Source organism: Mixophyes fleayi, chromosome 11 (genome assembly GCF_038048845.1).
Source record: "Mixophyes fleayi isolate aMixFle1 chromosome 11, aMixFle1.hap1, whole genome shotgun sequence".
NCBI classification, from domain to species: Eukaryota; Metazoa; Chordata; class Amphibia; order Anura; family Limnodynastidae; genus Mixophyes; species Mixophyes fleayi.
This window is the reverse complement of record NC_134412.1, coordinates 63,590,057-63,662,145: the sequence shown is the minus strand read 5'-3', so window position 1 is coordinate 63,662,145 and position 72,089 is coordinate 63,590,057. Positions and strand designations below refer to the sequence as shown.

Sequence of the window (72,089 nt, the reverse complement as noted above, 5' to 3'; positions counted from 1 at the left end):
GCTCACCATGGAACTTTGTTCCCTGATCACTAAGAACTTCCTGCAGGAATCCTTCCCGCTGAAAATCTATCAGGGCCTGAGAAATGTGTACTGCGTGGAGGAGTTTAGAGCCACTGGTTTCAGATACCAGATTGTGTAATTAAGTACAGTTTGAATAAATTATTTCTTGGAATGGCTAGGTTTTGGAAGGGGTCCTACAATGTCCATGGCTACTCTCTGGAAAGGCTCCCTGATGATAGACATAGATATCAACAGGGCCTTGCTCGGGGCTCCACCAAGTCTCTGGCATATGTCATAAGACTTGCCACTAGTAACTGACAACTGTACTCTCGGGGCACCACTAACGGCTTGTGAGCCTTGCCAACCGCTGGTGCCTCTGCTACCTGGTACAATAAATCATTCTCCCTCACTACATGAGTCTGTTGCCCTTCAACAGGAGTTGGTTAGCTCAGCTACATAAACCCTCTAAAGAAGGGCCTGTCCATTGGGCACATCTAAAATCTATCCAGTTCACCTAGCCCAAGTTGCCTTGCTTCAAATTTGGGCTCGAATCAGGCATTCTTGCCGGTGACAAATCAGGGGTCTTGGTGGGTGACACATCCAAGATTTCCCATGCCAGTCTGGAGATCTGGCTGGGACTTAACTATTTGACTGCTGATCATGGCGTTGGCAAAGTGACTTGTTAACCCGTGGCCCAAATTTTTTCCCAAAACAACATCCGCTGGGAGTCTTTACATAACTCCCGCTTCCACCTGACCCCTACTGTGTTCCTAATCCAACCAAATTCCAGCCATAGGTATGTCACCACCAATTGTAGAAATGCGGATCCTTCACTTAGGGAGTAAACAAGACCTCGGGGATAAGTCAGGGTAAACCAAGATAATTGATGTTACCGAATCCCTCAGCCCCTGTCACTTTTCCCTTCCCACCCATACGTCCTAGAGATGTGTATGCATATTGTCCAGAGCAACCATCCGCATACCCGCAATGCTTTCAAATTGGTACACTACTCCCCCTGCCTCTAGAGCATCAGGGTAGTAGGGAAAGGAATGAGGGCTTCCTAATCAGCTATCTGCTTTATCACTGAGTGAGGATCTCATCCACTAGTTAATATAAAAAGAGGTTGTATTTATGCAAGTGAATAATATGCTTTCTTAAATGCAAAATTCCTGATTATATCTACATACTATTTGAAGCCCTACATCAAATAGATAGGGTGCACACTAGAGTTTAATAATCAGTCCATTTTGCACACTAATATTTGAATGAATATTTTTTTTATCATTATCTCAACAGAAGGAAGATCAACTGACTTTTATATTCATCTTGGAAATTTTAATTGAGCTGGCCACTCACTACTATTTCCTATGAGTATCAGCTGTAATTATTGACACTTAATGACAGGGCTGGACTGGCCATCGAGCTCTTCTGAAGGGCCGATGGCTAGTTGGGCCGATCCGGCGGGGCAACATGCCCGCCAGAGCAGCACAGCTCACTGCACGCTGCTCGGGTGCTGCTCGGCAGAGGGAGTTTCAATGTGATGTGCGGCCATGTTTAATCACATGGGACGGCACCTGTCACATGGTGCACATCCCATGTGATTACTGGCATCGGCCGCACATCACATTGAAACTCCCTCCGACGAGCAACAAGTTAAGTGTGTCTAGCTGACGGGGGGACGGGCTGGCTGGCTGCGTTTCACTGGGGGAGCTTTGTTTCACTGGGCGGGTGCTGTGTTTCACTGACTAGGGGGACTGTGTTTCACTGAGGGGCTGTGTTTCACTGACTGGGAGGGGGGCTGTGTTTCACTGACTGGGGGGGCTGTGTTTCACTGACTGGGGGGGGCTGTGTTTCACTGACTGGGGGGACTGTGTTTCACTGAATGGGGGGGGCTGTGTTTCACTGTCTGGAGAGGGGGCTGTGTGTGTGTGTGTCTCTCTCTCTAGGGGGCTGTGTGTGTGTCTCAATCTCTCTGGGGGGATGTGTGTCTCTCTCTGGGGGGCTGTGTCTCTCTGGGGGGCTGTGTGTCTGTGTGTGTCTCTCTCTCCCTCTTTGGGGGGCTGTGTCTCTCTCCCTCTCTGGGGGGCTGTGTCTCTCTCCCTTCTGGGGGGCTGTGTGTCTGACTGGCAATTGTGTGTGTATTAGTACATTGTGTGGAGTCTGGACATATATATATATATATATATATTGTGTGTGTGGCCATGTTCATATTGTGCGCGTGTGGGCACAGTATTTTATTATAATATGTGAGGGAAGGGAGGATCTTAATATATTGTTTCAGGTAGGCTATTTAATGGTAGAGTGTAGGTAGGGGCTAATTTTTCAAGGTGAGATGAAGGAACCTTTAATTTAATGCTGGGGTGGTTTAGGGCTATCAGTTGAACATGGGGCTGATTTGGAGGAGGAGGACTATTTATTTAATGTGAGTATGAATTATTTATTGCTGGGGATGGTTGTGGCAAAAGGCTATATTTATTAAACTTTAATGCTATTTAATTTATTGCTGGGACTGTTTGGAGGGAGGGAAATATGTTTTGAGTAAATGGGTATATTGTTAATTTAATGTTGGGGCTGGTTGGAGGGAAATAGGTCTACTTATTAAATGTGAATATTATTATTGTAGGGACTGGAGGGAGGCCTAATTATAAAATGTGAGTGCTATTGTTTTAACACCAGGGCTGTTTGAAGTTATCTAAATCTCATGTACCCCATTTTTTTCAAAATAGGGCATCCAATATTCCAGGATCAAGACAAGAAAGAACTGAGCTAAAGAAACCAGCTGCTACAAGTGGTGAAAGTGAGCAAGACAGGTAGGAGAGAGCAGGACAGTCTGCCAACTGTCCTGAATCTGGTGGGACAGTCTTGAATTTGGGTTACTGTCTCACTTAGTCAGGATTTGGTCCGACTGCAAGGACAGTTGGGAGGTATGTCCCGCTTCATAACGTACTCTTAGTGAAGGCAGAGCTAGTGCACACAGTATTGCCTGTGTATTTGTCTACAATGATAACCATGTTACATAATAGGGGCTCTGGTGTATTAAATACCCCCGGCCCCCTGAGCCTTAATCCAGTTCTGGTTAGGGACAGAACACAGCCTGCAGAGCAAGCCGAGGAGCTCTAAGTATCACAAGATTTGGTAATCTCGTGAGACAAAGAGCTTCCCTGCTCACTCTGCAGGAAGTTCCCATCCTTATGGATGTCAGCAGCACCAGAAGCATAGATAAGTACAGGGGACTGGGGATGGCGTGATGTGGCTGGGAGGGCATGATAAATGTAATGTTTTATTATAATGTATGTATCAATGCCCCATGTTGGCTACACCCACAACACAATGTGGCCACGCCATCTTCGGCGCAGCCGCTGAGCGCCGGCACACAGTTTCTTTCATACTTGAACTGAGGTGGGCCTGTGTACTTTAAATGCCAGGGCTGATTTTTAGTCCCAGTCCGGAACTGCTTTATGACTTTATACAAAGAGCTCAAGTTCCCCATCTTGATTTTTGGTTGAAAATTGTTTGTGCTGTGTGCATATATACTCCAATTACAATCTTGTGATCCACATGTGATTTTTATTACTTTGGTTTTTATGCACAGATTCAATTAATTTCAAATTGGAATCTGTATTGAATTTTATTGATTTTTATTAATGTTATATATGTTGTATGTATTAATAAATGTATTATTATTTGTGTATCCACGCATGGTGGTTGGGGACCATTGGTCCCTGGGGAGAAGGTGCCTAGGAGTCTAATCCATGGTACTAGTATACAATGACCTTGTTGATCAGATGACAAGTTTGATAGTATTATATTTGCATATGCTAATTGTTTAACCTAGACATCTTGTTCTGTCTTATCCCTGATTAAATACTCTACCTGGCGACATTTAAGAATAACTTGTCTAACTTATATAACAAGTAGCATAAATATGCATGGCATACAATAACATATGTTAACAAATGCATAGGAAAAACAAATCACATTAAAATGTGAAGCTTCGAAATGACCCTTCTGTCTTGCCATTCTAAGAATCGTATCTCTATGCTTATAATATAATATCTTGGCTATAAGTGTATGCGGAGGTGATCCAGTTGTTGGGGTTTGCAACAGGAGGCAACTGAGAAATATACGTAAAGGAATGGAACACCGTTGTCCGTCAACTCACTTCAGAGGAAAACACAACTGTGACCCTAACTGTCTAATTATTCTAGCTATTAAGAAAGAAAAACAAACTGGAGAGGGGGAGACTATGGGAACACAATAAATAAGGAGAAATCTAAATGGACATACACACTTTAAATGATGGCATCAAAGGGCCTAAATATTGACATTGAGATAGAATCCATAGTTTCCAAATAGGCCATTGAGACAATAGAGGTGAGTAGAGCTCTATGATATCAAGAATCACTAATCATACCCCCACAGAACACCCTCAGGTCACTGGTCCTACTATGCACAATATGGATAAAAACATGCATTAGGACCTGACCTATCTAGGGGCAATCATTATTCCTAAACTGAAATGAACCAGATGATTCTTTGATCAGATCCGAGATGAGATTATCTTTAGGGACTATATACGCTTGAATACGGACCACTACATTGCAAATAAATAGCTAATGATGCTCAGAAGCATATCATATCATAAATCATATATAGTCAAATTATATCTATCATGGAAATTCCGACATACATTGACATGATGACACCGAACGTCTAATCTCCGACAGAGTGCTAATAGTGACAGCTTGAAAAACACACCTGAAACAGTTCCGATGATTGAAGATCCCGGCAGGCTCCAATGACGTGACTTTGCAGGGCCACACTATGATTTGTGCTATTAAGCTGTGAATTTAAGGAGGCGCTGGCAGTACAAGGTACTTTACAAAGCCTAGTAAATTATACTTGTGATGGAAGCTTTACAAGCTGAAAAGCGTTGGATATGGATATTGAAACCACTTACAAACAAAAGGCGAGTACCCAACTAATAAGAACTGAAAAATCATATTTTATTCCTATAAATTGGAAAAGACCTACAACCATTCTATACATGTAAAGTAACTTAAATAAGTAAAAGAGGAATTTTAGTGTAAAACATCAACTCCGCAAAGCCACTTCTACTAAAAGACAGAACCTGGAAGTAACCTTGTGTTCCACAGTGGAGCACATGAAGTAAATGAACCTTCAACATGGTTTACAGTTAACATTGGCAAGTACACATTGGCTAAATGGTTGCAAAACAAACCTTTAACATAAGACTATTTTCTATAAATTGGAAGTGAGACTATTTGATTTTGTGTAGTATTTTTGTTGATACGAGTTGTGGGCAATTTGTCACTACTAATATCCTATAGAAGATACACTGTACTCCTTCTTTGCCACCCAGTGAAGTGCTTACCAAAACACCATCACACAGTCAGGAAGATATCTTGTTGATGTGGGGAAAATATTTATAACTACTAAAGAACCCTTTCACAATACTTTAGAACCTCCAGTAATTGAGCCTCTCATTAATTATAGCAAAAATTCCAGCGCTTCTGGATCAGAAACAATAACCTAATAATAGTCACATGCCCCTATACTAACAATTTATTGTATTAAGAATATATATGATAAAACAGAATATAACATTAATAAACAAATAAAATAAAAAGATTTGGTACTTACACCTCTTATGCTTAGAGAGGCAGGGATAGAAACGTGATAACACATACAAATTACAGCAAGTGAAAACTAAGGCAGACCCACACAGATAGGTGCTTTCTTCATTAATTGTGCACCTATTATATGATTTTGTGTTCATTTTTTTAAATTCATCTTTTGATACTTTCATTCCTACAGAAAACAGAAGAATATAACTGCTTTATTGCAGGTTTTTTTTTTAAGTTCAAATCAAACCTAATAGCGTTGATGCATATGTGTCTAATACGACATTCACACTCCCTAAAAACCTGGGTTTTTGCAGGGGCGAGCTCTGACGACCCGGGTTGTGGCTCAGTGGGAAAGGGGGTCAGTGCAAAATCCCGAGTCTGATGACCCGGGAATTAAACCCGGGATTTTTGCAGGGTTATTCCCTTGTCAGTCCAGGGTCGCCTGCAGTGTGACCCGAGTTTTTCAATCCGGGTCTCACATAAATAAGCTGATTGGGGGGGTTAGGGATGCTGGAGGATGTCATTTCAATGCTGCAGAGAAGAGAGATAGGAGAAAGCATGGCACACTGGCTAGTGGATGAAGTGCGTGAGCTGCTGGCCATTAGAGGAGAGGAGGAAATCAAAAAACAGTGTTAGCAGCTGCATCAAGCTCTCATTTAGTGTATAAAACAGCCAAAAAAGGCAATTAAACAGCAACTCCGGGCTACACAATAGTAACTCATCGGCCATGATTAAAGCAATGCTGTAAACAGTCACCACCCACTTTGGCCTCATTTTTGTATGCAAAAAAAAAAAATCCCCTTTAGATGACCTCACCATTTTTCAGCCAATCAAAGCTCCTCTTGTGATGATTGATACTTATTTCCAGGGCAGACCCAGGTTCAGTATGAGATTCTTATGTCCAAGGTGCAGTGTGAACGGGGTCTCTGAGCTGGGATGCTCTGTGACATGGCAAAAACCCGGCTTGAAAAACCCAGGATATTGCAGAGATGCAAATGTGAAAGTGGTATAATTGAGCATAAGACCCAATATGTGTATGTATTCAATGTCACTCCAGTATCTATACATTCTAGATTCTGCAATGTTCATAAAGGCACAGAGACCTCTTAAACAGCAGAAGGAGAGAGAAGTGAGGGAAGTAATTCTTCGCTACTAAACCCTGATGTTTTGTTGGCTTTCACAATGAAGCAGACTGTGTCTCGTAATATAAACAGCAGTGCTCACTTCCACTGCCCTCTAATGAGTACACCAAGTGGACACCAGTCTTTCCTTTCCAAGGCACGAACACAGGGAGCACTCAGGCAAACACCTGGTGCCTGCAGACCTCAAACTCCCAGCTCAAAGCTCCTGACAAAAGGCCACAGCAACAAAACAGGACCAAACTGTCCCCATGAACTTCGGGGTCAGGTACCTCCTTACAGTGGGGCTAAAATGTAGGAAATGGTATGGTGCAACCCTAGGGTTTATGTTCCAGCCTGATTGAAGCAGTAATTCTTGAATGTAGGATATGTGTCAGGATTTCAAATGAAGAGCATGCAGAGATGGCTATAACTCAAAGCTCACTGGGAATATTGACATTTAGCTGTTCTTCATTATGCTCCACATGGTACTCATAAGTTGACAGTCTCTTACACATATTTGTTTAGTGATGCCTCCTACATTCTCCACTCATTAGCAGGTCAGAATGCCAACAACTGGCTTGCATGTGCCTCCATTCTTTCATTGCAATTACCCATAGTAACACTAACTCCTTTCTCTCTACCAGGGCTGCCATCAGAAACTGTGGGGCCCAGTACTAATTAATCTGGCAGGACCCCCCTTCCCCTCCCCATACATGTCCTCTCCCTCTTCGCCATACATGTGCCCCCCCTCCCTCATTACAGTACATTCCCCCTTTCCTTCATCACAGTACATGCTTCTCTCATCACAGTACATGCACCCACCTCCCTCATCACAGTACATGCCTCCCCCCACTTCCTCATCACAGTACATGCCTCCCCCACTCCCTCATCACAGTACATGCATCCTTCATCACAGTACATGTACCCCCCTTCATCACAGTACATGTACCCCCCTTCCTCATTACTATACATGCCTCCCCCCACTCCCTCATCACAGTACATGCCTCCCCCCACTTCCTCATCACAGTACATGCATCCCTCATCACAGTACATGCACACTCCTCCCTCATCACTGTACATGCCTCCACACTTCCTCATCACAGTACATGTCTTCCCCCACTCCCTAATCACAGTAGATACAACCCCCCCCCCTCATCACAATACATGCCTCCTCCGAGTAAATGGTCTGTCACCCTCTCACCACAGTAAATATAACCCCTCTCCCCTATCCCATCAAAGTAAATGTTTCCCTCCTCCCATCCTATCATAATAAATGTTCCCCTCTTCCCTCCCAAACACAGTAAATTTTCTCCTCTCCAGTAAAGGTCCCCCTCTCCCCAATCATATCCCAGTAAATGTTCCTCTCTTCCCAATTACATCCCACTTGTGTCCCTCATACCAATTACATCCCAGTAAAATGTCTCCCTCTCCCCTATCACATCCCAATAAATGTCCCCCTCTCACATCTCAGTAAATGTCCCCCTCTCCCCAATCACATTCCAATAAGTGCCCCTCTCTTCCCAATCACATCCCAGTAAATGTCCCCTTCTCTCCAATCACAACCCAATAAATGTCCCCCTCTCCCCAATCACATCCCAGTAAATGTCTCCCTCTCCCCAATCACATCCCAGTAAATGTCCACCTCTCCCCAATCACGTCCCAGTAAATGTCCCCCTCTCCCCAATCACGTCCCAGTAAATGACCCCCTCTCCTATCTCACCTATCAAATTAATACCCAATTAACTCACCTTCTCCTCCGCGATGCGACAGCTCCCGGTCACTGATAGATTGGGAGCACAGAGTGCAGTGATGACGTCCCTGCACTGCGCGCTCCCAGCCTATCAGAGCCTGGGAGCCGCAGAATCGTGGATAAGTAGATGAGTTAACTGCCCATTAATTTGATAGGGGAGGGGAGAGATAGGAGAGGAGAAGGGAGCACTGTTGGACAGACTGAAGGGCCCAGACAGTCCAGTCGGCCCGGACAGACCAATATTTCTGTCTGGGCCTTCTAGTCTCTCTGGGCCCCTCACAGCTGTACTGGCCATACCCCCCTAATGGCAGCCCTGCTCTCTATACATCCTTGGGTTCCAAAGCTTCTCTGTCAGAACTCAGACTCTAGCTCTTGAATATACCACTTGTTACAGTAAAGTTTCAGAGTCTCCCTTTTTGTACTCATGCTAACAAGCACTTGCCACAAACTGAGCTGTAGCTATGCCTAGCTCCTGCAATACCAATAATGTATTCAGGAAGAAAGACTCTTGCACTGAAATATGAGTTGAAACCTGATTGGGATTTGGATTGAATGTGAGGTAGTAGTTACGCTCAAAACATAGACTTGAGGTCTAACTCAATTGAGGTCAAAGCTTTTCCAATTATAAATGCTATGAGTCCCTCCACTAAGCACTAGCCATAGGTAGTTCCAAACTTGTCACATTACTCTAGGGATGGCACACAGATCACCCAAAGGGGAAATAACACACCATATACACATACACACACATTATACCCCATACATGCACACATGCAGTTGTACTCTACATATATATACATACATATAACCAACCCCCATTGTCAGGCTAGCTCTTATTCACATCCAGATCCTTCTATGCCTAATGCCACTCACACCGATTACATTTACACATGCTTCATATGCATTCTACTTCTCAGCAGCCATTCACACATTGCAACAATCTGCTCAGTTAAAAAGCCCAGCTCAAGCATTGTTCACCAAGGTAAACATAATGGGCCTGATACATTAAGGGAAGTAAAGCAAAAAAAATGAGTAATTTTGAACGTTGGCAAAACCATGCTGCAATGCAAGGGGTGCAAATTAGTTTATTATTTTGCACATAAGTAAAACACTGGTTGTTTTTTCATGCAGGATGCAAATACTTGATAGCTTTATTTTTATACTCACATTAAAAGTTGATCTAGAAAATGCTTTGCCCCAATTATAAATCTGTCCTCACATTTTAAATTTACCTTCCCCTCCAATACAACATCTTTTTGCCAAGGTTCAAAGTTACTAATTTTTTTGCTTTACTTTCCTTAATGAATCAGGCCCAATATGTAGAAGCGGGGTGGTAGAGTGGGCATCTTTGGAGGAGAAGGCAGAAACATTTAGTGCCAAGCATTAGGAGCAGAGGTGAGTAGTAAAAGAATTGAGCAGGAGTAGTGAGTGATGATGAGTGGGGGCATATATTACTGCAGTTGTAATGACAAACACTATACAACATATATAAAATACAATATGTTGAGAACTGCACACATCGGGACGGTGCAGTTCTTGACATATTGAATTTTATATATGTTGTATAGGGTTTATCATTACAACTGCAGTATGTGGGCAGGTTATATTGGACTGGACTGTTCAGGATGGTGCAGTAATGGATTCGTTTGTAGCTGCAAGGATACAGACTGTCGAAATTGTGATGTAATTTACGACTTATTTTTAGAGATGCTCAGGCTCAGTTTTATGAAAACTGAACCCAGTGTTTGTGCCACTGCTTACTCTATTTTACATTATATATTTTAATGACAAAAATAATGCTACGTACTAGAAAGAACTAGACGTAATAAAAAAAATGTTGAGATAAAAATCATATCATATTAGATATTTCCGTATCCATATCCTGTGATTTGCGACGATTTTAAATCGCCGAAAAAAATCGCAGCTTGATACATTTACCCCCTCATCTGTTTTATAAGATCTACGAGTCCTCCATTATGAAGGAGGACCTCTGTGATTAGGTCACCAATGTTTTCCTCAGATGTGGAAGTAACTTCAACGACAGTTACAGTCCTATCCATAGACCGGGGGCATAAAATTGTCCGGAACATACTCAAAAGTTTTGTAGCCGACACACTAGTACCAGGGGCTACCATTAATAGCTGGATCCATGGAGGGTGTGGTGATGAAAAGCAGAGCACTTCTTGCCAAAACACTGGATATTGAGCTACAGTGGAAGGGTATGATAAGGTAAGAAAATGTAAAATACACACAATTCTGAGGATTACTAATATAGCCTTGATGGGCAAACTTTCCTCTAGGATCTGGGAACCTCTAGGAGTTGCCATCTTTTGCCTGGGCATGAATGTAAGGCTGCATACACCCAGTGCTACTTCTTCATTTGTGGTACATTCTGCCTGATCTATATGTAGTCAATTTCTTACATTTCAAATAGGTGTCAGTTACACTTGTGGAGAAATACATATGTCATCATGGCTTAGCCATGACCACTTTTTGGTGTATATTTATTTTATTTTGGTCATTGCAATTCTACAATTCAAAATTAATGTTGCATGTACTTCAAGCATCAGTGATTTCTGTTTCAGAAGTATTATAAGCTTTATTTTGCAAAGACCTAAAACAGTGGATAGAGAAACAGGACCATGGTTATGCAGCCTTAGGGGTAAATGGATCAAGCTGTGAGTTTCCATTGGGTTTGAAAAGTAGAGATGTTGCCTATAACAACCAATCAGATTCTAGTTATCATTTATTTAGTGCATTCTACAAAATGATAGCTATAATCTGATTGGTTGCTATAGGCAACATTTCCACTTTTTCAAAACCACAGTTTAGTAAATATACCCCAAAGTCTATTAAAAATTACAATTATTCATATGTAATACAGTTTATATGACAATATTTTATTCCACTTTTAGGAAATAACCTAACTTACTAGAAACCTCACATTTATCATCATTTAATCTCATGTGTAATTCATACTCATTTCTTTCTCTGCTCTATTTTTATATAATGACCTCCATAAAACCACCCATCTGTCCTGATGAGTACATTTGCTTGACATTACTTTATAAAAAAGGAATTCACAAATATCCACAAACTAATCAAATATTTAACACACCAGAAATCAAAACAGTGCTGATTAAAATTCACAGATATCTACTGTTGTTAAAATGTTTCCTGCGTTGCAAAGGACTCCCAATATGCTTAAGGAGAACAGATTTTTAACCAGGGGTTGAGGAGAGTGCAGACAATTAGCGACATAGGGGTCTATTTATTAAAATTAAATTTAATGCAGCAATAAGTGTAATTTTTTTATTAACGTTTATCATTTAAATATAACTCTTTGCAGCAATTACTTATTTTGTCATTTCTGCTGAGTATCATTCAATAATTATAGTAATACCAGTTAATTCCCCTGGTGCAAACGTGGAGACTGATTTGAGCTGCCAGTTCTACTGTAATTTAAAAAAAAAATATTAATAAAAAAAGCAACATACAAATGTTGCGGTAGACATAATAATACCAAACTTGTAGTCATGTTAATTATATCTACTCTTCTAATTCCCTAGAAAACATTTTTTTTTTTTTAATTTCAGAGACCTGCATTGAAAAACTTATTTAACCAATAGATCATTTTTTTCAATGGTCTCTATACTCTAAAGAGAGACGCAGCAAAGCAATGTGTTCCAATAACAATAGAGATACACATGATTGGTTTTTTTTCTGCTTGTTCTGGAATGGGGAATAACCTCTATAGCACTGTTTTGGCAGCAATCTTCTGACTTGACTTGTTGACCTCATTCTGGCAAATGTATGTGGGGAAAAAAACTGAAAAGTTAGATTTGTCCCTGGAAAAGTGCCCTTAGAAAATATTGGTAACTATGACAAACAGCCAGATCTATCCGTATAATGGCACCTATACATCGTAGTTCACTGTAAGATCCAAACATAAGTATATTTATAAATATTTCAAAGTTTCTGTCAATGATGACCTTCCAAAGCATCTATGATCACCATATATTTATACAGTATGAATTTAAATGTCAGCTATAAATACACATTTATAAATAATTGGCTACTCTCCTGGAATGTCTGGGATACTCATGAATTTCTGGGAGTTCTCCTGGACTTCTGGGAAAGCAGGGCAACCTCCCACATCCTGCCTACTTCCTTAGTGAATTGGGTGGGGGCCAGACTATAGCCCTACTGCAGTAGGCCGAAAATGAAGTTGTTTAACTGAGGGTCCTAATGATGTGGTTCCCGTGGTCACGCCGCCGGAACACGGCAGCGAGATCTCCCCTCCTGGAGGGCATAAAGATATGATTTGAAAGTGATAGTAGTAAATGCTAAAGTTGCATTATCCTATTTGTACACAGCATAATAATGTAATGAAGTGTCATATACACAACAGAGAATAGTGTTGATACAGTGCTATTGATAAATTTAGCATTTAACATATAAAGTGTAATAAATACAAACATTGGTTGTTTTCCCATTTAAAAAAAATCATCTAATAACTATTTTGAATCAAAGGCCATGACTTTATGTAATATAGCCACACTAATGAATTAAGTTCTATTTTTGGGAGTGGTCAAGATACAAACAGGTAGCAATCATCATCATTGCAAATATTTGCACAGTCTCCAGCACTCCCAATAGATATGCCTCCTGACAGGCATATTGGCCTGTATTCAGGTCTAATTTTATCGTATTTATCTGAATACATCCTTACTATTACAGCGTACATGTGCCTGGTCCTCCCTCCCCCGGTTTGGCGCTACAGACACAAAGAGATGCAAGTCAGCGATACGCAAATAACTATATATGGACACATGATTAGACATTTTTGAAGCATATGCGCAGTACAAAAATGTATATTTTAACCTTAAAAAACAGACATACATCCAACTTTCAGACTTCAAACATCTCTTTTCTATGTGTGACCTGCTTCTTTACACAGATCCTTCCCTCCATTGAGATGAGAAGAGGTTCTCACTTCACCTCCTGGAACCCAGTCTGCTTCCCCTTCCTCTACAGTAGTTCAAGTCACCTTGCTCCATAAGAGTTTAGAGTTTAACCAGAGGCGGAACTAGCGAGCTGTGGGCCCCATTGCAAGGAAGCAGGGAGGAGGAAACCGGGGCCCACAGCTCGCTGGTTCTGACCCTCTGCATCTGCTGAACAGCAGGCCCCATTATCTCCATGGGCCCTGATGCACGGCATCTGCCGAACCAATGAGAGTTCCACCACTGAGTTTGATATACTTTACCTACACTTTCTCCTTTTACAAGACCATAGTGGCTGACTGAGTGAAGTGAATCTTCAGAAGAAATATTCTGTGGTGTTAATATAGTAATTTCAAGAGGTAATGCGGGTAATTAGTGTGTCGCAAATTACTTTTTCTTTTAAATAAATTATTGCCAGTGATCAGCGGTAGTGAGGAGTTAGGGAAGGTGAAAAGACAGTTGTACTAAGCTCTATTCCTTTGTTATCAGGTCTGGAGATAGGCATGATGTTTAGTGGAGGCACACAAAAATGTTTGTAAAGAGTAAATTTGGAGATTTTTTTTTTTTTTTATAAAAATCTATCATTCTGGGGTCCAAACCATTTGCTCTGGAAAGCAAGTACTATACGCAAGTCCTCATACGTTAAAGGGTAAGAACATTTTCATTTATCAGTCATTATATTTTATGTGTTTGTGCTTACTGTAGAACAGCAGATAAATTACTGATTTCAATAGAAACTACTTGAAGTTTTGGACAATTCTCAAAATTGTTATGTTGTCATCCTAAACCTTGAAAATAAACAAATATAAAATAGTGTTGTGAACAGAGAGAACTTACAGTTATTTATAAGGGTTAACGCATCACATAATTGTGGGGGATAAAGCCTAAAATCATAACTGCAGTGTAAATATGCTATATCAAATTAATCCATTGATAAATTGAGCTATTAAAGTATAAAATGTGAAGACAGAAAGTCTAATTTGATGGCTTTGCACACTCCAGTGTGAGAAGATAGGAGTGTCACCTGTGGCAACTTCAAAGAGACCTGCTGTGAGATATAGCCTGGTCTGGGATGGAGTTTAACAACTGAATAGAATTATAGGAATCGCTTAGCATGGTCTCTGGCTCAAAAGAGATCATGTACTCACTTGGCTATATGTGATATAGACAAAAATAATTCAGTTTTAAAATAAAAGTAGTGATCAACCAAATATTCCTCAATAGCATGATTAAAAGCAGCTTATATGTTAAATTAAGAATTCTGCCCCACAGGAAATGAGTATAAGCTCTACGATTACACTGTATCTAGGTCTGTTTGGTATCAAAAGATGGACACATTCACAAGGGATTTATTAATAATGAAATTGGGTCTGTGTGACGCTCCACGGAAAGTTAGGTCACGTAGTAGAATTGGGTAGTAAATCAGGCAACATGCAAATGGTGATTGGAAAAAGTGTTACAGGCCACAACCCCCTGGGGGTAGGAAAAGGTGTGGAAGTATCTTTAAAAGGCTGAGACCAGGTACAGCAAATTGTCAGACTTTGGGAAATCAATTCACATTGATAAGCTGTCCATCTTCCAAGCCAATTTTCCTTGGCCAGAATATACCACTTCAATGTAAGTTATGCTTTGAATCTAATCCTTTTTATTTTAAACTGTTTTGCTTGTGTATATTATGTCAATCTATTAATTGTTTATTAATTATTTTTAATATCTGAATGCCCTGTACTTTTGTATATTAAATTTATAATTTAATATGTTGCATCCTTGATACTCTAACGAATCCATTAGCCTGTTAAGAAGAAACAGCTCGACCCTTTGAATGCCAGTGTGTGATTTGTTGATACATGTGATTAACAAGCTTGCATATACATTTATGTAACAGCCTGGCGTTGTGATGAGTTAACCCTTTGTTCGCTGGTGTGGGTCTTGCTAGTCTGTGAGCAGCTAGAAGCATTGTGTGTCAGTGTGGGATAGTATATTGGCGGTCCTATTGCCCGTATTCAATAGGTGGTGGCAAACCTGAAGTGTGTAAGGTGTGAGAGCTGTTTGGGGGAGATTCAGTAGGTCTATTACCTGTGTGATAGGTAGAGAGAGAGAGACTGCAGGCTGGAATCGTGTGTGACTTCATACAGCAAACACCCAAAGTCACGGCAGCTGGGAGTGTGTTTGTGACAAATAGCTTTGATAAACCAATAGAATAATCCAGATTATTGAAAATATGTATTCAGTATTGTACATACAATCTACCTTTCTGCCAAAAGAATCGCAGAATAATATGTGAAAAGTGCTTAGATTCGCGGCATAAATTTTCTGCACATTATTTATATCTCTTCTGAAGAAAAAACAGTATTTTCTTACTCGGGTGGGGTACGGCATAATGGACCGGACTACACCGACAAGACTTACCCCGACATCTTCAGTCTGGACGGCTGCTTCACGACAAGGATCCATGACGACTCTTTGTAAACTATACTGTACATGGCTGCATACTTACATTACCCCCTTAAGAGTGCTGTTAACAGCGTCGCCTATGTCAGTGACATCATGAAGTCGCTCTGGCGTCTTCCTTCTTCAGGATTGGTTGAAGTCGGTTCACAGAAGAGTTGTCGTGAATCCTCGTCTGGAAGCTACTGTCCAGACTGAAGATGTCGGGGTAAGTCTTGTCGGTATAGTCAGCATTGATATGTTGATATGTTGACTACCACCGGTACAGAAGTGTAATGGCTGTGCACTCTGTCTGCCCACTGTGATCATCACTGTGGATGTAAAGAACATTGATGACATTATGTTATTTCAATTTAGTACTAGAGCCATTATTTTTTAGATGAATGTACAGTAACATGCTATTTCAAATCTAGACACACCTATAATTAAAAACAGTTGCTGTTTACAGTGTAAAGATACAACAATGTGTCATGCAATTATCAGTAACCTGTTGTGTTTCATTGTTATCACGTGCTACTATGCTACTATTTTATTGATAACTATTGTCATTACCAACACTGTTAAAAGTAACAATGATGTACTGCTAATTTTTTAATTGTATATAATGTAAGTATGTAAAGAAGACTGGAGGTCGATGGAGTATATCATGCCATCCCATGGGTACTTGGCCAATTTGGCCACATCAAACTTCAGATTTGGACAACATTCATGTCCAATAATGATATGATTCATTTCGATTAGTTTACTGTCAGACATCTTGTGTTTTTTGAGCCAGCAATCTAAATGTATATATAAAACATCAAACATAAATGGAATTAAGGTAACATTTACAGCAGCAATGCCACAATATTTCATAGCCAGTACCGTTAAAGCATCATCATCATCATCACCATTTATTTATATATAGCGCCACTAATTCCGCAGTGCTGTACAGAGCACTCACATCAGTCCCTGTGCCATTGGGGCTTACAGTCTAAATTGCCTAACACACATACGAACACAAACTAGGGTCAATTTGTTGGCAGCAAATTAACCTACCAGTATGTTTTTGGAGTGTGGGAGGAAACCAGAGCACCCAAAGGAAACCCACGCAAACACGGGGAGAACATACAAACTCCTCACAGATAAGGCCATGGTCAGGAATTGAACTCATGACCCCAGTGCTGTGAAGCAAAAGTGCTAACCACTGAGCCACCGTGCTGCCCCTTACAACATTATGCAAATTAAGTATGTGGAAAAAATGGTAAGCCCTCTTTTACCTCGAGTTGGAAAATATTTGCAAATGTTGGGGGAGAGGAGTCACATTAAAGCATATTGCACCTACAATGCAGTTGGTTTTGTCATATTTCTCCGCGATACTTTAGTGAAGCACCATTTTTTTTTTGTATTAAATTAGTTTGTGTTAAATTATCTGCTGACTTCTGTTATCTTAAATTGTGTTTTCATTGTCTAGCCTGTTTCTGTTGTTACAGAGCAAAGTGTGTTGTCACTAGAGAATATTTAGGATGTCAGCAGAGTGGAAACATTCCCGTGTGATGATGTAATAATATCATTCACTCTCCAGGGTGAACAACATAAGAAAATATAAAATATATTTGTCATAAAAATATATACAATGAACACAATTTACTGTCAGGGATATAAATACATTTGCAATGAAGCAGAAATGAAAGCTGCAAAGCACTACAGAATGAACAAGACATAGTTTACAAAACTAGAAATTGTAGTGAAAAAAAAATGCTTAGCTGGTGAGTAGCTTCATCTGACATTTGCTCTAGTGTGGAAGCTAAAATGTACCACACTTTACCAGATGTTAGATTTGAACAATTTGCAAAAAAGAGAACTTGTGCAGAACAGATGTGTAACACTTCCTCCTACTAAATGTATACCATGTTCACTTTAAGTGGGAATGTTCTGAATCCAAACATATGGACCTAAATAGTAAAGTGTTTCATTGTACATAAAGCTTTATTAATTGTCTTTGTTGAAAGCAATAGTAACAATAAAAAAAAATTTTTTTATTGCATTTTGTTAAGAAAAAGAAACACAGAAGAGTACAGTAACTTAATTAATCTCAGAATCCATTCTAACTAGTTTGTATCTACTGGATAAATACAAAGTAATAATTACTTTACTCACGTAACGAGTTGACTATATTATTTTATAAAAATATAAATATTATGAATAAAATTATAGTAAAGATGATATTCATCAGTATAAGTAAGGTATCCTTATTTTCAAAAGCTAATAAATTTGGAATAATATTACAAATCTCCATGGAATTTGACATGCATATTTTGGGTAAGTGTATATGTTAAAACATATTATATTCATAAATAATAATTACAGCTTTGCAAAAAGGATTATGGACCCATATTTTCGGCAATAACAACCTGTCATGTAAATCTTAAGACTAACTTTTAATTATGTAAAACCTGAGTTGTTTGACACATACTCCTTGGAATGAGGCCATATTCCAAGATACAATATCAGAAGAGGATTCCCAAACTTCAGTTGAGCTCTGGGAGGAGATACAGAAATTCTGTGGAAAACAAACATGGACATGTACTAGAGGTGGGCTCTTCAAGCAAGCTTATCAACACCTTCCTAGAAACTATGTAAAGTTTTAATAACTAGGCTATCTTTATATAATCATGTTAACATTTACATTAGACTATGGTAAAGGGAAAGTAAAATATAGGTTAGTATCCCTTTCAAAAACCTTATAATCATCATCAGCACGAACCTTGCCTTAACTGTAAAAAAAAAAATTATAAAAAAGCAAGCACCCCCCATCTCTCCAAAAGTAAAAACAGCTCTAGTATTAATGGTGCACTGTCACCTGTTGTCTGTAGCTAGTATTACAGATACTTACAGCCACAGGTCTCTAAATTTATACAGATTCTACATCTCAAATGTTGGTATCCTGTCAACATATTTGTTTTGCATTAAAGTAAATATCCTCAGAGAATTGATACAGAGACGCTGGGTTCGACACATTACAGCCGAGGGAACGGATTAGAGTGTAAACTCTTATCTGTTGGCCACAGAATATAGCAGGCAACATGTATCAGGCAGATTCTTCAAGCAGTGTTGTTTTGCTCAAGGGGTCCTTACAAGGACCATTACACACTAGTTGGAGGTACTAGTGATCATCCAGAAGTACAGATGGTATAATATATTACGTGGTCAAACAGAGCTCTTTAAGTGCAGTGCATTACACTTCACCAAAACTATTGACATTGGTAATGTTCCTGGAGATTTATTGGTATTGGCTTCTCAAATTATATATAGATATTTTAAATTTAGCAAACCAGAATATATATACTTAAGATCTGTTTCATAAAAGCAAAATGTTTGAATTCCTACCAAATCCTCTACTTGAGAAGCCAGACAAATGCAGGCACAAACACTCTATTTTTTCCTGTAATTATACTTGCTCCCTTAGAGAGGAGGAATGTGAGGGCAGGCATAAGCTGAGTGCAGTAAGGCGTATTCACATAAATGTTCCATGCTATGTCAATCCCTGTCGTTTGTACGCAGGTGTCACCATTTGAGATCGTACCTCTTTTCCAACACTGACTCAGTTGCTCCATTGTCGCAGATGACAGACCAATCTTACATCAACTTTTATGTATGCTCGGCCTCTTTGTGTCTTAGATACAAAATTTTATCGCTCTCAGACATCACTGATTAGCTACCAACTTCTCCTATTAAAAAGCAGACTGACCATTTTATTGAGATTGTCTCTGTGAAACAGCATTCCAGATCCTGCTATATCCTTGGCTGCTTTCCTGTGTTTTGACCCTTGGTTTTCGGAAAACTACCTCTCTGGCTCTTGACCTTGGCTTTCGTATAACTCTTTCTCTGGTTATTGATCCCTGGCACTGGGCTGACTACCTCTCAGGCTCTTGATGCCTAGCTTTTGGAAGACAACCTCTCTGGCTCTAGTTCCCCCATTATTCCTTGGACTTTTATTACTTGACTGCTCAGACTCTTTCTCTGTGTTTATATGTACAGTATGCTATTTTCCCAAAGATTTTTCATGTGCATTCCTGCCATTGAAATCCTCAGTCCAGTATCTGCAACAGAAATACTTAAGACCAAACATCCCCCTGGCACTGGAGGGTTGGGGCAAATATACGCAATGATTATGATGATCATCAGCAGCAACACTTTACTAAGCTGCGGGTTTGAAAAAGTGGGGATGTTGCCTATAGCAACCAATCAGATTCTAGCTGTCTTTTTGTAGAAGGTACTAAATAAATGACAGCTAGAATCTGATTGGTTGCTATAGGCAACATTCCCACTTTTTCAAACCTGCAGCTTAGTAAATCTAGCCCTTAGCCTCTTCTGATTGACTGTTTGTATAATGATCTTTCCAGCTGATAGTACTTAAATTAGCCACAATCTTCTACTTTCTCATTTATATCTGGACTACAGCAAGAAAGAAGATTCCCATTTAATTTTTAAAAGGTTAAACAACAAATTTAAACAACATAAGAGAAACATTAAACAAATATTTTAAAATGTATTTCTATTTTTCAATGGATTTTTAGCTGCTAGAAGATCTGATGAAAATTTGGTAAATATTACACTGCAATAAAGATATTTCTATAACATTTTTCCGGGTAATGCAATATATTTAATGCTGTATCATATAAATTAATGCATTCAGGCCCTAAACAAAGTGATACAATTAAACAAATCTACATTAAAAGTTCCTTCTTGAATATTTTTATTTAAAAAGAACAGGATCCTCACTTTCTCTTATTACACTTTTCGCTTTCCTCATTTTTCTTTTATTTTGGTAGTATATTTAATGGAGACTCGTAAGATTGATTGCGTTCGACATATTTAATGAATATATAAAGTTAATATCTATCTAGTCCAAAGTACGTATATAAGATATAACCTCAATTGTCCAAATGTGCTGTATAAATCTTTTTACTAAAGAATATTTAGCTTTCGATAACAAGTCCGTAGTTAGTTCTTCTTGTTTATCCACTCAAACATAAAAAAAATAATATAGAGTAGTACTTTATAATCAAAATGCACCTTCGCCTACCACTTGTGTTCAGGTCATACTTGCCAACTCTCCCGGAATGTCCGGGAGACTCCCGCATTTTGCGAGAGACTCCCGGAAGAGTGTGGCAATCTCCTGAATTCTGCCCACTTCACTAGGAAGTGCCCACTTCCTAGTGAAGTGGGCAGAATTAGGTCCCAAACTGGCCCCGCCCCCCGCTGTCAAATGACGCGTTTGCGTCATTACGTCACCGGGGACGGGGCCAAAATGAGATGATTTTTGGCGCTCCGCCCCCTCACGCCCATCTCCACCTGCAGGCTCCCGGAAGAGAGCTGAAGAAAGTTGGCAAGTATGGTTCAGGTGGATACGTGATGCCCATATTAACGCCCTCATAAAAGTGAATCTCCAAATATTAGTTCATGTTAAAATAGTACTAATATAAATTACTCCAACAAGCCAAAAGGTGAAAAATATATCTATTTTTTTATATGCAGCACCCCACTCTGAATGATAAATTAGTTCACACACACCTAACTTTATGGTTTCCAATATAAGACCAAACAGCACCCTCTTGTGGTTACACTTACTTAATTTTAAAGAAATGCTTTGCAATTCAGTAGCCCATGTCATATTATTCATCGTCATCATTACAAGTGTTTTTCCTTTCATCTCCATAATAATCGCAAATTTATGCTGAGGAGGAAAATGGAAATGTAGTGCACACTTGAAATTCCCATCTATTAAAAAGCCGGGGTGCTTAAGTTTGCAGAGAGAGATAACTGTACTTGCAAAGGACTAGAAGTTTGCCTAATTTTTGTGCCTTCGTGTTACACTTTGGTTATCTCTAGAGGCATTCCAGGCAATGCAATGTCCTGATGTATCTTCACTCTTGTGGTTTATTTAGGTCATGAATAAAGCTAAGCCAAGCAGTATTTTATTCAACTTAAAAGTATAGTACGAAATGGGGAGGCGGTTGGACCTGGCTACACAGCAACTGAAATTGTATTTGTGTTTTTTTTTTCTATTATATAAACATAAATGACAGAAAACTTGAATGAAAGAGTAAAAGTACAAATATCAGCCAGTTTCACTTTCCATAGTAAAAGTACAAACTGCGGTAAAACAAGGTAACAATGAGACAAACAAAAGGGGGTTAGATGAAAATATGGAAATTTAAGGGATGTAGGGCGTGGGGGTATGGTCATTGGATAAGGAAAGCCATACTTGCCAACTCTCCCGCATTGTCCGGGAGACTCCCGCATTTTGCGAGAGTCTCCCGGACGAGTGTGGCAATCTCCCTGATAGGAAGGGGGAAAAATTTAGTTTAAACGCCGCGATTCACCCGGAATCGCGGCGTTTAGCCCCGCCCCCACTGTAAAATGACGCGATTTGCGTCATTCCGTCACGGGGGCGGGGCCAAAATGACGCGATTTCGCAGCCCCGCCCCCTGCACGCCCACGTCCCAGCCGGCATCTCCCGGAAGAAAAAAAAAAAATGTTGGCAAGTATGAGGAAAGCCAGAGAGAGCGCAGGCTCCTATGGGAGGAGATGCTGTCAGGGCTGTATTATGGGATTCAGAGAAGCAATATCCCTGCGGTCAAACAGGGGGAGGGCTACTTAAAGGGTAATGAAACAGGAACCCTAGAGATAGAGCCAGGGAGCCCAGATTTGATGCATTTGTGTTTTTAACGCTAGTAAAAATGCATGTTGAGCAAATTGTAGCAAACGCTGGTGTGGTTATGGTGACACTAGAAGCAATATTGCCAGGCCTAATAAAGTGCACTTTACTAATTTTAAAACCGCTAGAGCAGTGTTTCTTAACTCCAGTCCTCACACACCCCTAACAGCTCATGATTTCTCTGTGTGGAACAGATAGGATAATTACTGACCCAGCCAAGTAGACTAAGTCACCTGTGCATGATTAAAGAAATCCTGAAAACATGAGCTGTTAGGGGTGCGTGAGGACTGGAGATAAGAAACTCTGCACTAGAGAGTATATAATAAATGCCAGTGGATGTGAGGACTTGTACTTTTGCACAGAGCACTTGTAAAGATGTATCTACTTCTCCACATTGAGGGGCACTTTTACTTTGCAGAGGAGGCTCTTCAGTGTGGAGAGGAGGTGTACACCTTAACGTACATTTGGTGGCACATCAGTGTAATACCAAGGTGGTTTGTGGGATGCATCAGGTGACCTTGGTTAATTACCTACTTCTTGATATAATTCATTTCCGATACTATATATGTATAATCATAACAGGGTCATTCAGAAAGGTAATGAAAATATGGATGGTTAGGCATCTCTTTTGAATATCCTAAAATCTCAGGCTATTTTGCCTTCCTTATTCAATGAATATTCCCTCATTTAATCTAACTATATCAAACACAGTATTGTTAGGGCAATTTTAATGTTTTTATTTGCCCTAACATTATCAGTAGGTTTAGTTAGAATCCCCTTACATCCAACCAATGCAAACATTAAATATGTGTGCGGTATCTCACGTTATGATTCCTCTAAGGCTAACAGTGATTGCTACCCCCGTCAGCATCCCCCTTCCAGTTAACATCCCAGTCCTATCAGCTAAGACCCTCTTCAGTGATACTGAAGTCTATCTTTGTTCATGTCAATCTATCCATATTCAGTCATTAATTTCCTTGTTGCATATTCGCTTGTAGTTTTTGAACCGCATTTACAAAGTACTCTATATGCACAGAGCAAAATGTCCTGCTTTTGCACCCATGTGGTCAACCCAGCACATTTTCAGGGAGCAGATCTACAACACCCTCTTCAAACTAGAAAACAGTTCTTGTAGTTTTAGGATTGACCTTACCTCTGTAGATGGTAGCAGTTTAGTTCTCCAAACACTTTATGCCTTTGAATGTGGCAGAAACACCTGATAGGTTAGGGACTAGGGACTTAAATTTGTATCTCCTGTGAGAGGAATCTCTTAATGATTTCATTAATTATCCTAAATGAATGTTTATTTCAGAAAGTTCCAGTAGTGGAAGCTGATAAAAAACATCTTCAAAGACCTAGCAAAAAACAGCAGTATAAATACTGTACTACTGTGGTGTTTAGGATGGTGTAATTTGAGGGAAACTGACAAAAAAAAAAAAAATAACCCTAGGGCAAAGACCCTTTTCAGAGAATATCAGTATGGTAGGTATACGTCTTAAGGTGTGGAGGTGGATTATGGGACCTACCAAGGCTGTAGCAAGTCTGTAGCTTGCAAGTCAATAAAGGTCATTGTAAAATATATAGAAGGAAACCTGGTCGTTATTAAGGCTAGGTACACACTGAAGAATTTTCCAACCGACCTGTTATCTCCAGCGATTGTACCTACGACTGAAAGTCCGATCAGTCAGACTATTCATGCATACACAGTGACATGATTTACCATCAGATCTGTGCTCTTCATCTGATCCTCTAGTCTTCAGAAAATGACATTTTATTTATTCATTATTGTCACACTGATTAAAACCGCCTTGTAATAGCTATCCACATGTCCTGATGAATTTCGTTAGCTTCTGTGACTCTGAAACTAAACATTCCGTCTCAGAACGAACAAATTATTCCCTCTACAGCACCCTCTACCTTTATTCACCGGGACATTCATTGCTAGCATCAGCTGCAAAGAACACGACTCTGTAAACTCTACGGAGATCGTGAGCATGAGTGCATACACAATACGATTGGTCGCAAAATATTAAACAGTACAACCAATCAAAAACACCAATATTCTGAGGAGTACTTATCTCAAGATGCATCCAGCTATCCAAAGTATATGCTCCAGGTTTACAACAAGCGTAGTTTCACCCAGATACACTTACAGACAACCAAGTCATAGGCACAAGAAAAGTTTGTTAACATATTTTGATAGTGAAAAATGAATTTGCTATTAGATTTGCTTTACATTAAAAAAAAAACCCCTCTAAAATAAAGCCGATATAATATTCCTTCTTGTATAAGTGGGAGTAAGTTTGCAGATGTACCGTGGGAGTAGGATAGGTGAGCGGGAGCATGGGTAACAGAAGATCATTGCTCTTAAATGCTTCATCAATAAACACTAAACTCTGATTGCATCAAATATTATGATACCTGCCATCTGATTCCATGAATGGAAGAAAAACATGTAGATTATTAAAATGTGTATAGACTTTTCCAAACAGAATCAATGAAACCTAAGTCACTTCTAAGGCTGAAGCATAATTAGAGCTCTCTTTAAATGACAACACCACTTTAAGAATTTTCATTTTAGGACCTAGAACTGCAAAATAGAAACCTCCTCAGCATCACATCAGGTTTGTGATATGGAGCAGGTGACCAGTCGTAGAGAGGATACACCATAGCTGCCCTCTCGATGATGGCAGGAGGCAAGTGCTATATGCAATCAACTATAGACTTTATTTTATTAAAAAAAAACAACACCCTTCTATGGGAGTGTTCATTTATACAAATCTTCTGGCGAAGGATCAGGAGATGTATTCAGGTTACTGGAATTGAAGTGTCTCTTAGTTCACCGGCCACTTGTCTCTTTGGGCTCCGATTGAAGGGGAAAGTTAATAAACTGACAAAAATGTACATTTCACAGTTATTGATGTTGGCTAAGGTCTGTATAGCGAGGCTGTGGTTGGCCCCGACGAGTCCCACGGTTAAAAATTGGAAGGCACTGGTCAATACCACCATAAGGCACGAGAGATTTGTTTATACTAGCAGACAGGCTCTGAAGGAATTTGAGAATATATGGTACAGATGGTTAGAGTCTCCATTCTATCCTATGTCATCTAGTACAGATGCTCTATCTAGTTAAATGTATGGCTACCGCAGTTCTTATAATAAGTATCTGAGTCCATGTAATAAACCCTGCATGTGTAACATACTTATGTATAAGCATTTACGATGTATGATCCTGAATGAATATAGCACATTTATTATTATTATTATGCTTTAATGTAATCTTGTAAATTCCGTCATTTAATTCCGATATGTATGCGATTGTTTTTCTTTTCTTTTTGTTGTTTGGTATGTTTAGATCTTAAAAAATTTCAATAAAAATACTGGATTTAAAAAAAAAACAAAAAAACAACACCCCTAAGTATTTTCATTATTTGTACCAGTGCTCTCACCACATGGAAGAAATTAGTCCCAAAAGAGCATCCCTAATATTCATATGGTATTCATATATTCCTCAACGCATTTCATCTAATTAATTTGTAGACTTCATCAGTAGGAAACTATTATTCTCCTGATAGGACTAATTTCTTCCATGTGGTGAGAGGACTGTTACGAATAACCTGGGATACATCTTTACCAGGATCCACCACATTGTGGAATATAAATATTTCAGATAAGCTAACTTCTTATTTTAAAAATGTGAGTGTGATAACTTTATGGGGCATATTCAATTAGCTTTTGGATTCGCGGCAACGCGCCGGAACAGCCGTGAAACATAATACACGTTACCGCAATAACGTGGATTTTCGTTCGCAGCCCATAGGGTTGCGAACGAAAATCCGCGTTAATGCGGTACCGTAATACTCGCAAGAACGCGCACTTTTCGCGGTAACGCGCGTTACCGCGAATCCAAAAGCTAATTGAATATGCCCCAGAGTGTGAAAATACTACACTATGGTGGCTTCTATTTGATATTTCCTGTCTGAGGCAAACAGCAAACATGAGGACTTCTGTACTACATACAGATAAGCCCTAAATGTTATTCTTCTGGTACACACATATACCTTTGCTTGGGTTTGGTGTACACGTTTGAACCACAAAGGATAATGAAACATCTCTGGCTTCTCTATTTACTTATTTCCGGTTATCATGTCACTGAGCCTGAGTTTTTGATATATTCTGGAAAGAGAATCTGACATGCTTGAATCCTTCCACTCTGTGGTACACATAATTTAGTTATTTAAGGTATCGGACGATATTTTAACAAAACGACACTATTTGGGCGCCCTATCGCTCTCCTTTTACTTGTAGATTACTTCCATACACACCGTCTGGTACAATTGGGAATCGCAGCTGCATGTACATTGGCAAGTGTTTGAAAACTATGGACTATATGCACGATTAATTATTCAAAAATATTGCGTTACGTGCCACTTTGTATCTTTGCAAGTGATCTAGAGCAGGGGTAGGCAACCTGCGGCTCTCCAGGTGTTGTGAAATTACAAGTGCCAGCATGCTTTGCCAGTAGATAAACAGCAGATAGGTGGTAAGGCATGCTGGGATTTGTAGTTTCACACCTGGAGAGCCGCAGGTTGCCTACCCCTGATCTAGAGCATAGTGGTGGTAGCAGTGCACTTTAGAGAAAATGACTTGGGATATCTGTTAGTTTAAAACTTGTGTAGAGCATCTCAGTGCTCACAAGTAAAATGTAAGGAAGCCCTAAAGCATGCAACACTTGTGTATACCAATGTTGCCATAGATAGACTAGTCACGGATCACTTTAGACCAGGCCTGTCCAACCTGCGGCCCTCCAGGTGTCGTGAAACTACAAGTCCCAGCATGCCCTTCCAGCTATCAACAGGTTGTCTACTGGCAAAGCATGCTGGGGCCAGTAGTTTCACAACACCTGGAGGGCCGCAGGTTGGACAGGCCTGCTTTAGACATTCTCTGGCTATGTAGATGACAGGAAATCTGTCTGAAAATTGATAAATCAATTATAAAATAAATGAAGGTCTCCATGTATTAATGTTCATGTAAATTACATACAGCACAGCTCTGCTCAAAATACAAAGAAGACCTGACCTCCCCTCCAGCAACTGTGAGAAAGCAGAGGATTTTGGAACATGGAGAGAAGGCGAATGTTCCGCACACACCCCTCATGGTAATGATTAATCTCTTTTCCACAAGTGCTCACCCTAGCTCTGCCTCTGCTAATTGTGCAGGCACGAACGGCTATGGAAAATGACCCAAGGCAAATCAGGAGGTACGCATGGAAATGGCTCCACTCTTCCCTCCATATTTGCCTTGAAGCCTAAGTTTTCAGTCATGCTGAATGAAAATAAAAATGATTGCAGTGTTATTTGCATTTATTACACTAGAAAGTAATTGATCTGATGTGGCGCTCCACTCAGTGTGCAGCCTGATGTATGTAGAGGAGTATCCACTATTCTCCACAGATAAAACACAGACTATAGGAACTCCATTTGAGGAGAGAGAGAAGGGTCATCTATCCAGTGAAGGGAGTATAGGAGTTCCTACCTCCTGTGAGATGTGAGAAGGTGCGCGCTAAGTGTATGTTAACTGTAATTTATGTTAATTTGCATTTATTGTTTTATGTAATCTGAAGCAATTATTTTTTTCATAGTTGTGGCTGCTTAAATAAAATCACTAACCTTTACCTTATTAAAGCATTTGTGATTATTATTTAATTGGATATCAATATACTTATAACTCTTGTCACCTGTAGCCCCTGTATTTGCTACATGGGGGAGGACATGTCAAAATGTAAAACTATACATGGACTACAATTTAAACAGAATAACATTGATACATTCAACAAAGAGAAAGAACATTAAGGGGCATATTCAATTAGCTTTTGGATTCGCGGTAACGCGCCGGAAACAGCCACGAAACGTAATACACGGTACCGCAATAACGTGGATTTTTGTTCGCAGCCCATAGGGTTGCGAACGAAAATCCGCGTTAATGCAGTACCGTAATACCCGCAAGAACGCGCACTTTTCGCGGCAACGCGCGTTACCGCGAATCCAAAAGCTAATTGAATATGCCCCTAAGATTGCTAACTCTTTGAAATTCTTAGGGGGGTATTCAATTGTTTGTTTTAACGCGCTAAACCCCAAAAAAACGAGCGCTCTAAAAAAACTTCATATTATACGGTAATTTTGCGCGCGTAAACAGTTAATACGGTACTTACTCGCTGCCAGCGGGCTGAATTTCAGCTCGCTGCTCAGGGAGCTGCGAGATGAAATTTAGCGAGTAATTACCGTATTAACGGTAATATTTTTAGAGCGCTCGTTTTTTTGGGGTTTAGCGCGTTAAAACAAACAATTGAATACCCCCCTTAATGTTCAGATGTGCATCCTGCACCTTTTTCCTTTGTGTATACTTCACATACTTGCAACAATGTAGACACATTACTAAGAATAAATTGTACATAAACACACACACACACACCGAATCACAGTATCAAACACAAGGATATTAATGCATTTCAATGTAGAAACAAAACTTTGGTTGCAAGTATCTCTTATTCTTTATTTCACGCATTGAGCACATACTATTGTCTTCCAGGCACTATTACATTGCAAATAAACTCACTTTAATTGTGTGTTAACAAGTTAATGCAATAATAAGCCAATTATTGCAGTACAGCTGCGGAGCATTGTAATGATGCCTTTACCATTTTTGAAGACACAAAATTATGTAAATTACAATTAATCAGACTGGCAAATCATTTTATTTGGGACAGTACCACTTTAACTTAGCCAGAATAATAAAAAAAAGGCGGCTTAACTCCTCCACTGCCAAATTATATAAATATATATATATTTTAAGGTTCTCTTGCAGTGAATGGAAATTGGTACTGCAGTTTACAGTGTCTTTCAATCTACTAACTGTAGCTTTAGTAAACAGCAGGTTCCCAATACTTCACCATTTTTGTGGCACAATTTAGCTTCATTAAATGATTTTATGCACTGGTGTATGATAAGTTTACTTTTGCAGAAAAGACCACCTTCTCACAAACCAATCTTGAAAAGATTACATGTACTGGAACCTGCACAGGGATACGACTCTCCAACCCACCATATGTCAAGTGTTTACTGTTGCTGTCCATTGTCTTGTCCCTCTGTAGTATACAAAAAAACTAAGGGGTTGGTATACATTCATCTGCTGATTAATTAAAGACTCCAAAGCATAGTGACTGCTTTGCAAATGCCCACATCGTTATAGTTGAAATAACACAGGCCGGCAAATGTCAAGGACGAGAGAGCGAGAAGTCCAATATTGGCCAGCTTGACCTTTGTATCTCCGTGAACGTAGTCAGTCAACACCTGTCCAAAACCCCTTAAAAACAAAGGATACAGATTAGACACCAACTTTGCCATATATATCTGTTGCTCAATTCAAGTATTGAGAGAGTGCCCTAAATTATAACTAAAGAGGAAGTTGGCAGCCAATGTGAAAAACAGTGGACATCATTTATGAAGCACAGAACATCCAAGGAGAGTTAAAAAACAGCTTTGGCTTCAAAATGTGTTTAGATTTTCAATAAAACACATAGGTTTGTTGAGAAAGATGGCAAGGAGCAGAAGTTTACAGAACCAAAGTGGAGGAGTTAGGCAGATGGAGATTGTTCATTGTAAAATATGTAAATGTAAAAACAAGAAGTTTTATGATTGTTAAAACAAATTAACTGGGTGAAGATGATGTATTTTAGAGGCATTGCTTTCTATGCAGAGGAGTGAATGGGCATTTTCACTCCTGAAAAGGACCAAAGTTGGCACAGATCGGGTATTGTCCTATACTAGTATCTGCAACTGTTTTGTGCCTCCATGCTGCACTCTGGTGATTAAGCGCATTTCCAGGTGTACTCCGAGCAATGTAAAAGAGGTAATCCTACAGAGTACATTCCCTTAATAAATACACTACGCAATGAGAGGAATTGTGATGTCCCTAGAGTAGTATCTTCTGTTGGCAAGATTATCCACAGTTCCAAGTCATTCTGGGAACAAGATCCGAAATGATTTTGCACCTAGTAACATTTTACCTTGATCAGCCCTTTACCCTGGCACAAATTTGTTAAACACATGGCTTCCAGAGTCCTAAATTGGAGGACCCAGCACAAGACATTGCGCAGGTGCCTAAAGGGAAAGGAGGAAATTTGTTTGTTGGAAGCCCTCAACTTTTCTAAAAAAAAAAGATCAGAGATGGACTAAATCAAGAATCTGGCCTAGATAGGTTCTGGGATGGAAACAGGATAATGCTGGAGTCCTTCCCCTCACATAACCCACTGCTTTTTGGGATGAGGAAAGAGTCACTTGAGAAGTTACACTAGGGAACAGGCCCACATGCACTTTAGCATGGCCTGGAGGGTCTCACCACCTGAGGATAAAGTCAGAGGCTCCAGACCGTAACAGGTAGAACAGACAAAGCCCAATTGTCTCACAATTAGTTTAGTCTGACATTTCACAAACATGTAATTGCGCACCATCAGGGCGAGGGGCTTAGAGGTCACCATTTAACCCTGTCTGTGACAATGCAGGACAACCAGTAAAGCAGCAGTAAAATCTTCTCACCAGAGGTGACCATGGTCCATGAGGCAGGGGAACAAAGGTGGGGGCTTGCCGAGACTGTCCTTCAGGGAGGTGCTAGTAAAGCACCATAGGGGACAGCTGAGGCTGTACTGCACTAGAGGTGCTATCAGAAACTGCAAGGAAAAAAACAATAAAAAGTAAAAATGAAACAAAGTCCCAAGACTCTGTTCCCATACTCTATGTAAGGAAATGGAAAAAAACAAAACGGAGGTGGAGCAGAAAAGTTAGAGGAGAGAGGCAGAAACAATGATTCTCCTTAGTGTCCTGCCTCCTAGAGCTATATCCAAGAAAGTTATTTACTTATGGTTTAATAGAAATAAATTACATTAATTTGGTGAAGATATTGTGGTTACTGTATACCAGGATCACCTGCATTGGTGTTATTTACCCACAGTGTAAGGCTGGTAACGTACATGTGCTTTAGAAACATAGTACGTCTGCTGCTCAAACACGCAAACATTTTAGGAGCATTCTCATGAGTTTTTTTTTCAAACCACAAGGAAAAAATGCTGCTTTAATACTTCAATTATTTTCTACAGCTTGAAGCACTTTACATAACTATCAATGGACCTAGATCTCTGCGGCTTTCTTCCTTTTTTTTTTTTTTTTTAATAAAAACATTAAGGGCGGAATTCAATTCCCTGCGTTGTTCTTTCCGTTAGTAGAGTAATTTTAACACTGATTTCATGCGCCAATGATTGATTTGCTGAGCAGCGTTCACTGCTGGCCAACCAGAGCTCCACATAGGATTCATTGAATCCTATGAAAAATGCACTAACATGTTCACAGTAAAGCCTTGGTGACCATCGACACAATGCAATAAAGACATACTGCTCGCATGTCTATCAACCGTTCACGCTAAACATTTGTGTGTACTACCGCTACGTTCTTCATAGAATTTAGGGAAAGGGATACACAATGGTGGTTGAGCAGAAATCACCAAGCAGTGAAGGTAACTCAAAGCCAATTTACCAACTGCCTATGAGCTCTACATGTTTCATGTAAAGTTTCCTTACCAGTGCCCATGGAGGGTGAGGGCTGCAGCCAGGGAGTAGTCCATAGCAGCTCCAGGATACATATATGCTGCAGGTATAAGGCCTAGCAGAACCACACTTAATGCTCTCTCACTTGTCCAGTGTAGGGAGGCAGCTTTAGATCCTGCTGCAAAAATAGGACAAAACAGAGTACTTCTACATAAATCATAATACTATATAGCTCTCACATACTAGTCAACGTTTCTCTAACAATAATAATTTATCTTGATCTGGAAATCATAAAGTGTAGAATCATTAATTCTGTAATAGTGGCACTATGCATTTTTCATCACTGAACTTCACAACGGACTCTTACTTCTCTTTAATCTTCTCCCCATTCACATCTAGCTACTGGGCTACTTACCAATACAACTATAGGTGCTATGCCATCACTTGTACCATTTACTCTTCTGCTATGTGGCTGCTGCTTCTCTTTTTGTACTGTCACTTAAAGACAGTTTTTAACGTGCGATAGGAAGAGAGGGGAGACGGAGCACAGAAAATGATGCAGTAGAGCAACAGGTGTTAGAAGGCACAAGAAGAGGCGGCACCATGAATCACAGACAGAAAAGCAAACAGAGCTGTGTTGGGAGCAGCAACAGGCGTCAGAGCGGTAGCTGCTGGGACAGAAGACAAGGTAGGGGGGCGGGACTTAGAAAACAGAGATAAGTAGTCCAGCAGTGTAAGGAAGTAGTTATTTTATCAGGTGGAGGGGGAAAACAGCAGACAGATTATTCTTGAGGTTTACAGTAGTACAACATTATTGGAGAATTTATACCAAACTTCAAGATTACCCTTGATCCTGTTGAATAATGTCCCAATGAAACATACTACATCATTTTAATTTTGTTAAAAACACACAACGTATACTTTCTACCATGCCCAACAATATACCTTCCATCTGGATAAGAAATTCTTTCAGACCAAGCACATTGATCATGAATTCTATGGCAATGTCCCTCAGCTTAACAGAACTGCCATAGAACGTTAAACCTGCTCCACAATGTAATCTTTAAACAAGATCACTGATGTGTTTTAGTTGACTTTTTATGATCAACATATGTTCCAACAAGCAAACTGAGTATGAACCACCTGCAGTCACTGAAGGGTTTTAGAGCAGTGGATGAACATGAATAGTCTGTATTGTATAACATATTTGCAGTTTGGTATCATAATAATTATTATACTTCTTACTACGGAGTACAATGATCAGATAAGTAGACCAACTAATCCAAATGACAATATGACAGGAGAGAGGAAACAATTACAGGGTTTTTTTTTTTTTTTGGCATACCATGTCGATTTTGAGAAAGGTGGATTTGGAAAGCTTGCAATGAAGGACGATCTTGTGGAAAAACTGCTGCTGGTCTGATCAGGAAAGATTTACCAAAGGCAAAAGCTGAAATAGAAAGATAAAGCAGGGTAAATAAAACATGAAATTACAAAATAAAATCTAAACACAATCAGAAGAAAAGATGGTAAGGTATATAGACACTCCTGTATGCTTTATTACCGAGCTAAAAAACATACATATAATGTACAGTCATGGGCAAAAGTTTTGAGAATGACACAAATATTATTTTTCACAAAGTCTGCTGCCTCAGTTTTTATGATGGCAATTTGCATGTACTCAAGAATGTCATGAAGAGCGATAAGAAGAATTGCAATTAATTTCAAAGTCCCTCTTTGCCATGACAATGAACTTTATCCCAAAAACATTTCCACTGCATTGTAGCCCTGCCACAAAAGGACCAGCTGACATCAGGTCAGTGATTCTCTCGTTAACTTAATGTAATCGTCAATAAAAGCCTTTGACATTTATGAAATGCTTGTAATTTTACTTCAGTATACCATAGCAACATCTGACAAAAAGGTCTAAAAACACTGAAGCAGCAAACTTTTTGAAAACCAATACTTGTGTCATTCTCAAAAATGTTGCCCATGACTGTAATTACAGGGTTTACGCAACCAAGTCTATTCAACATTACAGTCCAATCACAGATAAAAACAAACTTGTTTATTACTGTATGTACAGAGGAGTAGCTGTGTGCGGCCCCCAATGTGACAGATGCTCTTTAAAGACTAGTGGGCTAACTCACATGAACACAGCCACTAATGCCATTGGAAGATTGTATTGTTGCAGACTAAATGCACCCCCTTATGGCAATGGTATTCCTTGATGGCAGTGGCCTCTTTCAGCAGGATAATGCACCCTGCAAAAATTGTTGAGGAATGGTATAAAGAATATGACCAACAATGTTGACTTGGCCTCCAAATTCCCCTGATCTCAATCCGATCAAGAATCTGTAGGATGTGCTGGAAAAACAAGCAAGAGCCATGGAGGCCCCACCACGTAATGTACAGGACTTAAATGATCTGCTGCCAACATCTTGGTACCAGATACCACAGGACACCTTCAGAGGTGTTGTGTAGTCCATGCCTCAACGGGACTGAGCTGTTTTGGCAGCACGAGCGGGACCTACACATAATTAGGCAGGTGATTTTAATGGTGTAGCTAATTAGTATATACTAACTTCAGTTCTGAAACACTAGCTTTTGTTGACATGTAGCTTACATTATTATTAAAACAAAAATAATCTAGCAGAGCAAATAATTTATTGCCTTAACTTGGGGTAATGGCATGTGGACTGCCTATCTCTGAAATGTAAGCTAGCAACTTCCACATTACATGGTTTACTATAATTATAGAAAATTGTTTTTATAGAATATTTCTTCTCAAAATCATTATGTGAATTAGGGATCCTGACCATGTCAAATGAATTTTGGACAACATTCCATTGATCTTTAACTTTACACTCTGCCTTGTGTCTCTCTCATCCTGTCAATAGTTCTTTTCTTCTACAGTAATACAGAGTTTGTGGCAGAGCACACTATAGTCAGCATTTCTGAATCTGTGGTATTTGTATCTCAAAGGAGATCTCGAGACAGATAATCACTCACAGTGGGATTGTTCACTTTGGGATAACGCACTCTTGCTTGTAACCAACCACTAACACCACCACTGTTGCAGTTTCAACCAAGTGGCAAGCACCACGATCAATGTCCAATTTGGCCCAAACATAGCTAGTCAAATTCTCCTCTTGTACAGTCTACCCTTCAAATAGAATTAAATCTATATGTTCTTTATGCTCATTTAAAAGCACTAGTTACCATAGAAGTCAACTGTTAAAAATTATTGGGGCTGTTCTATTTACACCTACTTCCCATATGACTGAAATGCCATGCACAGCTATGGTTACTGACAGCAAAAATATTGAGGGTGCCCTATCACCCAAAGAGTTGGCTCATATGCCGGTTACCACCTGCCAAATGCAGAATTTCAGTATTATGCCCTTTCCTCTTGGCAGGCTTCCCTTTATACTTAAACATGTTATAAAAGACATACAGACATATTAAAATACATTTCAATTTCAAAGTACATCTTTTAGAAGCTTGTAACATTAGAACACACCATAAAACCGCTGCCAATGCAGAAAATATACGCAATAGGTAATTTAATATATACTGAACTCACCTCTGCCTCCCCTGCACAAAGCACCAACTTTTACCAGAGCCGCCATCTTGCCCAATCCTCAACCAAGGTGACACCGTGACCAGGAAGTGAAACGAACTCTTCACTATAAGGAAGTCGGGATCCGCGGCTCTATGTCAACTAAATTCTATCGCTAGAGGCGAAGTAACGGTATCCTCTTTGCTTCAACTCCTGTCCGATCAATCCAGGGTTAGGGGGAAACCAAATCATGGCTGAATAAGTGACCAATCACAATAGGACTCGGAGAAATGGCGACACGCACGCTCAGCCAATAGTAATATAGTTCCGCGTTCCACGCCTCGTAATCTAATGACTGTTATAACGTGTGTCGCTTAGCGAATCATAGGGTTCTGCTGTGTACTGTGTCGGAGCTGAAGGTTGTAGCGGTGGTCATGGCGGACTTTTCTTCGGATCTCAACTTGTCCGGTATGGACATCAGTACCGCAGAGGGGGCGGAGCTGCAGAGGATGATTGCGGACGAGCAGAAGAAGGCGCAGTTCACAGCTCAGGTCGGTATAGACACACGTGGGTAGCAGCACTTCCTATACACTGCCAGGTATTGCTGGGTTAGTGCTCTCTGTATGATTGTAATCAGTACATCTCGCTACTTTGTCTTATTTTTATTGTCTTAATTCAGATGCAGGCAACCAGTCCCTGAATTACAAGTCACTATGGGGCACATTTATCATTAATCGGCAAAAGTGAGAAATAGTTATCAATCCTTATCGTAAGGATAAGGATTGAACTATTTCTCAAATTTATTAAAAAGGGGTCACAGAAACAGCAGTTCCGATAAACTGCTGTTTCTGTGATAGAAAAAAATCACACTTCACTCCCTCTTCGGATGCGCTGTCTCGGGATCTCCTCTTCGTTCCTCTTCTTCATTCAATTGCGCATGTGCAGTGCAAATGCGCACAAAGTCCCTGCTCTGTCTCTGCAACGATAGTTGTAGAGAGAGCGCGCTGAGTGACAGGGAGGGATCATGTGATCCCTCCACACATGCGCTGTCCAGCTCTGCTCTCCGGAGCAGAGCTGGACATAACGAAGAAGAAAAGCTTCAGCAACAGTTCCTATGATGTGCTGGCGTACATTTACATAACAAGTTCCCGGAAAATATATTTTTTCGGGACTTGTTAAATGGCGGCCCCGAGCAGTCACCATTCTGTTGTATGGTGACTGCTCGCAAAAACGAAGTGCAGAGAAAATGACTCCTTTTCAAGATTCAACAGTGCGATGGGCCTTTCATAAATGTCAATTTGACACTTCGTTTACCTATTTACACGGTAAGTGCACGATAGTGTAATACCGTGAATTGTTAAATATGCCCCTAAGGGGGGTGGGTACGGTATGCTGGAGATTATGGTTAACCCTGATCTCCGTAGAAGGGCAAATAAGTCAGTGACCTGACAGTTGAGGGTTATTTATAATAATAGATGAAGAAACCTAGGCTGATGTTGTTTGTCCTCAATCATTATTTTGCTTTTAGGAGAAAATAAGACTCAAGTCATATAAACACTACGCATTAGATACGCGGTTCGTGTGCAGTAGTCCTGTCGTCGATGAAATGAATGACAGAAGCTCTGTCCATTGAATAAAACAGATGCCATACTAAACCCCCTTTCGTGAACTTTGGGACCAGAATAATAAGAAATATTGGTGCCTCTGAAATGACAGCTTTGCAACCTCTATGGTCACCGTACAATTGTAGGTGGTTCATAAAACCCCAGTTTATTCTACCAAAATGGTTATTAAAAAGTATGTAAAACAGACATTGGTTTTAAATAAACTCTTAGTGAAATAAGAACTTGCCAAACCCTTGTTCACCAATTTATTAATTTACGATCGTCTTCATTTCCATTCCAATTCGCAGGACTGACAGTAACTTTTTTAAATCCTTGTTTTCAGGTGCACAACTTTATGGATGTTTGCTGGGACAAGTGTGTGGACAAACCGGGGTCAAAGCTGGATTCAAGAACAGAAAACTGCTTGTCTAACTGTGTGGAGCGTTTTATTGACACCACCCTATCCATAACCAATCGCTTCGCTCAAGTTTTACAAAAAAGAACACATTAAGCCTTGGACTTCTAAACGCTGTAATTCACAGTGCTACATGATCGCATAATTTCAACCAATAGACTGAAAATCCTTGTTTTCTAATAATGGTACTTGTTACATCCAGTTTATATTATTTTTTTTTCTAAAAAATTATCTAAACACACAGTGATCTCTAATGATTAAAACTGTACCATAAACATTGTTGCATGTCCTTGGTATGTTTTATTATTCATTATGATTAGAATTGTTATTGGTAATATGTAAAGAATGCGGTTTCTTTTGGGGTCTAATGTGAACACAAAAATCAAGAAAAGAAATTTCTTAATACAGCACTGAATAGGACTACCCTGGCACTGCTTTCATGTTTTGGCGTAGCATTGGACCCCTTTTTCAAGGCAAGATCATTTCCTTTGTTCAGTTGTTTTTGGTAGGTGTGTTGTGGTGATTGCGTTGTAGTGTGGAATTTCGGTCTTGGGGTGGATATAACAGACAGAAGGATGTTGTTGGTCACTTTTCATGATCATGAATATTGTATTCGTCACTTAATACTATCATTGCTTGAAGTTACTGCAGTGCCTTATTACAACAGTTCCATAACCATACCGTGTGTATGTGTGTGGTAGCCAGCTGGGACAGGAGAGGAACCTATGCAAAATCTATATGGCACTGAAAAGTGTAACGCTCATTCCCACTTGCCCTTATCAGTAATGTTCTGGGGTGGTGCAGGGCTGATGCACACACTTAGCACACACTACATGTATGTGTGGTCAGCTTTCACTTACCAGTAGAAGCATGCAGAATTAGTACTTCATATAGAATAAGTACTTGGGTATATCATTTAATGTATTCTGTAATTAAGGACCTATTATGAAATATTCACATTGTGTACATTTTGGAATAAAACAATATATTGCTACTGTAGCCTAGCGATGATACATCTTCATTTTATGTACAGTACTCTTAACTTACAGGTTTTTATGAGCTGAGCAATTTGTTGCCAACACATATTCAGAAGCCATTATCTATGTAGAAAATAAAGCACTATTTTTCATTCAAGAGAAAAAAAGCTTTATTGAGATTATTGCACATAAGGACAATTAAAATAAAGCATATATACAACCAGTCAAGTTATGGTGTAATCAGATATAATGACTGTATTGTAATATCATTGTTTTTATGTTGTTAAAATCTTTCATGAAAAAATGTCCTATGCTTTTAAAAATGGACTGACTCACTTTAACCAATGTTCCAAAATACAATATCAAGTTCGTGGTCTCTTTTGTGCATCAATTTGGAATAGCTCTGTGTGCTTCCCTATTACTACAGTTGCTGTGCACAGTAGTCTGTCTTGTGCTATTTATTCATGGGACTTAAGCACATGTTCTGTGTTATAGATAACGGAATCCACTATCTTTTGTTTGTAGACTATGGAAGCTGACAGCAAGCCATATGAACTATAACATTAATACTGGAGCACTTCTTAATTTCTAAGGATGCTTAGCAGTATTTTGGAGATATTCGGATTATTCTTTATTTACAGGATTGAGAAATGATTATCATGAGAAATTACATGAATTTATTTTTCTTCATTAGACTAGTTGAAGGGCTTTGTTTAAATTTTCTTTTCCTGGCTGGTGGAGTTTTTACAGGAGTAGAGGCCACGTCTTGTGTGCAGCTTAAATTTAATTCTGACTCATCGCTGGACATAAGTTCCTGCAGTTGTTTAGCATGAAGGCTGCTGTTGATCTCATCTAACTTAGCGTGGAGACTTTTCAGCGTGATATCCATAATACTGCTTTGGTTGCTTGATGCCTTCTTAGTGGATATGATAGAATTTTGCAACTCAAGAAAGTTGCTTTTCAGAAGACGATTCATTTTCTTCTGCAGGTCCAGGCTTGCAGTAACACTATTATGTATGCTTTGAAGAATCTCATTGGTATTCTTTTGCTGGACAATTAATTGATCTAACTTAGTATCCAGGTTTGTTAATTGCAGTTGAGCTGCTTTGGGTTTATGGTTCATGGATCCATCTGATGACTTTGCTTTTATGGACTCGGACGGTTGTTTTATAGCCTGGGACCCTTCATAAGACTGTGAGATAGAACCATCCTGAGGACTATTATTTATCGAGCAAGTTGACAATGACAGTTTTTCCTTCTGATCAATAAATTCATCTTCAGAATTAAGAATATTAGTAGAGGGGATCACCACATTTTGACTCGAAGAAGCCCCGTCCCCTATAAAACAAATGGGATCAAATAAAAGTTCTAGATACGAACATAAAAATCTTGAGCAGTTCTTCCAAAGTTTTCAATGAGAAGGAATTCAAGTTAAACAGTAAATACATGTTCATTGGGAGGAAGCTGTTAGGATATCACTGACCAAGAAGCCTTGGAGCAAAATAATTACTGTAACAGTGAAATGATTATTAAATAATATCAGAACAAATTTGGATATCTAAACAAAATTTAATATTAACAATATTTTGCTGAAAGAACCTGGATTAAGGAATATTTTTGGTTTTAAATTAATAACACTAATACGGTATGATGCTTTTATTTGCAGTGAGTGCGAAAAATCCAGTAGTTCACCATTTGAATATAAACCTTTTCATTTCTTTTCTTTTGCAATTGAAGAAATCATAAGATAAGGATTTTATTGGTAGCGCCTCTTCCTACGAGACAGAAATGTGACGATAACAGGAAGAGGAATTCTCTCTCTCTCTCTCTCTCTCTCCCTCCCTGCCTCCCTCAGCCACTGTATATTATCATAGGATTAGTGGCCTGCAATTAAGGCTTGGTACACACTGCAGAACATTTCTCCCAAAGCAATATCGTTAATGATTTTACCATGGGCTGAAAGTCCAGATCAGCATGCCGATTCATGTGCACACACTATACTTGTTTTGCAAGATGTACCTTCAGATCTGTGCTCATCATCTGTCATAACCATCGGCTCAAAATGTTCCATCATTTATAGAGATTTTTTGTCCGTTTATAAAATCAAATCATACGATGTGCTTTGGAACAATTAAAACAAGATGGTTGGAAGGCACACTTTAATGAGATATTGGATCTAACGGTCATTTATTTTGTGATTGGCACGATAATTGGGTTAAAAACCCGCAGTATGTACCCAGCCTAACAATGGTAAATGGCTGTGAACCAAATAAACAAATTGGCTTATCTGTATCTGAAATCCCCAGAGTTTCTCCATTGAAGGCTGACAACCTTTTAAACAGATATTGATGCCTTGGATCTCAAAGAATAAAAAGGAAAAAAATACATAGCATAGTATAATATGTAAACAACAACTTAAATAAGTCAATAAAAATATTAACATTGTCTACAACTTAGAGATGTTGGCATGCATAAGTTCCTTGATATGAATGAGGCTCTATTGCCCTTCTTTAGTTTATGCTTGAATATCACACAGAGAGATGTCACTATTGTGTAGCAGAAAGTAGTTTTCCTTACATTTGTAGAAAAAAAGAAAAAAACTACCATATTATTATTATTACAGTCCATTTACCTTCATCAGAACTATAGTCATCAGATAGTTGAATTTCATTGGTGCCCTCTGCATCCATTTTAAAGAACATAGCGACTTTCACCTGTCTTTTGGACAAATTGGCTTCTATAGACTCCACCTTGCCAGACAGGTAAGACTGCATTTTCACTCTATCAATACATTGCTTAACTTTTCTTTTGTAGTCACTCCATCTCTTCTTGCATTCTATAACTGTACGCTTTAAGACACCTACTTCATTGACTTTTTTCACTACTGAATCCCAGACAGCAGCTTTCCCAGAGGCGTTGAGGGATTTATGTCCAAATAATTGCTCAATGTGGGCCAGAATTGTATCGACAAGTATATGTATCTCAGGATCAGTAAACCTTAACCTTCTCTTCTTAGGTGTTTGGACTGTTGTACAAATTTTTCCACTATGAGACATAATTTGACCTTCCTGTTCTGTGCTGTCAATGATGAAAGTTCTCTCTGCTGTAAAATAAAAAAGGTTACATGAGCAGCATAAATCAGGAATCAGAACCATGTACATAATTTACATTTAAATGGACATAAAATAGTGTCCAAAAATATGTTACAACATAAAATATCATATTAGTCCTTTCAGGTCCGGCTTTTCGGGAGTGCCACCACAGGGCTCTGGCGGTCCTATTTGTCCTAGAGTTCCACTGATATTATAATAGTATCATAAAACTACAATGCTAAAATGTGCAGAGCCTTGTGTTTTCTTCTCTTTTAGTGGTCACAGCATCATTATGTCACTCCTGCAATACGTAATGCTTTACAAAGGAGAGGAGTCACTCACTGGCCAGTTGGTCTATAATTTAGGCTGAGGTAAGAAAGAACTGCAGAAGGTGAGAGTATCGTGGGCGAGTGAATCATGGAGGGAGAGCGAGAGAATCATGGGGTGGGGTGAGAGAAACATGGTGAGCAACAATCCTTGCTGCTGACCACTGTTTGTTATCAATGACAATAGCCATTCCCTCTCCAGTGCTATAGGAGGGGCCTCACAATGAATTCTGCACAGGGCACTGATATGCAAAGGAAGACCCTGACTGCTTTGCTATTGATTTGGAATCGGTGTACGCAGGTCAACTGTCTTCAAAATAGCCTAGCACAGTAGTCAGTATCAATGCTAAATGGGTGACTATGCACTCTGTCATTTATGAATGTGCAAAAGTGAAGTACAAATACTAACATTTTTATATTAGACACCTATATTTGTGCATGAATTTGCTGGCATTCTTTACAGAATCTGTAAATGTTTGTATTGCCCATTGGGAGGAGTTAGGTGTCTCATATTCAACATTTAAAACGAGATTTTGATTTGAGGAAAGGAATTAGTTAAATGAGATGGCAAGGGTGAGTAAGGTTTGTTTTGGGAGGCATTCCCCATTTATAGGTAAATGCACAGTCATTTCCTCATGGCTAAAGGACTTGATTGAATTCTTTCTCTGGCTTGTGAAACTTCCAGCCCATTTCCACCATGGAGGAGCTTAACAGCTGACAGCTGCTACTGCCCAAAGTCAGCAATCGGAGCACCTCCTAAATTCTGGCACCCTAGACAACAGACTAAGTTAGCCTACTAAGCCTGGGTCTGTGTGACCTTTCCATAATTGTTGGCCTGCTTATACACGATGTGTAAACTAGAGGTTCCACTATATTAGAGGTATCTTGTGAGTGGGTTGGGTGCATCCTAGGAATGTAAAACATGGATGCGGTAAACAAAGTGAAGATTTAACTCATTGTAAAGGAAACCTACTTGAACTTGCACAAGGGTAAAAGCGGTGGTCACCAGACCTATGTTTTTAAATTCCCTTTTACCCCAGGATCAGTTTATTGCAATGTTCCTTTAAGTGCATACTTGAAAGATGGAGATTTCTCAAACAGTGCCCTATCCCTGGGAATATTTACTAAAGCACATATCCGTGTGAAAAACATCAATTACAATGTTGGATTATGCTGTTAGTTAAATCTAAATGTGCTCCATTTGTACATTTCAGTCTTCAGCTGCAGTACATTTGTAAGTACTAAATACATTTTTAATTGTAGTTTATATTCCTTGGAAATATATTTTTTGACAAAGTATGTGCACGTTAATAACTAATGAGCTATGTTTCTGTGAAAGGATTTCTAGGTCCTTAGCGATAATGGTAATAATGATATGTAAAGGAGTTAAAAATCTTGGTATTTGCCTTAAAAATACATTCAGCGTAATCACCAGCTCCAGCCTTGACCTATCTCAAAGACCACGGATGGATGCCTAGCATATGGGATAACGAATGATAGCATTGGGAGTATTGGCGCCAATGAAAGTTGATAAGAAGAACATAAAAGTGACATGAAGAGAACTAACTAGCTTTGTCAGAAGATTTATATTTACTGAGGAAAATATCAATCATGTGTTTCTATTCTATATCCAGATCAAATGCTTTTTCATGTATAAATGTATCCCACTAATAAATGAGCACAGCTCAGTTCTATCTTGACATTGGCATGTCTGTGTCTTGATTACTGATCTCCTGGTTAACCAGCATCTTATCTCACTGATATCTGAAGGGACTTGATAAAGGAGAGGTAAAATTACCCTAACATTTCAAATATTCCTTGACTAACCAAACAAGTACAGTACCTTTGTTACTGGAGGATGGCGAAGAAGAAAAGAAGTCAGTAATTTTCATCGGTCTTTTATCTTTGTATTGGAATTTTCCAATAATGGACTCCTTTAAATGAAATAAAAAGTAATGAAGTTAGTGCTGGATGATCTATAAGCAAAGTAATTTAGATATCGCTTCACCTCCCAATAAGATTACATTCTAGTGAGTGTCAAGAGGAACGAGCAAAGATGAATGTAATGGAAAAGCATGTAGTGACCTTGAGAAAGAACAGGCGTTAGAATTGGAATCTAAGAGCTTGAGTGTACTCTGAGAGATGGACTGTACGTGTAATCTTAATATAAAGAAGAGCTGTATCTTTCCTGGACCCTAATTTGGGCAACCAAGTCCTCAGAAGAGGAAAGCCAAAAATATTCATTACCACAAAAGAAACGGGTCCTTCCGATGGGATTATGCAACCATTGCCACCAATACCTGAGTGGAGGGCCAGAGTGGTATTTTGTGGTGTTTGGGAGTCCTGGATAAATCTTATCATTAGACTACCCCACTTGAAATATCTTAGGGGGAAAAGTACAAACAAGGATTTTGGATACCCCCCCTCCCTGACATGCTGATCAGGAGTGAAGTTTTGACTATGAGTAAAGCTAAAATGGTGGTTCAGGAAGTCGTTCACATTTACTGAGGATTCAAATACCCTGCTATGCCTGAATGAGTTTTTGATGATGTGGTGCAGAATCGGCTTCTCAAAAAGGGTCCCTTTGGAAGAGTAGAGGGGAAAGGTGAAGGGACCATGATTATTAGATTAAGGAAGAACTGACCAAGTGGTTTAGAGGATGGTTCATTGTTACATATGAGTGTTTTTTTGTGGCAGAAAGGCCAGATATATCAAATGTTATCTAGGTCCAGATTGTCATCTGGACCTAACAGCATGGCAGTCTGGACTTGGCAGCACAAACATACATAAGTTTCAACATGCTAATAATAACTCCTAAACCACTCATAAGGTTAAGTGATCTACTAACAGAGTATCATTAACGCTTCAGAATTTCCACCCTATTATAATCTTTTTTAGATTACCCGCTTTATATTTATGTCTGGAAGGCAAGCTATACAACATCCTCCCTGGCACTACAATGCAGAATCATGTCAGCACCATGACACTGCAAAAATGAATGAGTAACAGCGACCTCTGAATAATGATAATACAATTTGTCCCATAACCAGGGCTACGTTAAGTCAATAGTGGACAAACCAAGGATAGAGACAACATTAGTGGGCCACAACCCATTGACAGCAAGGAAGGGGAAAGGGGACTTAGAGTTTCCGGGCTATGTCTAGGGTTAAAATGTGATTTAGGTTCAGACTTGAGACATGAGGAAATTTTAGGGAAATTTGAATTGGCATTTAGATTATACGGTTAAAACTAGTATTAAGTTTTGCAAATATTTGTATGTTTCTTTCACTTGAACTTTTTAACTTTACATTTCACAGAGCCGTAACTTAGAATTCTAGCGCCTGGAGCGAGAAAGACAAATTCCGCCCCCCCTAGCCCTCAATTTTAACCAAATTAAACTAACATATTCCTAAATATGCGCTCCCCTTCAGCGTTACGTCCTGGCAGTCGCTCCGTCGTACAGCCCTAGTTACGCCCCTGACATTTCACTTGAAAGTGGATGAAACTCTTCTCTATGAAACAAGTGCACTCTTCTCTTACTAGGACACAAGAAGGCTGGGACAGAAATTCATAGGGCCTACTTAATTCAGCATCCACTGCAGGGCAGTGTAGTGTAGTGATTTTCCATCCTGCCTGGCCGAAAGACAAGTTTTCCTTTTGCCTAATTTTTAAAACTGTCCTGCCTATACAATTGTATTCGAAATTGAGAGAAGTAGCCGAACACATTTTGGGACACCATATATTTCTACTCTCCCAGTAGTCCAGGAGATCTACCCAGAATTTGGTGGCTTCCCAAACATTCCGTGAGAGTGGACAAGTATGTTGTAGAATCTAGCAGAAACATTTACTTGTTATTAGTATCATTATAATATGTAATTGGTGACGATGCTTAACAGGATCTTACAGTGGACAAATAATAAATAACAAGATATGAGTTAAAGAAAAAATCTGAAAGGCACAGTAGGCACATAAATATACACTGGGAATGGTAAAATAAAACATACATATTTCTGATAGAAGGATTATTTAATTATTTTGTTTATAAGATTGTTAAAATTATTGTTTGTATGTATGATTTTGATAATTACCTTCTGTCCACTATTTCTGTATGCAAAATAGCCATGAGAACTCATTATTCTTAAACTAATTATACATAAAGTGTTATGTTGGTTGAGGTGAGACTATGTGTTTGAATACAGGTCACACACTCGAGACAGATGATTAGGATAAGCTCATTAATTAACTAACCAATGGAAACCTATTGAGACTATCCAATAAATAAGGACCTAACCCACACTCACTTTGTCTTTGAAAAAGTTTGGCTGAGCCGAACAAAACGCGTCAACAGTGAGAAGTGAGGATAAGCGCTTGAGACTGGTCTCACTTGCCTGATGCTATATCGTCATTTCGGATTCTTTGCTCATATATATTTCCCTTTATTACGGTGGCCACTGGGTGGTGCTGCATACTCTTCCAAGCCTAAATCTATACGGGACCTGCTGAGATAGATCCAACATGTATCCACAGGCATTATAAGTGATGGTGGATACCCATCGGTCATAACCAGTCTGCGGATACAGCCCTTCATCAACAGATTTTTTCTGAGCAATTGGCGTAACTACAATGTGATCGTGTCAAGATACATTTGCTACTATTGGAGGTAGAACAAAAACTGCCATACAGGTATATTCTATATCAATGAATCAGTTTCTAAGCCTATGGGCTGTTTACTACTTGATTTTTAATGTATGAGACCGTTCTCGCTATATTTATGAATTTATTTGTTTTTTATTCTGAACAATATATGTTATCGGTATTAGAGCAGTAAATTAATATGTTTTATTTTACCATTTCCAGTCGTGTAAGTGACTTCTGCCAAAGAAAAGATAATTTTATAAGCCACTACACTTACTTTCTGGCTTTCTAACTAAGCGCTGTTGTGTGATTCTATAGATACGTTCCACAACAGGAAATGTAATAAGACACAAATAAAACATGCTTCTCTTAATATTGATATAGGTCATATAGGACAAGTTCTGACGCAATTTGGGTCATTACAATTGGACGCAAGCCCATTTTTTTTTAGAGTAAAATATGTATTTTCATACTGTGCATGTGAACAAAAATATGCTTAAAAGCTGCAATCAGTGCCAGGTTATGACAGGCCAAGCTGCTCACAATATAACAGTTAAACCCTCAATGTGTTGTCCCCCTGTCATAATGCGACACAACTATTTAGCTTTTAATAGTGAAAAATTAACATTTTTGTATGTGGCACTACTGGCCCCAGCAAGCCCTTACAGCCATAAACTGCTTGGGCATGTAGGCGCTAAGCATGCCCTGTCTCCTCAGGATTTTTTCCTTACTCTCAACAACCATGAGCTCCTCTAACCAGCAGGAAATAATGAGAACTGACTGAAATAAAAGTCTATACATATGTAAATGTTTCCATATAGATATTTCCACTGTCATTCTAAATTACATGAAATTAAGGGGAACTGTTAAAGTCAAGGTGAAATCTTAAAGACCCAGAGACACCTCTGATAGAACTGCTTGTAAGCTGGTTGGATATGCAAAGCAGAACCCACATTCACCATTAAGGACCTGCAGAAAGGTTTAGGGACACCAAACTGATCTGCATGGAAAAGTTGCCAGAAGGAAACCTTCCCTATGACCTCATCACAAAAGTCAACATCTGAAGTATGCAAAACGATACCTAAATGAGCCTTTTGGAACAAGGTGCAGAAAGCATTTAAAGAAGCAGCTGATTCATCTATTATGCCTGGGAAATGTTTGGTAGCCAGTGTACAGGAAATGTGATCTAGCCTACTCTCCCAGAGTACTCCCGGATTCCTGGAAGAGTAGGCAAACCTCCTGGACCCTGTAAAATGCCGAAATTCACAGCATTGAATAAAGGGGGGGGGGGGGCTTAATTGCATCATTAAGCCCCGACCCCATTATTTAATATCTTGAATTTCTGTATTTTATAGTAGGATATAGTGACATAACGACATCGTCATGTCACCTCCTACCCTCTGCCACATGATCTGTACTCCAGGTTCTCCCGGAATACAGATTTAAAAAGTAGGCAAGTATGATCTAGGTTATAGGAAAAATGGATTCAATTAAATATCAACAAATCCTTGAAGAGAATTTCTCAGAGACAGTGAAGAAATTGAAGCTGAAAATATTTCAGCAAGATAACGACCCACAATGTACATGAACATCTACCATGAAGTACTTACAAGAACAAAAGATTAAAGTTTTTGAATGATCTTCGCAGTCTTCAGACTGGAATATTACTTAGAATCAGTTGTGAGCTCTCAGACATGCAGTGTATGTAAGCAGACCCAAGAAAACTTGTGAGCTTTACAAGAAAAATCTTCTTAAAGCAGAATGGAGAGACTCGTAACTGGCTATAAGACATGTTTGGAAGCTGTGATTTCAGCCAAAGGAAACATTACTAAGTACTAACTGACACTGTGTCCACACGTTTGCACATGCCATAATCATCATCAATTGGCACATTCAACAAATCAATAATAACTGTGCAGAAATATGTCATATAACAAATAAAAAGTCATAATGAAAAAATCAGTTATCAAACAACCACTCAAAAAAGTTACATTTAAACAAACATTTTTGCAACCAGAATTGCTAAGAAATAGCCGATTCTGATATTTACCTGATATTTCTATGTATATTTAGATATTTACAAAAAATTACAACACTGTAACATTAAACTTACAATGTCTTCCACGGGAAAATCCAGTCAAAAATAGAACAGAGTTAGTTTCGTTTTCTCAGAGAATGAGTCATGCTGTCTCATAACTGTCCAGGGTGTGGTGGGTTCTCCCACTGTACTCTGAGCTGTACAGAATTTTCAAAAATTGTGATTACAGGATATAGTCACAGTTTATGGGGCCTTTATTCAAAAATGCAGAACAGTAGTTAAATTTCCATTGACACACTTATGTATTGTTACATATTTTATAATATATATATATATATATATATATATATATATCTATATATTATAGGACCTCATTTAGAGTCGGACGCAAAGTCCGTTTTAGGCGCATCTAACCAAAAAACTCTACCTCGCATGTGCAGAAAGCCACAAATCCGCCTGCATCTTGGACGCAATTAACACTTGCAACAGCTTGCGACTCACTACGAGAGAATGGGAGGAACACGGATTTGTGAAGGCGTGACCATGTAAATAAATCCTAGTCGCAGTGAGGCGCAGACGCAACACACGTCAAAATAGGGCTAAAGCTGGGCGGCAGGAATTAGGTGGCGCAAGCGTTAAGTAGCTGCAGCAACTTCTGGCAGCCCGATAGGATATTAAGAGTGGGACGCAACTGGGGTTGTTTGCCACTCGTAATACCCTACCAAGCTGCGGCACACTCCCACTCCTACACTTCTTAAATGGACTTTGCGTCCGACTCTAAATGTGGTCCATAATCTCTATATCCCATCTTAGTTCAAATGGGAACCACGCTGTGTTACATGCACACTTATTTATTTACTAAAATATTTCCTAAAATATCATCACACTTTAACATTGACTTCTATCACATGAATATATAGGATTTACTGCTGTAGTTTGGGAGCTGCAAACTACAGCAGCAGTACATCACCGTGTAATTGTGATATATATCTTATATCTTATATATAATTAAAGCTGGCTTTAATGTTTATAAATTACTAATCTAGGCACCTGCAGCATGATAATATAATAAACACCTGGGGGTAAATGTATGAATCTCCGGATTCTTCATCTCCGGCGTGTTCAGCCTCTTCAGCGCTTAAATTTAAAGTGGCGCTGCATTGTAAAGGGAAACTTCCCTTTACAATGCAGCGCCGCTTTAAATTTAAGCGCTGAAGAGGCTGAACACGCCGGAGATGAAGAATCCGGAGATTCATACATTTACCCCCTGATATCTAATAGAGGAATACCAATTGCATTCATATTAAACTCCCCCTCAACGTTGAACTGATAACAATCTTAATGTGTGTTTATAGCCTTAAATATAATTAATACAAAGTTGATATAGAAATATACAATAATAAACAGACAGTTTGTTATACAAGATTGAACTTTATTGATAGCACCATTATATGAGTGGATTTATTATATAAGATTAATGTTAAAACACTCACGTAGCTAGGTAGTTTCACTACCTTTTTAACTGTTTCCTATACATTGGTTTTAATTCCATTAACACATTTTTAATATTTTGCTATAAGTTGTTTTTAATATATACCAATAAAAATATTACTTTTATTTTTGATTTATTATGCATAACAGATGAGTGCCTCATATACACAATTTATTTTTCCTTTTTTTCTCTCAATCCTGAAAGTAATGCTTGTAGTTTAGAGGCACTAAGGCAGGGGTGGGCAAACCAGTCCTCAAGGGCCAACAACAGTTCATGTTTTTAGGATTTCTGTCTGTAGAAACAGCTGGGATAATTACTGACCCAGCCAAATAGATTAACTCAGCTGTGCATGATTAAAGAAATCCTAAAAACATGAACTGTTGATGGCCCTTGAGGACTGGTTTGCCCACCCCTGCACTAAGGTAAGTCCCATATTATATAAAATTATAAACTGTTAGTATACGTACTCATCAGAATGAGGTCACCTAATGTGGTAGAGGGGCATCCACAGTTGTTCAAAATATGCAGGAAGAACCTAATTTATTATGTATTATTTATTCTAGAAGTTATATTATAGAGTTTATATTACAGCAGAGTTTAACATATATCTGTCTCTGATTATACACTGTATAAATATGTTCTTAGTGCTTAGAGTCCAGAGTATAGACAACATGAGTTTGGAAAGAAGATACAAAAACAATCTACAAATACTGACACGCTCTATTTCAAACCCCTAATAATAATAAAGAGGCAATATGGCAGAATAAAAAGGAGTGAGTTATAGCTTCTCCGCAGGTGGAGAACTTGGGTGGCAGACTGGAGTTTACATATACAAAATTGATATGCCTTATATCTACCGAGCTTATGTAAGTGCAATTTTGAGGTTGAAATATAATGAACCTTCACAGAACTTCACTATGCTTTGGTTTCCTTCTTTACTTTGAGCTCAACCCTCCTGAAGAGATTGTGAATCTGCGAGCTGGGGATAGGATAAAGTCTAACAAACTCAAGTTGGAGAAAAGTCAGGAGAGAAAGAAGCACGAAGACGCCTGATCAGTTAAATACATACTCAGCTTTATCTCTTGATACATTTAGATGCAATATTTTGTTAGTTGGTTCTTACCCAGATGCAAATATACACTAAATACAAAAACACACAAGCACAGTACGTATACCAGGCATGGCATAGAGCACTGATGGCTCACATACCTTTTCAAGGCCGGCAGCAGGTTTGCGGCTAAAGAGCCACAGGAAGGGTTATCTTAATGAACTCTGATGCTGTGCAGGTGCTGAAGGGAAGATCTGTGGTTCTAAGAATATTCAGTGCAGGGATTCCTTGATTGAGTCTTGTAGACCAGTGTCCAGCAATCCTGTTACCTGCTGCCTGTATCCTGTATATTGACCTGGCTTGTATTTACTACATCTGTTAGCTGCCTGCCGTTGGTGCTACATGGTTTGACTACGATTTGTCTTGTGTGCCTGACGTTTGGATCCTCCATTATACACGCTGCTGTACTTGATCTTGAGGTCGAAGCAACTTTAATAGAACTGTACTGTTTATTGGGGGAACTAATTATCATTTCCAAATTGCTCATAATCAAGACACTCCTTACAGTATCAGCAATGTGTTACATTCTTTCCATTTTGTGTATCAACTGGGATCAGTGCTGAATGGCGCCTGTTGATACCCTGTTGCTAGACACTGAACTTGCATACTAAACTGTTCCTGCATTCACTCCAGCTGAGTCCATTGTTGAAGAGACAAGAATGCCTGGATTTCTACATCTTGGTTGTCGTTGTGCATCCTATTGCAGTGTTGATGCTGTACTTGCTACAGCTCATCATCTCTGTCTGTGGTTGCCATTCTGGATTCATTGAGCTCAGATTGATATTGATGCTGTACTGCAGCTTATCAGCCTTTTATTTGTGATTGCCATTTTACTGCCAAGTAACAGCACTGTACCTCATTGCAGCCTGCAGCCTTTTACCAGTGATTGCTAAACCAGTTATGAACAACTTCTTCGGCAAGTAATGGTGCTGTACTTCATTTTTGATTTCTGGCTTCTATCTGCTGGGACTTATTGCCATTTTAGTTCTCTGAGTGCATTTATTTTAATCTATCAATCAAATACTATGAAAAACTGTGTATCAACCAGAATTAACTTTGCATTACTATTTTTATTATCTGAAATACCCACATTGATGTTTCTTTAATTATCTGCTGCATACAGGGACTGTTTAAGGGTTCAGGCCTCCCTACTGTTATGGCTCACCAGTAATCGTCTTAAGTTTTTACAGCAGGCATGAGAGGTCTTCACCTATAGCAGCGACCTTCCAGTAGAGTTGGATGCACTCACAGGTTCTCAGATGCACCCAGAACTTAACTCAGCATAGTAAAAGCTTATGAGCAGGAACAGGTAGCATGGATATAGGAGGCAGGGAGCTAGGCAACTAAGACACGGATTGTGATTTCACTGTACTCCAATCTCAGTTGCAGTCTAATTTTAACATATGAAAGGAGTACTGGATAAAATTCGCTTTTCATATTAAAGACTGAACTTTTTTAACGTGTTTTTAAACATGTTTTCTCAGTATTGTATTATTAGGTGCCAGAGGTAAAGGTCTCCAGCAACTGGAGCTTAATCCTGCTTCAGTTTAAAACATATCCTGACAGTTATTAACTTTAGGCTATTTAATACTCCAGCTGTCTTTTAGAAGTTTAATAATGAAATACTTAAGGAATTTCTTGGAAAATTCTTAGTAGTTTTCTGAATGATATTCTCATTTTTTCTTATTTAACCGACCATCACCATGTTATAATAGTATTAATACATTTAGAGAAAGTTAATTATTAGCAAAACTAGAAAAATGTGATTTTGAAATGGTCAAGATTATTTTCTTTGGTTAGCATTATTTGGTGTGAATCCTGTTAATGTACAGACTGTCATTAACCACGATTAAACTATTAATATTAAGGCCATATAAAGGTTTTTGAGATTTTGAAATTATTCCATAAATTTCATAAAATAATTTTTCACCATTGCTTCTCCCATCACAGCTCTGACAAAGAAAAGGGGCAGTCCTGAAGATTGGTCTCCTGAGGCCCTTTCAGCTTTTGAATGTATAATTACAGTTTTGATTGCTTCTCCAGTACTTCAGCTTCCTGATACCAATATGCCCTTCATTGTATAAGTAGACACTTCAGAACTAAGTACTGAAGTAGTTCTTTCCTAGAGGGGCGTTCATGACAAAATATTACATGCTTGCACTTCCTCTCCTAGGGAATGTTCTACTATAGATATTAATTCTAGGATATTGGGAATCATGATTTTTTAGCCATAAGGCTTTTGAGGAATGGAGACATTGGTTGGAGGCCCTTCATCCCATTATTGTTCAAATCACAAACACCTACATTGGACTCTTTTTTTGTCTAAATTTGATTTTGTCATTACATTCAGACCTGGGTCTAAGAACACCAAGAGAGATGCTTTATCTCAAAGTTTTTTTTACAAGAACATGCTGAGATCTCTGTAAAGATGCCTATTATTCTTTATTAACAGATTTTGGCATCCGTGACTCAGGATCTCTCTGGCCAGGTCCTTCAAGCTCAAGCTCCTGAGGAGATTTCATGTCACGGGCACTAGGAGTTCTTCCCAGAATTTCACCAGTTGACTATGCTTACCAGAGAGGCGGAGTAGGGGGAATAGTGGAACGTATATAACAGCAGATGGAGTACGGATGCCAATGAAGCAGATGAATAGTCAGTGACTTGCAGCGATATAGGTAGATGAGTCAGCGACTTGCAGCTATATAGGTAGATGAGACAGCGACTTGCAGCTATAGTGGAAAGGCAGGTATAGACCAGAGTGGACGTGCACAGGTGAAGGAAGGTAGCGGGAGAGTCAGTGGTCTGCGGATAGCAAGTTGTACCACTGCTGTGATGGGAAGACTTGTCCAGGTGCAGGTAGGTAGTGGGAAAGTCAGTGGTCTGTGTATAGCAAGTTGTACCACTGCTGTGATGAGAAGACTTGTCCAGGTGCAGGTAGGTAGCGGGTAGTCAGTGGTCTGCGTACAGCAAGTTGTACCATTGCTATGGTGAGAGGACTTGTCCAGGTGCAGGTAGGTAGCGGGTAGTCAGTGGTCTGCGTACAGCAAGTTGTACCACTGCTAGTAAGTGAGGACTTGTACTGGTGCTGATAAGTGAATACAGGAAAAGAGTCAATAACTGAATGAGGACAATGAGAGCACAGAGGAACTTCTCCAAACGGGTAGGCAGCGTTATCGCTAATAGTCTATGGTGATATGTATACCACTGCTCAGTAGAGAGGCTTGTATCAAGCGGATAGGCAGAGTATCAGCCAAAAGTCTATAGCGGGTATGGATACCGCTGTTGAGAAGGGAACTTGTCCTAAGCGGATATGCAAGGTAACGGTGGATAATCAATAACGAGTGAGCATACCGCTAATGTGTAGAGAAGCTTGTCCACGAGAATATGAAGATACAGCAGGAGCGCTGAACGGCTGTGGCGGGTATGGGAGCTGCAGGTGAGCTGAGTAGGTAATCCAACAGACAGCTGAGGACACAAGCCGAATGCAGGAGTTAGTAGCGGGTATGAGAACCGCTGATGAGCGGAGCAGGTGATCCAGCAGACAGTTGAGGACACGAGCAGGATACAGGAGTTGGTAGCGGGTATGTAATCCACCGATGAGTAGAGCAGGTAATCAGCAGGGAGCTGGAGACACGAGCAGGACACAGGAGTAATAGCGGGTATGGAAACCACCGATGAGTAGAGCAGGTAATCAGCAGGAAACTAAAGACACTAGCAGAACACAGGAGACACCTTCAGAGACTCACAGGAAATGAGAGGTAATGAGCACAGGTGCCTTAAATAGGGAGAGGTGCCTGATCCACCAATGAGATTAAAAGCAAAGGTCATAAGTTCTTGGATGCTGCGCATGCGCAGTGCATCAAGATGGCGGGCGGCCGCGGCTCAGGAAAGACGCCGGCAGGAAGGCTAGGAAACCACGCACCAGCGCAGAGGCACTCACGGTCCGGTGAGTGACATTTCCAAGCATCTTTTGTTTGTTCTTAAAAATCTTAATGACTGTAATCTTTCAGGGCTCGAATGTTGTGGTGACCTTCCATTAAAAGACACGTCAGAGCATATGTTTCTGCTTGCAAGGGATGTGCCAGAACTCCTTCTCTAGATCAGGAGATGCCCTTATCTGGGCCTACTAATCCTTTGAACCAAATGTCCATGGGTTTTATGGTTGACCTACTTTCTTCAAAGAGCTAAATAATGGTTATTGTGGACCTCATTAACAAGAGACATTTTGTGCCCCTAAATAGACTAACTTTTTTGTTAAGGTTCTGGCCTCACTCTTCATTCAGCATATTATTAGATTGCACAGTGTCCCAGTAAATATGACAAAGGATCTGTCACAATGGAAGTGTGATGGAGGCTATCTGCTGGTGTTGACGCGACTGAGCAGGGAGGTGCGGAGTCTAACGCACCCTTGGTATTCACCGGGGGCCCCCGCAAGGAGGTATGGACTTGGCTGCAGATGGTGCACAGGTCGCGGTTTTCAAAGACAGTTACCAGATAAATAGGTGAACAGCAGATATTCAGACAGGTCGAGGTCGTAACCAGGAGGATGATGCAGTACCGAGTCAGGAGCCAAGAGTAGTCAGGGGAGCCGAGTAGTACCAGGAGAGCAGAGTTAGTGTCAAATCAGGATCCAGAGAGAAGTCAACAGGATACTAGAAACAGAAGGCTGGAACAAATGCTGGAGATCAGGTGTGAGCCTAATAATCTGACACCCTAGTGGTGTCAGAGGCAAGTTTAAATAGAGGCAGGGCACTCCTGATTGGAGCATTGGAAAGCCTGCTCTGGATAGGCAGAGGTGTACAGAACAGCCCGCCGATTCAGACAGGAAGCGTCCCGGCGCTAGGCAACGGCAGCCTAGTGTGTGCATGCAGAGAGCCGAAGACACCGTGTCCCTTTGCTAGACAATAGAACGCTTGCGGCTGGAAGGAGTCCATTCCCAGCAGCAGCAGCACTGCGGGGACAGTAACTCAAACAGAACAACAAGAGATAGAAATTGTGTTTATGGGGCACTCTACTAACCCAAAAGTCAATAATGAAATGAAAATAGTAAATCTTTATTATTCATTTCATAAAAAGTTTGAAGCGAAATGTTAAAAAAAGGGAAAGATGAAATTAATTGACTGAAAGTACTAATATCCTGTTAAAAGAGGGTAAAAACATTTTTACCCTGCTGGCTGGCTGTCTTGTAATTATATATGTCAATAATGTTAGTAGACTTAATAAGAATAATCTTGTATCTCTTCAGAGGTTGCAAATAATTACAATAATATAATTAAATTGATAGGTATGCTAAATTGTAGTATCAACTCCTCTAACAGAGGTATAATGCAGTGTCTCTATTTTCTATACTTGGCAGCTAAATGCAGCTTTCCTAAGTGTTACAATGTAACGAGGGACTCTATTATCACTATTAGCTTGTTCCATAGTAACTGTGATCCCTTATAATCCCTAATTGGCATAAGTAGCAAGGTGCTAATATGTTTAAGTCAGCTAACTGACATGAGATACAGTCCCTTGTGGTTCCCTGATAGATAAACCTCTAACAGACACTAGATCTAAAACTGTATACATAAGTCATTGTCCATATAATTATTAAGTAAATTCCCATTATCATTAGTATAGCAACCACGAGTTTTAAATCAGCCTCTAATTTCTTAGCATAAAGTTAACAGACAGCGAGCGCAGCTGACGCGCGTTTCACTCAAAGCTTTATCAAGGTAAAAGCCTTGATAAAATGTTACAACATATGTTACAACATAAAATATCATATTAGTCCTTTCAGGTCCGGCTTTTCGGGAGTGCCACCACAGGGCTCTGGCGGTCCTATTTGTCCTAGAGTTCCACTGATATTATAATAGTATCATAAAACTACAATGCTAAAATGTGCAGAGCCTTGTGTTTTCTTCTCTTTTAGTGGTCACAGCATCATTATGTCACTCCTGCAATACGTAATGCTTTACAAAGGAGAGGAGTCACTCACTGGCCAGTTGGTCTATAATTTAGGCTGAGGTAAGAAAGAACTGCAGAAGGTGAGAGTATCGTGGGCGAGTGAATCATGGAGGGAGAGCGAGAGAATCATGGGGTGGGGTGAGAGAAACATGGTGAGCAACAATCCTTGCTGCTGACCACTGTTAGTTATCAATGACAATAGCCATTCCCTCTCCAGTGCTATAGGAGGGGCCTCACAATGAATTCTGCACAGGGCACTGATATGCAAAGGAAGACCCTGACTGCTTTGCTATTGATTTGGAATCGGTGTACGCAGGTCAACTGTCTTCAAAATAGCCTAGCACAGTAGTCGGTATCAATGCTAAATGGGTGACTATGCACTCTCTGTCATTTATGAATGTGCAAAAGTGAAGTACAAATACTAACATTTTTATATTAGACACCTATATTTGTGCATGAATTTGCTGGCATTCTTTACAGAATCTGTAAATGTTTGTATTGCCCATTGGGAGGAGTTAGGTGTCTCATATTCAACATTTAAAACGAGATTTTGATTTGAGGAAAGGAATTAGTTAAATGAGATGGCAAGGGTGAGTAAGGTTTGTTTTGGGAGGCATTCCCCATTTATGGGTAAATGCACAGTCATTTCCTCATGGCTAAAGGACTTGATTGAATTCTTTCTCTGGCTTGTGAAACTTCCAGCCCATTTCCACCATGGAGGAGCTTAACAGCTGACAGCTGCTACTGCCCAAAGTCAGCAATCGGAGCACCTCCTAAATTCTGGCACCCTAGACAACAGACTAAGTTAGCCTACTAAGCCTGGGCCTGTGTGACCTTTCCATAATTGTTGACCTGCTTATACACGATGTGTAAACTAGAGGTTCCACTATATTAGAGGTATCTTGTGAGTGGGTTGGGTGCATCCTAGGAATGTAAAACATGGATGCGGTAAACAAAGTGAAGACTTAACTCATTGTAAAGGAAACCTACTTGAACTTGCACAAGGGTAAAAGCGGTGGTCACCAGACCTATGTTTTTAAATTCCCTTTTACCCCAGGATCAGTTTATTGCAATGTTCCTTTAAGTGCATACTTGAAAGATGGAGATTTCTCAAGCAGTGCCCTATCCCTGGGAATATTTACTAAAGCACATATCTGTGTGAAAAACATCAATTACAATGTTGGATTATGCTGTTAGTTAAATATAAATGTGCTCCATTTGTACATTTCAGTCTTCAGCTGCAGTACATTTGTAAGTACTAAATACATTTTTAATTGTAGTTTATATTCCTTGGAAATATATTTTTTGACAAAGTATGTGCACGTTAATAACTAATGAGCTATGTTTCTGTGAAAGGATTTCTAGGTCCTTAGCGATAATGGTAATAATGATATGTGAAGGAGTTAAAAATCTTGGTATTTGCCTTAAAAATACATTCAGCGTAATCACCAGCTCCAGCCTTGACCTATCTCAAAAACCACGGATGGATGCCTAGCATATGGGATAACGAATGATAGCATTGGGAGTATTGGCGCCAATGAAAGTTGATAAGAAGAACATAAAAGTGACATGAAGAGAACTAACTAGCTTTGTCAGAAGATTTATATTTACTGAGGAAAATATCAATCATGTGTTTCTATTCTATATCCAGATCAAATGCTTTTTCATGTATAAATGTATCCCACTAATAAATGAGCACAGCTCAGTTCTATCTTGACATTGGCATGTCTGTGTCTTGATTACTGATCTCCTGGTTAACCAGCATCTTATCTCACTGATATCTGAAGGGACTTGATAAAGGAGAGGTAAAATTACCCTAACATTTCAAATATTCCTTGACTAACCAAACAAGTACAGTACCTTTGTTACTGGAGGATGGCGAAGAAGAAAAGAAGTCAGTAATTTTCATCGGTCTTTTATCTTTGTATTGGAATTTTCCAATAATGGACTCCTTTAAATGAAATAAAAAGTAATGAAGTTAGTGCTGGATGATCTATAAGCAAAGTAATTTAGATATCGCTTCACCTCCCAATAAGATTACATTCTAGTGAGTGTCAAGAGGAACGAGCAAAGATGAATGTAATGGAAAAGCATGTAGTGACCTTGAGAAAGAACAGGCGTTAGAATTGGAATCTAAGAGCTTGAGTGTACTCTGAGAGATGGACTGTACGTGTAATCTTAATATAAAGAAGAGCTGTATCTTTCCTGGACCCTAATTTGGGCAACCAAGTCCTCAGAAGAGGAAAGCCAAAAATATTCATTACCACAAAAGAAACGGGTCCTTCTGATGGGATTATGCAACCATTGCCACCAATACCTGAGTGGAGGGCCAGAGTGGTATTTTGTGGTGTTTGGGAGTCCTGGATAAATCTTATCATTAGACTACCCCACTTGAAATATCTTAGGGGGAAAAGTACAAACAAGGATTTTGGATACCCCCCCTCCCTGACATGCTGATCAGGAGTGAAGTTTTGACTATGAGTAAAGCTAAAATGGTGGTTCAGGAAGTCGTTCACATTTACTGAGGATTCAAATACCCTGCTATGCCTGAATGAGTTTTTGATGATGTGGTGCAGAATCGGCTTCTCAAAAAGGGTCCCTTTGGAAGAGTAGAGGGGAAAGGTGAAGGGACCATGATTATTAGATTAAGGAAGAACTGACCAAGTGGTTTAGAGGATGGTTCATTGTTACATATGAGTGTTTTTTTGTGGCAGAAAGGCCAGATATATCAAATGTTATCTAGGTCCAGATTGTCATCTGGACCTAACAGCATGGCAGTCTGGACTTGGCAGCACAAACATACATAAGTTTCAACATGCTAATAATAACTCCTAAACCACTCATAAGGTTAAGTGATCTACTAACAGAGTATCATTAACGCTTCAGAATTTCCACCCTATTATAATCTTTTTTAGATTACCCGCTTTATATTTATGTCTGGAAGGCAAGCTATACAACATCCTCCCTGGCACTACAATGCAGAATCATGTCAGCACCATGACACTGCAAAAATGAATGAGTAACAGCGACCTCTGAATAATGATAATACAATTTGTCCCATAACCAGGGCTACGTTAAGTCAATAGTGGACCAACCAAGGATAGAGACAACATTAGTGGGCCACAACCCATTGACAGCAAGGAAGGGGAAAGGGGACTTAGAGTTTCCGGGCTATGTCTAGGGTTAAAATGTGATTTAGGTTCAGACTTGAGACATGAGGAAATTTTAGGGAAATTTGAATTGGCATTTAGATTATACGGTTGAAACTAGTATTAAGTTTTGCAAATATTTGTATGTTTCTTTCACTTGAACTTTTTAACTTTACATTTCACAGAGCCGTAACTTAGAATTCTAGCGCCTGGAGCGAGAAAGACAAATTCCGCCCCCCCTAGCCCTCAATTTTAACCAAATTAAACTAACATATTCCTAAATATGCGCTCCCCTTCAGCGTTACGTCCTGGCAGTCGCTCCGTCGTACAGCCCTAGTTACGCCCCTGACATTTCACTTGAAAGTGGATGAAACTCTTCTCTATGAAACAAGTGCACTCTTCTCTTACTAGGACACAAGAAGGCTGGGACAGAAATTCATAGGGCCTACTTAATTCAGCATCCACTGCAGGGCAGTGTAGTGTAGTGATTTTCCATCCTGCCTGGCCGAAAGACAAGTTTTCCTTTTGCCTAATTTTTAAAACTGTCCTGCCTATACAATTGTATTCGAAATTGAGAGAAGTAGCCGAACACATTTTGGGACACCATATATTTCTACTCTCCCAGTAGTCCAGGAGATCTACCCAGAATTTGGTGGCTTCCCAAACATTCCGTGAGAGTGGACAAGTATGTTGTAGAATCTAGCAGAAACATTTACTTGTTATTAGTATCATTATAATATGTAATTGGTGACGATGCTTAACAGGATCTTACAGTGGACAAATAATAAATAACAAGATATGAGTTAAAGAAAAAATCTGAAAGGCACAGTAGGCACATAAATATACACTGGGAATGGTAAAATAAAACATACATATTTCTGATAGAAGGATTATTTAATTATTTTGTTTATAAGATTGTTAAAATTATTGTTTGTATGTATGATTTTGATAATTACCTTCTGTCCACTATTTCTGTATGCAAAATAGCCATGAGAACTCATTATTCTTAAACTAATTATACATAAAGTGTTATGTTGGTTGAGGTGAGACTATGTGTTTGAATACAGGTCACACACTCGAGACAGATGATTAGGATAAGCTCATTAATTAACTAACCAATGGAAACCTATTGAGACTATCCAATAAATAAGGACCTAACCCACACTCACTTTGTCTTTGAAAAAGTTTGGCTGAGCCGAACAAAACGCGTCAACAGTGAGAAGTGAGGATAAGCGCTTGAGACTGGTCTCACTTGCCTGATGCTATATCGTCATTTCGGATTCTTTGCTCATATATATTTCCCTTTATTACGGTGGCCACTGGGTGGTGCTGCATACTCTTCCAAGCCTAAATCTATACGGGACCTGCTGAGATAGATCCAACATGTATCCACAGGCATTATAAGTGATGGTGGATACCCATCGGTCATAACCAGTCTGCGGATACAGCCCTTCATCAACAGATTTTTTCTGAGCAATTGGCGTAACTACAATGTGATCGTGTCAAGATACATTTGCTACTATTGGAGGTAGAACAAAAACTGCCATACAGGTATATTCTATATCAATGAATCAGTTTCTAAGCCTATGGGCTGTTTACTACTTGATTTTTAATGTATGAGACCGTTCTCGCTATATTTATGAATTTATTTGTTTTTTATTCTGAACAATATATGTTATCGGTATTAGAGCAGTAAATTAATATGTTTTATTTTACCATTTCCAGTCGTGTAAGTGACTTCTGCCAAAGAAAAGATAATTTTATAAGCCACTACACTTACTTTCTGGCTTTCTAACTAAGCGCTATTGTGTGATTCTATAGATACGTTCCACAACAGGAAATGTAATAAGACACAAATAAAACATGCTTCTCTTAATATTGATATAGGTCATATAGGAGGCTAAACTTACAATTATTTTACAAGTTCTGACGCAATTTGGGTCATTACAGTTGGACGCAAGCCCATTTTTTTTAGAGTAAAATATGTATTTTCATACTGTGCATGTGAACAAAAATATGCTTAAAAGCTGCAATCAGTGCCAGGTTATGACAGGCCAAGCTGCTCACAATATAACAGTTAAACCCTCAATGTGATGTCCCCCTGTCATAATGCGACACAACTTTTTAGCTTTTAATAGTGAAAAATTAACATTTTTGTATGTGGCACTACTGGCCCCAGCAAGCCCTTACAGCCATAAACTGCTTGGGCATGTAGGCGCTAAGCATGCCCTGTCTCCTCAGGATTTTTTCCTTACTCTCAACAACCATGAGCTCCTCTAACCAGCAGGAAATAATGAGAACTGACTGAAATAAAAGTCTATACATACATATGTAAATGTTTCCATATAGATATTTCCACTGTCATTCTAAATTACCTGAAATTAAGGGGAACTGTTAAAGTCAAGGTGAAATCTTAAAGACCCAGAGACACCTCTGATAGAACTGCTTGTAAGCTGGTTGGATATGCAAAGCAGAACCCACATTCACCATTAAGGACCTGCAGAAAGGTTTAGGGACACCAAACTGATCTGCATGGAAAAGTTGCCAGAAGGAAACCTTCCCTATGACCTCATCACAAAAGTCAACATCTGAAGTATGCAAAACGATACCTAAATGAGCCTTTTGGAACAAGGTGCAGAAAGCATTTAAAGAAGCAGCTGATTCATCTATTATGCCTGGGAAATGTTTGGTAGCCAGTGTACAGGAAATGTGATCTAGCCTACTCTCCCAGAGTACTCCCGGATTCCTGGAAGAGTAGGCAAACCTCCTGGACCCTGTAAAATGCCGAAATTCACAGCATTGAATAAAGGGGGGGGGGGGGGGGCTTAATTGCATCATTAAGCCCCGACCCCACTATTTAATATCTTGAATTTCTGTATTTTATAGTAGGATATAGTGACATAACGACATCGTCATGTCACCTCCTACCCTCTGCCACATGATCTGTACTCCAGGTTCTCCCGGAATACAGATTTAAAAAGTAGGCAAGTATGATCTAGGTTATAGGAAAAATGGATTCAATTAAATATCAACAAATCCTTGAAGAGAATTTCTCAGAGACAGTGAAGAAATTGAAGCTGAAAATATTTCAGCAAGATAACGACCCACAATGTACATGAACATCTACCATGAAGTACTTACAAGAACAAAAGATTAAAGTTTTTGAATGATCTTCGCAGTCTTCAGACTGGAATATTACTTAGAATCAGTTGTGAGCTCTCAGACATGCAGTGTATGTAAGCAGACCCAAGAAAACTTGTGAGTTTTACAAGAAAAATCTTCTTAAAGCAGAATGGAGAGACTCATAACTGGCTATAAGACATGTTTGGAAGCTGTGATTTCAGCCAAAGGAAACATTACTAAGTACTAACTGACACTGTGTCCACACGTTTGCACATGCCATAATCATCATCAATTGGCACATTCAACAAATCAATAATAACTGTGCAGAAATATGTCATATAACAAATAAAAAGTCATAATGAAAAAATCAGTTATCAAACAACCACTCAAAAAAGTTACATTTAAACAAACATTTTTGCAACCAGAATTGCTAAGAAATAGCCGATTCTGATATTTACCTGATATTTCTATGTATATTTAGATATTTACAAAAAATTACAACACTGTAACATTAAACTTACAATGTCTTCCACGGGAAAATCCAGTCAAAAATAGAACAGAGTTAGTTTCGTTTTCTCAGAGAATGAGTCATGCTGTCTCATAACTGTCCAGGGTGTGGTGGGTTCTCCCACTGTACTCTGAGCTGTACAGAATTTTCAAAAATTGTGATTACAGGATATAGTCACAGTTTATGGGGCCTTTATTCAAAAATGCAGAACAGTAGTTAAATTTCCATTGACACACTTATGTATTGTTACATATTTTCTAATATATATATATATATATATATATATATATATATATATATATTATAGGACCTCATTTAGAGTCGGACGCAAAGTCCGTTTTAGGCGCATCTAACCAAAAAACTCTACCTCGCATGTGCAGAAAGCCACAAATCCGCCTGCATCTTGGACGCAATTAACACTTGCAACAGCTTGCGACTCACTACGAAAGAATGGGAGGAACACGGATTTGTGAAGGCGTGACCATGTAAATACATCCTAGTCACAGTGAGGCGCAGACGCAACACACGTCAAAATAGGGCTAAAGCTGTGCGGCAGGAATTAGGTGGCGCAAGCGTTAAGTAGCTGCAGCAACTTCTGGCAGCCCGATAGGATATTAAGAGTGGGACGCAACTGGGGTTGCTTGCCACTCATAATACCCTACCAAGCTGCGGCACACTCCCACTCCTACACTTCTTAAATGGACTTTGCGTCTGATTCTAAATGAGGTCCATAATCTCTATATCCCATCTTAGTTCAAATGGGAACCACGCTGTGTTACATGCACACTTATTTATTTACTAAAATATTTACTAAAATATCATCACACTTTAACATTGACTTCTATCACATGAATATATAGATGTTTGGGAGCTGCAAACTACAGCAGCAGTACATCACCGTGTAATTGTGATATATATCTTATATCTTATATATAATTAAAGCTGGCTTTAATGTTTATAAATTACTAATCTAGGCACCTGCAGCATGAAAATATAATAAACACCTGATATCTAATAGAGGAATACCAATTACATTCATATTAAACTCCCCCTCAACGTTGAACTGATAACAATCTTAGGGGCATATTCAATTCCGATCCCGATCCGCGGGATCGCGCCGGAACGGCCGCAAACCTAATCCGCGGTACCGCAATAACGTGGATTTTCGTTCAAGCCCATAGGGCTGCGTACGAAAATCCGGTTTATTGCGGTACTGTATTACCGGCAGTACTGCGCATTTTCCGCGTTACCGCGCGTTACCGCGGATCGGATCGGAATTGACTATGCCCCTTAATGTGTGTTTATAGCCTTAAATATAATTAATACAAAGTTGATATAAAAATATACAATAATAAACAGACAGTTTGTTATACAAGATTGGACTTTATTGATAGCACCATTATATGAGTGGATTTATTATATAAGATTAATGTTAAAACACTCACGTAGCTAGGTAGTTTCACTACCTTTTTAACTGTTTACTATACATTGGTTTTAATTCCATTAACACATTTTTAATATTTTGCTATAAGTTGTTTTTAATATATACCAATAAAAATATTACTTTTATTTTTGATTTATTATGCATAACATATGAGTGCCTCATATACACAATTTATTTTTCTTTTTTTCTCTCAATCCTGAAAGTAATGCTTGTAGTTTAGAGGCACTAAGGTAAGTCCCATATTATATAAAATTATAAACTGTTAGTATACGTACTCATCAGAATGAGGTCACCTAATGTGGTAGAGGGGCATCCACAGTTGTTCAAAATATGCAGGAAGAACCTAATTTATTATGTATTATTTATTCTAGAAGTTATATTATAGAGTTTATATTACAGCAGAGTTTAACATATATCTGTCTCTGATTATACACTGTATAAATATGTTCTTAGTGCTTAGAGTCCAGAGTATAGACAAAATGAGTTTGGAAAGAAGATACAAAAACAATCTACAAATACTGACACGCTCTATTTCAAACCCCTAATAATAATAAAGAGGCAATATGGCAGAAGAAAAAGGAGTGAGTTATAGCTTCTCCGCAGGTGGAGAACTTGGGTGGCAGACTGGAGTTTACATATACAAAATTGATATGCCTTATATCTACCGAGCTTATGTAAGTGCAATTTTGAGGTTGAAATATAATGAACCTTCACAGAACTTCACTATGCTTTGGTTTCCTTCTTTACTTTGAGCTCAACCCTCCTGAAGAGATTGTGAATCTGCGAGCTGGGGATAGGATAAAGTCTAACAAACTCAAGTTGGAGAAAAGTCAGGAGAGATAGAAGCACGAAGACGCCTGATCAGTAAATACATATAAGTTGATTCTACAGAAAACTACAAGCGAACACAGTTTTGAGCTATTTCTATTTCCTACACAAAGTGAATATGGATGGGACTATGTAATTATACCATTATTCAAGTTAATCGACAGTTTTTCACCATATGGAACATTGTAAGGATTTGTAACCACTGATTAACATATACTCAGCTTTATCTCTTGATACATTTAGATGCAATATTTTGTTAGTTGGTTCTTACCCAGATTCAAATATACACTAAATACAAAAACACACAAGCACAGTACAAATACCAGGCATGGCATAGAGCACTGAAGTTACTTTTATTTCCTTTTATGAATCTACAGAGCTTGGTTAGCTCCATACTTCAAGCAACTCACACGTCTCACACCGGGTCACAACCACCGCTAGTAGCGTTTATCTGTACCTTCCTTCTATTTAATTTCTGAACTGTTTGACCAAATCAGAGTTGCCATGATTTTTTTTTAGGATTGGTCTCAGGTGGTGCATATAATCTTATAAGAATAAAGGGGGAAATTAATGGAAACAATTCTTTAGCACTCATCCTGGGCTCTATATCACACACTGTTTCAGTCTTGGTGACATCTGAGGCTCAGAGGCCTAGAGAAACGTTTGTTATCAAGAAAGGACAATGCATGACATATGCTAAAAACAATGGCTCACATACCTTCTTCAAGACCGGCAGCCGGTTTGGTGCTAAGGAGCCATAGAAAGGGTTAACTTGATGAACTCTGATGCTGTGCAGGTGCTGAAGGAAAGATATGTGGTTCTAAGAATATTCAGTGCAGGGATTCCTTGATTGAGTCTCATAGACCAGTGTCCAGCCATCCTGTTACCTGCTGCTTGTATCCTTTATATTGACCTGGCTTGTATTGACTACATCTGTTAGCTGCCTGCTGTTGGTGCTACATGGTTTGACTACGATTTGTCTTGTGTGCCTGACGTTTGGATCCTCCATTATACACGCTGCAGTGCCGACCTTGTACTCCTGTGAACTTGATCTTGAGGTCAAAGCAACTTTAATAGAACTGTATCGGTTACCGGGGGAACTAAGTATCATTTCCAAATTGCTCATAGTCAAGACACCCCTAATTACATGTCAGGTATCGGTAATGTGTTACATTCTTTCCATTTTGTGTATCAACGGGGATTAGTGCTGAATGGCGCCTGTTGATACCCTGTTGCTACACACTGAACTTGCATACTAAACTGTTCCTGCATTCACTCCAGCTGAGTCCATTGTAGAAGAGACAAGAGTGCCTAGATTTCTACATCTTGGTTGTCATTGTGCATCCTATTGCAGTGTTGCTGTGATGCTGTACTTGCTACAGCTCATCAGCTCTGTCTGTGGTTGCCATTCTGGATTCCTTGAGCTCAGATTGATATTGATGCTGTACTGCAGCTTATCAGCCTTTTATTTGTGATTGCCAATTTACTGCCAAGTAACAGCACTGTACCTCATTGCAGCCTGCAGCCTTTTACCAGTGATTGCTAAACCAGTTATGAACATCTCCTTCTGCAAGTAATGGTGCTGTACTTCCTTTTTGATTTCTGGCTTCTATCTGCTGGGACTTATTGCCATTTTAGTTCTCTGAGTGCATTTATTTTAATCTATCAATCAACTACTATGAAAAACTGTGTATCAACCAGAATTAAATTTGCATTACTATTTGCTTTTTATTATCTGAAATACCCACATTGATGCTTCTTTAATTATCTGCTGCATACAAGGACTGTTTAAGGGTTCAGGCATCCCTACTGTTACGGCTCCCCAGTAATCGTCATAAGTTTTTACAGCAGGCATGAGAGGTCTTCACCTATAGCAGCTGACTTTCCAGTAGAGTTGGATGCATTCACAGGTACTCGGATGCCCCCAGAACTTAACTCAGCATAGTAAAAGCTTATGAGCAGGAACAGGTAGCATGGATATAGGAGGCAGGGAGCCAGGCAACTAAGTACACGGATAACCAGGGTTAGGCCAGAGGCCATGATTCAGCAGCAAGCAGGGAAAGTCACAAACAAGCCAATAGATCAGGACTGGCAGCAAACAAGGATAGTCCAGAAGAATGAGCCAAGAGGTCAGGGACAATCAGCAAGCAAGCAGTCCAGAAAAAAGCCAAGGGTCACAACAGGAATTCAATCAGAGGTTTCACAGCACAAAGGTTAGGTATTGCAGGGCAAAATCGCTATAACCGGCAGGGAGGATAAGTAAGGGCAACGGCCTGGATGCGGCCACGGTCTGAATTTACTCGAGCCATGGCTAGCGCAGAGGCTCTCTACACTTATTCTAATACTCTCATAACTTCCCCTTGCCTTTCACACGAGGCTAATGCATAATATGTAAAAATTTACTCATTGTTATTTTAAAATCCGGCTTACTTCACCCCCTTCTGCTCTATTTGCCTTTTTAAAAGAGCCATGGTACTGTTTGTCACGCAGTTTGCTTTAATTAAAATCAGAGCTATATAGGAGAACAGAGGAAAGAATGAGTGCAACTGAGGGTAATGATGTGGAGTTGGCTGTCACATCTCCATCTGTCACCATCCTCGTCTCTCATATTTACTCAGCCTTTGCCACGTGAGTACGTCCAGGTTAAAACCTTGCTACATTTTTCTTTCATCTTTTCTTTTTACTTTGGAGAACAGCTGTTCTCTTATACTTAAAAATTAATTTCAAATTATACCTCTCTCTGTTACAGTTTTCAATCCTAAAAATGTTGTGACTCTCCAAATGCCTTGTGCTCTAGGCTGCAGCCTAGTCAGCCTATTGAATAATCAGGTCCTGGCTGCCTACAAGACATTTACATTTCTTGGTAAGTGTCAAGTTATTATGCATACATTGTGATTTCACTGTACTCCAATCTCAGTTGCATTCTAATTTTAACATATGAAAGGAGTACTGGATATAATTCGCTTTTCATATTAAAGACTGAATTTTTTAACGTGGTTTTAAACATGTTTTCTCAGTATTGCATTATTCGGTGCCAGCGGTAAAGGTCTCCAGCAACTGGAGCTTAATCCTGCTTCAGTTTAAAACATATCCTGACAGTTATTAACTTTAGGTTATTTAATACTCCAGCTGTCTTTCAGAAGTTTAATAATGAAACACTTAAGGAATTTCTTGGAAAATTCTTAGTAGTTTTCTGAATGATATTCTCATTTTTTCTTATTTAACCATCACCATGTTATAATAGTATTAATACATTAAGAGAAAGTTAATTATTAGCAAAACTAGAAAAATGTGATTTTGAAATGTCAAGATTATTTTCTTTGGTTATATTATCTCTCAAGCATTATTTGGTGTGAATCCTATTAATGTACAGACTGTCATTAACCACGATTAAACTATTAATATTAAGGCCATATAAAGGTTTTTGAGATTTTGAAATTATTACATAAATTTCATAAAATAATTTTTCACCATTGCTTCTCCCATCACAGCTCTGACAAAGAAAATGGGCAGTCCTGAAGATTGGTCTCCTTTCAGCTTTTGAATGTATAATTACAGTTTTGATTGCTTCTCCAGTACTTCAGCTTCCTGATACCAATATGCCCTTCATTGTATAAGTAGACACTTCAGAACTAAGTACTGAAGTAGTTCTTTCCTAGAGGGGTGTTCATGACAAAATATTACATACTTGCACTTCCTCTCCTAGGGAGTGTTCTACTATAGATATTAATTCTAGGATATTGGGAATCATGATTTTTTAGCCATAAGGCTTTTGAGGAATGGAGACATTGGTTGGAGGCCCTTCATCCCATTATTGTTCAAACCACAAACACCTACATTGGACTCTTTTTTTGTCTAAATTTTATTTTGTCATTACATTCAGACCTGGGTCTAAGAACACCAAGAGAGATGCTTTATCTCAAAGTTTTTTTTACAAGAACATGCTGAGATCTCTGTAAAGATGCCTATTATTCCTTGTTAACAGATTTTGGCATCCGTGACTCAGGATCTCTCTGGCCAGGTCCTTCAAGCTCAAGCTCCTGAGGAGATTTCCTGTCACGGGCACTAGGAGTTCTGCCCAGGATTTCACCAGATGACTTTGCTTACCAGAGGGTCGGAGTTTGCACAGCGGTCCTCTGGCAGTAGGGTGAATAGTGGAACGTATATAACAGCAGATGGAGTACGGATGCCAATGAAGCAGATGAATAGTCAGCGACTTGCAGCTATATAGGTAGATGAGTCAGCGACTTGCAGTTATAGTGGAAAGGCAGGTTTAACCACGGAGACCAGAGTGGACGTGCACAGGTGAGGGAAGGTAGCGGGAGAGTCAGTGGTCTGCGGATAGCAAGTTGTACCACTGCTGTGATGGGAAGACTTGTCCAGGTGCAGGTAGGTAGTGGGAAAGTCAGTGGTCTGCGTATAGCAAGTTGTACCACTGCTGTGATGAGAAGACTTGTCCAGGTGCAGGTAGGTAGCGGGTAGTCAGTGGTCTGCGTACAACAAGTTGTACCACTGCTATGGTGAGAAGACTTGTCCAGGTGCAGGTAGGTAGCGTGTAGTCAGTGGTCTGCGTACAGCAAGTTGTACCACTGCTAGTAAGTGAGGACTTGTACTGGTGCTGATAAGTGAATACAGGAAAAGAGTCAATAACTGAATGAGGACTATGAGAGGAACTTCTCCAAACGGGTAGGCAGCGTTATCGCTAATAGTCTATGGTGATATGTATACCACTGCTCAGTAGAGAGGCTTGTATCAAGCGGATAGGCAGAGTATCAGCCAAAAGTCTATAGCGGGTATGGATACCGCTGTTGAGAAGGGAACTTGTCCTAAGCGGATATGCAAGCTAACGGTGGATAATCAATAACGAGTGAGCATACCGCTAATGAGTAGAGAAGCTTGTCCACGAGAATATGAAGATACAGCAGGAGCGCTGAACGGCTATGGCGGGTATGGGAGCTGCAGGTGAGCTGAGTAGGTAATCCAACAGACAGCTGAGGACACGAGCCGAATGCAGGAGTCAGTAGCGGGTATGAGAACCGCTGATGAGCGGAGCAGGTGATCCAGCAGACAACGGAGGACACGATCAGGATACAGGAGTAGGTAGCGGGTAAGGGATCCACCGATGAGTAGAGCAGGTAATCAGCAGGGAGCTGGAGACACGAGCAGGACACAGGAGTAATAGCGGGTATGGAAACCACCGATGAGTAGAGCAGGTAATCAGCAGGAAACTGAAGACACTAGCATAACACAGGAGACACATTCAGAGACTCAGAGGGAATGAGACTCAAGATCAGGCAACAAGGTAATGAGCACAGGTGCCTTAAATAGGGAGAGGTGCCTGATCCACCAATGAGATTAAAAGCAAAGGCCATAAGTTCTTGGATGCTGCACATGCACAGTGCATCAAGATGGCGGGCGGCCGCGGCTCAGGACAGACGCCGGCAGAAAGGCTAGGGAACCACGCACCAGCGCAGAGGCACTCACGGTCCGGTGAGTGACATTTCCAAGCATCTTTTGTTTGTTCTTAAAAATCTTAATGACTGTAATCTTTCAGGGCTCGAATGTTGTGGT

The 72,089-nt window shown here is 39.5% G+C and overlaps 3 protein-coding genes across 4 annotated transcripts; 1 reads left to right on the top strand and 2 right to left on the bottom strand.

Moving 5' to 3' along the window:
* Nucleotides 1–29,199: 29,199 nt before the first annotated feature.
* SDHD (succinate dehydrogenase complex subunit D) lies at nt 29,200–36,041 on the bottom strand. 2 transcript variants are annotated; one of them, XM_075191076.1, is made up of 4 exons: nt 35,855–36,041; nt 33,614–33,718; nt 32,302–32,443; nt 29,200–30,035 (listed from the first exon to the last, which is right to left on the bottom strand). In XM_075191076.1, exons 1-4 carry the CDS (start codon nt 35,898–35,900, stop codon nt 29,870–29,872), a joined length of 459 nt encoding a protein of 152 aa, XP_075047177.1. In that variant the 5' UTR covers nt 35,901–36,041; the 3' UTR covers nt 29,200–29,869. The 2 variants fall into 2 exon arrangements, with proteins under 2 accessions (XP_075047177.1, XP_075047176.1); XM_075191075.1 differs by having other exon boundaries at nt 32,302–32,446; nt 35,855–36,024.
* Nucleotides 36,042–36,189: 148 nt separating this feature from the next.
* Nucleotides 36,190–38,128, top strand: TIMM8B (translocase of inner mitochondrial membrane 8 homolog B). Its single transcript, XM_075191077.1, has 2 exons — nt 36,190–36,381; nt 37,778–38,128. Exons 1-2 carry the CDS (start codon nt 36,265–36,267, stop codon nt 37,943–37,945), a joined length of 285 nt encoding a protein of 94 aa, XP_075047178.1. The 5' UTR covers nt 36,190–36,264; the 3' UTR covers nt 37,946–38,128.
* Nucleotides 38,129–38,971: 843 nt separating this feature from the next.
* On the bottom strand, nt 38,972–64,409 carry LOC142107574 (uncharacterized). The gene is made up of 5 exons (XM_075191074.1): nt 64,260–64,409; nt 48,993–49,169; nt 44,088–44,178; nt 41,459–41,929; nt 38,972–40,164 (listed from the first exon to the last, which is right to left on the bottom strand). The coding sequence occupies exons 3-5, from the start codon at nt 44,134–44,136 to the stop codon at nt 39,494–39,496; spliced, it is 1,191 nt and encodes a 396-aa protein (XP_075047175.1). The 5' UTR covers nt 44,137–44,178; nt 48,993–49,169; nt 64,260–64,409; the 3' UTR covers nt 38,972–39,493.
* Nucleotides 64,410–72,089: the final 7,680 nt, after the last annotated feature.

Coding starts and splice junctions, on each gene's coding strand:
- SDHD (XM_075191075.1), bottom strand. CDS start 35,900: ATGGCGGCTCTGGTAAAAGTTGGTGCTTTGTGCAGGGGAGGCAGAG. Junction 33,719..35,854: donor TTTGTGCAGGGGAGGCAGAG/GTGAGTTCAGTA, acceptor TTTCTATTTCAG/CTTTTGCCTTTGGTAAATCT. Junction 30,036..32,301: donor CTCACCCTCCATGGGCACTG/GTAAGGAAACTT, acceptor TTTGTTTTTAAG/GGGTTTTGGACAGGTGTTGA.
- TIMM8B (XM_075191077.1), top strand. CDS start 36,265: ATGGCGGACTTTTCTTCGGATCTCAACTTGTCCGGTATGGACATCAGT. Junction 36,382..37,777: donor AGGCGCAGTTCACAGCTCAG/GTCGGTATAGAC, acceptor CCTTGTTTTCAG/GTGCACAACTTTATGGATGT.
- LOC142107574 (XM_075191074.1), bottom strand. CDS start 44,136: ATGAAAATTACTGACTTCTTTTCTTCTTCGCCATCCTCCAGTAACAAA. Junction 41,930..44,087: donor GCCATCCTCCAGTAACAAAG/GTACTGTACTTG, acceptor TTTATTTTACAG/CAGAGAGAACTTTCATCATT. Junction 40,165..41,458: donor TGACTATAGTTCTGATGAAG/GTAAATGGACTG, acceptor TTTGTTTTATAG/GGGACGGGGCTTCTTCGAGT.